Raw genomic sequence first — 72,089 nt, forward strand, 5'->3', positions numbered from 1 at the left:
CTACCGGAGCCTAAGAATGAAAAGAGGTTAAGTAGTCCCCCAGATGAGCAGGGCGAGTTCGTGCCCGTATAGGCCTTTCTTCAACCGCCACCGCTTGTGGCTCTGGCCCTTGGGGAGCCCGCAGAGGCTGGGATTCGGGTGGTAGTGGTGGGGGAGGTCCATCCGGTGGCGTCTCTGGCCTGCATGTCTGTTCTGTGTGCATTCGTATTCCTCGAGGGGCAGGGACTTTTCTGAGGCGGCTGGTCTGCCAGCGTGATCCATTGCTCAACATGAATGTGGCGGCTGACCTGCAAGGGGTCCGACCAGAATGAGGCCATTTTGTTGCACTGCTGAGGCCGTCGGGCTCGGACCCAGTCAGACACTTGGATGATCAACTTCTTCACCCTGTGTGCCTTGTCAAAATGCTGTTTCATTGCTCTTTGGTGCCTGGTCACTGCCTGCTGTTCTTGGGTGCACCTAGTCGCCGGTTCTGCTACTCTCTGTGTTCTGAGTCTGTCCAGTGGCAGTTCCATCTCACGACCTAGCATGAGGGATGACGGGGAGGCCTGTGTTGTTGTGTGTTTGATTGCTCTGTAGTGCATTAGCGTTTGATTCAAAGCAGTTTGGAACGTGCACCCCTGGACCAGGTGCGCTCTGATGCCATTCTTCAGCGTTTGGTTGAAGCGTTCCACCCCTCCGTTAGCTTGTGGGTTGTAGTAGGCCGTGCGGATGTGTTTGATTCCCTTGTTGCTGAGATATGAGGAGAACTCGGCAGAGGTTAGCTGGGGCCCATTGTCCGTGGTAAGGGTGAGGGGTAGGCCCCACCTTGTGAACAGGCTGTCTAGGATGTCCACGATGGCCTGTGCTGTGACAGTTCCGACAGAAACCACTTCTGGCCACTTAGAGTGGAGGTCATACACCACCACCAGGAAGCGCTGATGGTGAGGGACTGCGTGTCCATGGATCTCGCCACAGATGTCCAGTTGGATGTGCTCCCAGGGGCGGGACGGCCATGCGAGAGGCTGCAGGGAGGGTGGGGCGGACTGTCCTGTTTTCCCACTGAGGAGGCATGCAGCACAATCCCTGACCAGGGCTTCAATGTCGTGGTCGATGCCTGGCCACCACACAAGGTCTCGTCATCGCTGTTTGACCTTCACTATGCCCAAGTGCCCCTCGTGCGCCATGGATAGAACACGCGCACGCAGACCACTCGGGACCACAGTGCAAAACCCTCGAGAGACACAGGCTTCTTCCCAGCTAGAAAGTTCGTGCTTCACCCTGGCGAAAGTTGCCAGCTCTTCCGGCACGTGTGCTGGCCATCCAGTGCGTATGTAGGTGCGCAGGGTAGACAGTGTGGGATCCTGTTCCGATGCTTGCTTCAGCTCCTCCAGTGAGACGACTGACTGAAGAGGAGCGTAAAGCATTTGTACAAGCTCTGTTTCGTTGTCGTCTGGCAAGACGGTCGGAGTAGGAGCTTCAAAGGAGCGTGAGAGGAGGTCTGCCACCACGTTATCCCTCCCCGGAGTGAACTTCAGCTGATAGTCGTACTGTCTGAGGGGGTCGGCCCATCTGTGCAGCCGAAGTGGCTTGTGGCCAGTTCCTGATGCCGACAGTAGCGTTGTGAGGGACTGGTGGTCGGTTCGGAGCGTGAAAAGATGGCCATATAGGTAGAGGTGCCACCTTTCGCACGCCCAGACACAGGCCAGTGCTTCTCGTTCGCCCACAGAGTACCGTTGTTCTGTGGGGCTCAGGGCCCTTGAGGCGAAGGCGATGCCCTTCTGCAGCTGTGAGAGGACAGCTCCTAGTGCTCCAGCTGAGGCGTCACATGTGACAATGGTGGGGCAGACGGGGTCAAAGTGAGCCAAGACTGGGGCTGTGGTGAGCTGGCTCTTCAGTGAGCGGACCGCGTCTGAGCAGGCTGCTGTCCAGGCCCATGGCTCATCCTTCTTGAGGAGCTGGCGAAGGGGCGCTGTGGTCTGGGAGTAGTGGGGCAGAAACCGGAGGTAGTAAGCTGTCATGCCCAAGAATGAGGCCACCTGAGAGGCTGTGGTTGGTTCCGGGATCCGGTGGACGGCTTCAATGTTCGACATGAGTGGGGCAATGCCTTTGGCCGACAGGCGGAACCCCACAAACTCGACGGCTGGAGCTGCAAAGGTGCACTTTCCACCGTTAAGGGTCAGGTTGTTCTGCAGTAGAGCGCTGAATACTCTGTGGAGTCGATAATCATGGTTGTGGAGGTCAGGGCCGTGGACCACGATGTCATCCAGATAGACCGCCACCCCAGGTATTCCAGCGAGGATGGTGCTCATCACCTTCTGGAAGCAGCTGGGGGCGGAGCTAAGTCCAAATGGCATGCGTGTATATCTGAACACGCCAGCATGTGTAACAAAGGCCGTGAGGTCTCTGCTAGCTGCATGGAGGGGCACCTGAAGATAACCCTGACGAAGGTCAAGCTTCGTGAAGATCGTGGAGCCATGGAATTGTGCGGTCAGCTCCTCAGCTGTAGGCAAGGGGTACTTATCCGGGACAACAGCCTTGTTCACAGCACGGAGATCCACACAGGTCCGGATTCCACCTGACTTTTTGGTTGCAATGACCAAGTTTGAAATCCAGGGGGCAGCGTTGACTGGCTCAATGATGCCTGCATCCAACTGTGCCTGGAGATCTTTTGTGACGTCATCACGCAGTGCAAAGGGAATGCGCCGCAGGGGCTGCATGACTGGGGTCACTTCCGGATTCACTAGGGGCCTGTGAGTAAAAGCTGTGAGGCAGCCCAGTCCATCAAACAGAGTTGGCCAGTTCTGTTGCCATGTGCAGGTAACCTGGTGGATAGCTGACCCACTGTCATCTCTCAGTGTGAATCCCAAGCCTGTGAAGAGGTCGAGGCCCAAGAGGTTGGCACCCCGCTTTGCAACATGAAATGTGAATGATGGCAGATGCTTGGTGCCGTAGTGTACTGGGACCTGGAGGGTGCCTACAATGTCTATCTTGGATCTGCCGTACCCACACAGGGCAGTGGAGAGCTGTTGGAGTAGTAGGTGACTGAAAAACTTGTAGTAAGTAGCAAGGTTGAGCAACGACACCGCAGTGCCAGTATCCAGCAGCAAAGGCAAACCCACCTCACCCAGCTGCACAGTGCATGTCCTGAATGACACATGGTTGGTGGAGACAGTTCGGATTTCCGTGTGTTCATGTTGAGAGTGAGATGAAACTAAGGGCCTGTGTTGGGTGGAGCTAGTAGCTGGGGCAGAACGACACACTTTTGCAAAGTGATTGTATTTTGAACAGTTCTTGCATATTTTCCCATGGGCTGGGCAGTTTGAAGCCCTTGAATTGTGAGAGCTAGCCCCACAGTTGCCACAGCTACTTCTTTTTGTTTGTCTGTGTGCCTGCTGCACGGGCATGCCGGTGTCTGTGTCCATGCAGCTATCGACGTGGGAGGCCGTGCGCAGTGCGTGATCGTTGTAGTGCGCCTGCTCGGGCTGAAGCTGTTGTGTGAGAATAGCTGGGGGCTGAGTGTATGCTGCAGAGCTGTCTGTTAGCATAGTAGAGCATTCCAACGCCGCTTCAACCTGGAGTGCTATTTTAATAGCTCCATCTAGTTGTAAATTATCCGATTCCAAAAGTAGTTTCTCCCTTGTCTTTTCACATAACGTCCCCTCTATCAACTGATCCCTGATGATCTCGTCCTGAAGTGTCCCGTAGTTACAAGAGCTAGCCAAATCCCTTAGATTAGCCACGTAGCTTTGAATGTACTCACCCGGCTGTTGGTGTCTCTTCCGTTGCCGGTACCGTCGGAGGAGCACTCGCTCTTTCCCGGCAAAGTGGTTCCGTAGGAGGCTGACTGCAGCAGTGAATGTAGGAGCCGATCCAAGTGCTCTGAAAATCCTCTGTCCCTCTGTACCGAGGCAGTGACGGAGCAGTGCTGTCCTCCGCTTGTCGGAGATTGTAGAAAAGTCCATAGCTTCGAGATAAGTGTTAAAGCTGTCAAGCCAGTTATTCCACGGGACTGGAGGTTCGCCAGGCATGGCGAGGAATGGTGCTGGCGGTGGTAAACTAAATTCAGCCATCTTCGTCGCCAATGTTAAATCTAGCCTAGCCGTAGAAGAACGCACATGTGCACAGTTTCACATTGTACATCACTCTGTTGTTTAACCTCTCTAGAGTCGGCGGGACGAAATCGTCCCACCTACGTAACAGCCAGTGGAATCCTGTGGCGCGTTATTCAAATACCTTAGAAATGCTATTACTTCAATTTCTCAAACATATGACTATTTTACACCATTTTAAAGACAAGACTCTCGTTAATCTAACCACACTGTCCGATTTCAAAAAGGCTTTACAACGAAAGCAAAACATTAGATTATGTCAGCAGAGTACCCAGCCAGAAATAATCAGACACCCATTTTTCAAGCTAGCATATAATGTCACAAAAACCCAAACCACAGCTAAATGCAGCACTAACCTTTGATGATCTTCATCAGATGACACACCTAGGACATTATGTTATACAATGCATGCATGTTTTGTTCAATCAAGTTCATATTTATATCAAAAAACAGCTTTTTACATTAGCATGTGACGTTCAGAACTAGCATACCCCCCGCAAACTTCCGGTGAATTTACTAAATTACTCACGATAAACGTTCACAAAAAACATAACAATTATTTTAAGAATTATAGATACAGAACTCCTCTATGCACTCGCTATGTCCAATTTTAAAATAGCTTTTCGGTGAAAGCACATTTTGCAATATTCTAAGTAGATAGCCCGGCATCACAGTGCTAGCTATTTAGACACCCACCAAGTTTAGCCCTCACCAAAGTCAGATTTACTATAAGAAAAATGTTATTACCTTTGCTGTTCTTCGTCAGAATGCACTCCCAGGACTTCTACTTCAATAACAAATGTTGGTTTGGTTCAAAATAATCCATAGTTATGTTCAAATATCCTCTGTTTTGTTCGTGCGTTCAAGACACTATCCGAATGGTAAAGAAGGGTGATGCGCACGACGCATTTCGTGACAAAAAAAATCGAAATATTCCATTACCGTACTTCAAAGCATGTCAACCGCTGTTTAAAATCAATTTTTATGCCATTTTTCTCGTAAAAAAGCGATAATATTCCGACCGGGAATCTGTGTTTAGACGAAAGACGAAAGAAAATAAAAGCATGGGGTCGACTCGTGCACGCACCTCAGCCCATTGTCCTCTGATAGAGCACTTGCCAAAAGCGCTAATGTGTTTCAGCCTGGGGCTGGAATTACATCATTCAGCTTTTTCCCGCCTTCTGAGAGCCTATGGGAGCCGTAGGAAGTGTCACGTTACAGCAAAGATCCTCAGTCTTCAATAAACAGAGTCAAGAAGCTCAAGGAATGGTCAGACAGGCCACTTCCTGTAAGGAATCTTCTCAGGTTTTTGCCTGCCATTTGAGTTCTGTTATACTCACAGACACCATTCAAACAGTTTTAGAAACTTTAGGGTGTTTTCTATCCAAAGCCAATAATTATATGCATATTCTAGTTACTGGGCAGGAGTAGTAACCAGATTAAATCGGGTACGTTTTTTATCCGGCCGTGCAAATAGGGGGCAGTATTTGGTGAGGGCTAAACTTGGTGGGTGTCTAAATAGCTAGCCCTGTGATGCCGGGCTATCTACTTAGAATATTGCAAAATGTGCTTTCACCGAAAAGCTATTTTAAAATTGGACATAGCGAGTGCATAGAGGAGTTCTGTATCTATAATTCTTAAAATAATTGTTATGTTTTTTGTGAACGTTTATCGTGAGTAATTTAGTAAATTCACCGGAAGTTTGCGGGGGGTATGCTAGTTCTGAACGTCACATGCTAATGTAAAAAGCTGTTTTTTGATATAAATATGAACTTGATTGAACAAAACATGCATGTATTGTATAACATAATGTCCTAGGGTTGTCATCTGATGAAGATCATCAAAGGTTAGTGCTGCATTTAGCTGTGGTTTGGGTTTATGTGACATTATATGCTAGCTTGAAAAATGGGTGTCTGATTATTTCTGGCTGGGTACTCTGCTGACATAATCTAATGTTTTGCTTTTGTTGTAAAGCCTTTTTGAAATCGGACAGTGTGGTTAGATTAACGAGAGTCTTGTCTTTAAAATGGTGTAAAATAGTCATATGTTTGAGAAATTGAAGTAATAGCATTTCTAAGGTATTTGAATATCGCGCCACGGGATTCCACTGGCTGTTGAGTAGGTGGGACGCAAGCGTCCCACCTAGCCCATAGAGGTTAATGACATGTGCCACTCATTCTGACAACCCATTCATCCGTAAAGCAGCACACTGTCGTAAACCATAACGTACAGTATGACGTACAGCACGTCGTACCATACATAACATTTATACAGTTTATTAATGCATCTGAAAATATGTTTTTCCTGCTGCGGTTGTTCTTTTCTAAATTGCATTGGGTATTGCCAGATTTGCACATTATTTCAAAAACTTTATTGAGACAACTGGTTATACATATGATGATTCTGTGATATGTCATTTCGTTGTTAAGTCTATGAAAAGTCAATCATGTTTTTGTTCAGCAAGTCATTATATAGTAGTCCACTTTATTTCATGTTGAATGACCTTTTCATGCTCTTCAATGCATCACCAGGTGTTAATGCCTTCCAGTCCTCTGGGATATCTGCAGGAAGTGTTGAACCTCCTCTGTCTTCAGTGATTCTCTCATTGAATTTGGTCATCACGTACTTCCAGTAGTCTGAAGCCTCAATGCTGGAATCTCCAGTTATTAACCAGTCAGGGTAATATTTCTGGTAGTCCTTGTAGGGGTGAAATGTTCCTCCAGTCTTGGCGTTGGAGAATGTACAGCCACTAACCACAAGAGATGAACATATCTCTATTACTAATTTATTTGAAGACCTGCACCTATAACCATTGATACCTTCTGAACGGTGAATGGAGGAATGGTGTTTGGCGTGCTTTATCCCCCCTGCTTCACAAGGTACACCACAGAAGGGACATTGTTCTCCACAGCCAAATAGACTGGTAAACATCTCGTCATGAGGCTTGAATGGTAGAGATCTGAGTCTCTCTTTGATGTCTCCTCCCTTATCGTACTCAGCTGCCAGTGACTGTTCCATTTCTCTCACACAATCTGTTAGGTAGCCAGCAAACTGTTCTTTATTTGCATCTTTAAGAATAAGCATCAGAATGGAATCCAGAGCATCTTTAGGAAAGACAAGCTTCTCTCCAAGAGCATCGCAAATAATGCCAATGAACATCTTGATGTTATTTACAGTAGTTTTATTGCTGACATTTGAAATGGCAGCAATTATGATTTTGACTATCTTTGACAGATGTTTTATCTCTAGTTTCTTCAGACCGTTGTCCTTTGAAAGTCGTCGGACAATTTGGTCAAACAGCCAGTCCTTCACAAACCTTTCATAATGCTTTATGTATTCTCTATATTGCTCATATTTTCCATCAGTCAGGAGCTGTTTCAAAATGGAGAACTGGAAAGCTCCTCGGGTGCTGTAATCCTCTGACCCTTTACCAGTCTTCACTTCATCAACTACATCAGGACCAATCATTTTGGTCACATAGTCCTGTACAGCTGGCTGTAAGAGCTTTGAGAACTCCTCAGCTTTCTTTTGGCACTGATCTCGGTTATGAAATAAGTCTCTGAACTCAGTAAGGTACTTGTTCTTAGACTGTTCCAGACACTTTCTTGGGTCATTGTCTTCAATAAAATGATCATGCATCTTCTGAAACTCTATGGCTGCTCTGCCACAGATGTGTAGCTTCAGAGAAACCTCACATTCCTCACTGGCTTGAACTTGTGTGTGTTGTTGCAATGTTTTGTCAATTATTCTAAGCAGTTCTTTGATGTGAATGTTATGGTAATCGGTCTTGCTTTTCACCCTCTGGGTTACAAACTCCTGACACTGTCTTATGATGTCATCACAGAGGTCTTGTAGTTTTTTCCTGTGATAGTCGGAAGACCCGTGCTTTGCAAAGTTTTTAACCTGCTTCCACCAACTCTCTGATTCCAAAACAAAGGCTTTTCTCCCACAATCCACCAGACTGTTTACAACCAACATCTTGTTGACAAGACCCCCCCTCGTTGTCAGATTATCACGTAACATGAGGAAGGCAGCTTGAGCCACATCTCTTCTTTGGAGTCCTTTGAAAGTTATCTCAGACAGAGTGTTCCTCCACATGATTTCAAACTCTTTACTGAGGGCCTCATCATCTGATAGACCAGATTTTTTCTGTCTACATTTCTGAAGCAGATCTACTACCTTTCTCTCCAATGTACTTGTCTGAGAACTCTTGATGTTGTTCAGTTCTGTCATTCCCTCTTTGATTTCAACAGCTCCTAGCAGTTTGTTCTTTACTGTGTTTTCTATCTCTTTGCTCAGCGTTTTTGCACTGGACACAAAGTCCTCCTTGAATTTTTCGACAAGATTGACATGGCCATCTTGCTTTTCAAAGTATTTTACTAGATTGTCTTGGATTTTCTTTTCTCCCAATGATAGCTTCTTAGATGCTTCTATCATTAAGTCTTGTAGCACATCTCTTATGGACCTCTGGAGATGTTGATCTGTCATGACAATATTGGACATTTTAGTTTCAGCACTCACCATCCATTTATACATCTTCTTCTGGAAGGCCCATTCCCAACCATTGTACTCAGAGCATAATCTGGAGTATGCATCCGCAACCAAGCTGTTTCTGAAACTAAAGATAAATTTCTCAAATTTCACTGCCTCCCACAAGCTTTGTGTCCACTTCAAGAAACCTGTCAAGTCATCATTACTTTGGCATTTTCTGAAATCTTTCATCAAGGTCTTCTTGAAGCCGTACACAGCCTCACTGTAGCCAGCATTGACTGGAGACATAGGTGGAGTCCCATGCCAGAGTCCTGGGATGTAGCAGCTGCTTGTGTCTGGATCATACTCCATCACATCAGTGAACTTGGTGATATTCTCCTTCTTCTCCATTCTGGCTGCTGCCTGGGTCATTTCATTCAACTGTTCCAACAACTTCTTCCTGTCACTCATGTTGTTGTCATGAGCAGACATGTCTGACACATTCTGGTGCACAAAATGACATATTGGCTTCTTCCCCACTTCCTTCATCCTGATAAAAGCATGAACAACAATCTGCAGAATGTCTTTCATCTCTGTGGAGTTCTCCATGGCAATGTTGATGATAGTGACATCACTGAGTCCTATCACCAGTGTGGCCAGTTCATTGTCATGTTCATAGCTATCATCTAGTTGAGATAGCTCTGGTGATTTCAACCCCTCTGTGTCAATGATCATGATGAAGTCACATTTCAACTCCTCCTTGAGTTCTTTGTTGACTTTAATCAGCAGCATGAAGGCCCCTCTGGTGCATCTTCCACTGCTGACAGCAAACTGGACACCAAACATGGTGTTGAGGAGAGTGGACTTCCCTGTGCTTTGGACCCCTAAAACTGTGACCACCCGGATCTTGCTGTTGGATTGGACAAGAGTATGAAGCTGAGTCAGTACAGCTGATATCCATTTCAGAGGGATATTTGATGCATCTCCATCCACAAGCTCAATGGGGAAACCATCCAACAGCATCTGAGCACACAATCCAGGGAGAAGCTTCATCTGATTCCTTTGTAGGCCACTTTCAGGGAGGGAGCAAGCAGCTTCATATAATTGGCCCAACTCACGCAGGAAGTGTTCAAGACCCAAGGAACAGTCAGATAATTGCTTATCCAAATCTTTAATTTTGTCTTTTTTCTCTGGAGAATTTTGGCAAAGATCTTTGTACCGGTCCCGCAAAGCAGACAGGTTCTGACGTGACAGATTGTCCAGATTTATCCGCATCCATTTGAGGAAATAGGATCGCTCAGGTCCTGATCTTGACATTCCAGAAATGAAGCGTGCCATTGCATCTGACATGTCACATTTATGTTGCTTCTTTCTCAACTCTTCCACCTTTTTCTTCAGAGAGCTCTTGTAGTGTTCAATGTCTTTATCCCCTGCTTTTTTCAGTCTACACCTCTCTTTCTCCAACTGGGAAATCTCTTTCCAGATTTGCCCTTGTAAGGGTAGCTGTTTGTCTTTGAATTTAATTGTGTCTTTGATGTTCCTGGTGATTTCATCTGCCATCTTCCTGGCACTCTGACACTCATCACTGTCTTCATCAACCAGAATCCCAAACTGATGAGCCATGTCAACCATGTTTTCAATTGTCAATCTGTTTTTAATTTTTTTGATGATGTCACCCACAGATGACTGCAGGGTTTTGACAAATTCTGCATCATTCTGCTTCTTCTTCACAATTACATTTGTTGGGTTGATTCTGTAATTTGTGATCATTTTCTTCAATGTGTCAACCCTCAATGTTTTTTTCTGAGAGTTGACAACCAGAAATAACTCTGCTTTTGTGATTTTGCCTTCCAAAACCTTGAAATCTGACTCGAAATCATCAATGAAAATGTATACTGCAGCTGATGTTTGACACAGAAAGGAGAACTGTGTTTCAAAGGACCTGATGTCTCCTCTGAGATTGGCCACTGCCACAGGCTCTGTGAACATGTCTATGTTTCTGTTCCCAGATGGAAAGTACCAGCTGATTTCAACCAATCCATTTGAGATTTGCAAAGGGACATCGCCACATTCCATATCATGATGAACAAATGTGTCATGGTACTGTTGAGGGTTACTAAGCAACTTGTTCAAAATCTGAGACTTGGACAAGCTGCTCTCTCCTAGCCTAACAAAGGACACCATAGGAATATCAGAGACAACAATTCTGTCCTCCACAAAAGCATTTGTGGCCATTTGGGAAGAGGGTCTAAACTTCCTCACTATGTCCCTCAAGGCCCACAGCATCAATGTGCTTTGTTTTGTGTCACAGTTGGGCAGCAGCAGAGGAACAGCAAACTGACACATGGACATTTTCTGGACCATCTCCTGTTGCAAGAAACCATCTGAACACAGAAACAGGGCTGTAATCAGGTCCAGTGGATTAATTACATTACTGTTATCAGTGTCAGTGTCCAGGTTGCCTACACCATAATATGAAACATCCTGGTCAGTGGTCATACATTTGACACTCCTAGCATTCAGATTTGCCATCATTAATCTCTTAAGGAAGACCCCTGGAAGTGACTGCATAGTGGTAAGAGGTTCATCTGATGTAGTATCAGCATTTATCTCAAGGACAGTACTTAACGTCAGCTTGTTTTCATAATGATCTTCTAGTCCAGTCTTTGACAACAGCTCCCTGAGACAGGATCCTGTAAATAGAAATGAAAAGAGAGCCATGATAACAAATCCTCTTCAACATGTAGCAGAAAAGCACATTAACAGGTGTTTTGCAATGTATTTTAGATTAAGTTAAAGCAAGCAAAGGCAGACCATCTCTGACACAATGACTCACAGAAATGGAAGCAAGCATTTAAAGGTGAATTCAGATACAGTATGAGCTGCAAATCCATGGAGCTCCTTAACTCCTAAGGGAGCTATTATGATATCAGATTCAGTATGGTAATTTTTGTTTGGATACATTTGGAAGCAGCCATTTTACTGCAACACCAATGAAATATCCATTCAATGGACAAATTTTCAGCTAACTGTGTTTATTGAGCTAGAACTATATCATTATCTCTTTACATTACAGCATGGAATAAAGGTACAATAACATGTCCTGTTTCTAGATCTATATCAGTCTCTCTATACATTACAGCATGGAATAAAGGTAAAATATAATGTCCTGTTTCTAGAACTATATCAGTCTCTCTGTCACGACTTCCACCGAAGTCGGCTCCTCTCCTTGTTCGGGCGGTGTTCAGCGGTCGACGTCACCAGCCTTCTAGCCATCGCCGCTCCATTTTCCATTGTTCCATTTGTTTTGTCTTGTTCCCCGCACACCTGGTTTACATTCCCTAATCACATTGTATATATATATATTCCTCTGTCCCCCCCATGTCCTTGTGTGGAATTGTTTTGTTACATGTTCAGTGTGACGCGCCAGGCTGGTTATTTTCCCCCCTGGGTATTCTTGTGTAACCCATAGGAGGTTGGATTATTACGTTTGTTTTGTGACTGTATTTTGCGCATTTCTCTTTTGCATTTTGGCTGGAGGTTTGACGCTGTTGCATCCGTTTGTTGTGCTTCTGCCCAATAAAGAGTGCGCCTGATCACAACTCTCTGCTCTCCTGCACCTGTCTTCAACACCAGTAGTGCAGACGTTGACACTCTCTATACATTACAACATGGAATAAAGGGAAAATAACATGTTCTGTTTCTAGAACTATATCAGTATCTCCATACATTACAGCCTGGATTAAAGGTACAATAACATGTCCTGTTTCTAGAGCTATATCAGTATCTCTATACATTACAGCATGGAATAAAGGTACAATAACATGTCCTGTTTCTAGAGCTATATCAGTCTCTCTATACATTACAGCATGGAATAAAGGTACAATAACAGGTCCTGTTTCTAGAGCTATATCAGTATCTCTATACATTACAGCATGGAATAAAGGTACAATAACATGTCCTGTTTCTGTAGCGTGAGGCAGCTTGATATACAAGTAGTGTACACTCCCTGGTCAGGACGCTACTCTGTTGCAGGGCTTTACCCCCAATCAATCTCCTTAATGCTGAGTGCCAAGCAGAGACTTATTTAGTCCCAGTTTTACACTGTTTGTTATGACTCAGCCAAGGATCAAACTCCCAACCTACCAATCTCAGGGCGGACACTCTCACTACAAGGCAAGTGGTTGGTCGAATGAGACACCAAAATATTCTGGACATTCCTCACAAACACCGTTTTTCCTGCACTTTTGGCTGTTGTTGCGTCACATGCAATATCGTCAGAAAATTACTGTCTGGATCAGCTGATGATGGTGGAAATTGTCCCGACGTAACTAAACATCTAGACACAAAATGCTCATCCAAGTATTATGTGTAATTATTGAAGAACCACTTTAATGACAATATGTATTTTAGTTTAATGAATCAAGTTAATGTGACTGTTTCTGTTAGAAGCATTTGATTTTGCAAACTGAAATTACTTTGGATTTGTGTGCCAGTGAAAACTGTTTTCACAACGTAACAATAGACACAAAAAGTTACTTCGTTACACTGTATTTCAGAGATCTGCATCCAAAAAATAGACAGCTGGATCCAGGATTCATACAGAGTTTCAAGTCCAATGTCTAATTGAACTGTTAAATGTTTACCATATGATATAACAATAAACATAAATGCAAGGAAAGAAAAGCAGTGTTTTATGATTGTTACTGAATCCATCAAGATGCCAACCGTGAAAAAAGGTTTAAACATAGTTTCAAAAATCTACTTGTTAGTTTTGTAGCTACAGGTAACTGCCAAAGTGAAGGAAACACCAACATAAAGTGTCTTAATAGGGCGTTGGATCACCATGAGCCAGAAAAGCTTAAATGCATATTGATTCTACAAGATTATAGAACTCTATTGGAGGGATGTGACACCATTCTTCCATAAGAAATATAATAATGTTGTGTTTTGTTAATGGTGGTGTAAAATGCAGTTTCAGTCACGGCGCCAGAATTTCCCATAAGTATTCAACTGAGTTGAGATCTGGTGACTGAGACAGCCATGGCATACGGTTTACATTGTTTTCATGCTCAAACCATTCAGTGATCACTCGTGCCCTGTGGACGGGGGTATTGTCATCCTGTGGGGGTATAGCCATGGTAGCCAAAAGAATGGCCTGCCCAGCATTTTTATACATGACCTTAACCATGAAGGGAGGTTAATTGCTTAATTAACTCAAGAATGGGCACTCTTACTGAGAGTTGTGGCTGCTTGGCGTGATGTATTATTGTCTCCAACTTCTTGCCCTGTACGCTGTAATCTTTGCCCAATAATGTTTGTGCCATGTTTGTGCTGCTACCATGTTGTGCTGCTGCCATGTTGTGTTGCTACCATGTTGTTGTCATGTGGTGTAGCTACCATGCTGTGTTGTCATGTGTTGCTGCCATGCTATGTGGTTGTCTTAGGACTCTCTTTATGTAGTGTTGTGGTGTCTCTTGTTGTGATGTGTGTTTTGTCCTATATTTTTAATCCTCCGTCACCGCAGGAGGCCTTTTCCCTTTTGGTAGGCCGTCATCGTAAACAAGAGTTTGTTCTTAACTGACTTGCCTTTTGGTTAAATAAAATAAAACATTTAAAAAAAATACCACACCTGTGTGTAAGCACCTGCTTTCAATATACTTTGTATCCCTCATTTACTCAAGCGTTTCCCTTTTTTTAGAATTTACCTGTATGTTCCTGCATTATATCTTAACGTAATAATGTGAAAGAAACAGCAGATTATTATCAATGAATTATCAACAGCTCTTACATGTTGTCCACCACAGGAAATCCTCATTGGCATCCGAATTTACAGAATGACCCAATTCTATTATTGTTTCAGGGTAAGCATACAGTATGTAAGAGGGATAACAACATGGTCACTAACCGTCACGTCCTGGCCAGTAAAAGGGGTTATTTGTCATTATAGTTTGGTCAGGCCGTGGCAGGGGGTGTTTGTATTGTGTGTTTTGGTTTTTGATTTTTGTTCTATGTTTTCTATATCTTGGGTTAAATCTAGTTTTCTATTTCTATGTTGGTTTTTGGGCATGACCTCCAATTAGAGGCAGCTGGTTGTCGTTGTCTCTAATTGGAGGCCATATTTAGTTGATGTTGTTTTACTTGTGTTTTGTGGGTGGTTATTTTCTGTATAGCCTGGGAGCCTTATGGAAATGTTTTTTGTCGTTTGTTTATTTTGTTTAAGTGTTTTCTTTAAATAAATTAAGAAGATGAGCACTTTACCCGCTGCGCCTTGGTCCTATCCTTACGATGTCTATGACACTAACGCTGAAAGTAATGGTTTGAGGATGAGGGTTAGAAAAGGGGATCCCTGTCACCACATTGTTACTGTATTATTACCCCTATAGTATGTAGCTTGCCTGTATTACCCTGAAAAAAACATATAATTACAGTGAATGGTGTAACTAGGCAATAGTATGTCTTTATGGTGAGAAACAAGAACTTGTTGAATGTTATTATCATCTTATTACCCCTTTAGTCCATGCTGTAATGTAAAGTGCTACTGATGCCTCGAAATTTAACCAACCAAAACAAACCATAAACCTACCATATCTGATCTCATAATAATTCATTTTGGAGTTGAATAGCTCAAAGCATTTACAGCTTACATCTGAATTCACTTTTTAGTTGACCTACGGTGCTAGGACCCCTAATAATGATCTGTGCATACAATGATTATAATTGACAATGTTCAGACATACTTATAATGATTATGAAAGTGTATAAAGGCTGGAAAATTGCACACATTAAAACATACGTATAACCTTTTTTATAGTTTATAAATGCTTCATAATATATTTTTTTAGAACAAGGTGTTACCAAATCATATGTCATTGAAAGTGAGGTGTCGTGGTACCTTTGGTTGTTTCTCCTGAGGAATCCTCCTTTTTTGGTTTCGACTTATCTCTGGCATTTGTCACTGGCTCTTTCTCTTCAAATTTCTATAAAAAGTGGAATTCGTAAGTTTAAAATGATTATTATATTATAACATTGAATCTACATTTCTAGTCTGTTGACGATGAAGCCCATTAGCTTCCATTTTGAATAAGGGCACCTTAATGCCTAGTTTGGCATGCCTAGTTTGGGTTTCATTCATACTAAGGCTGTCATTGTTGTGTTGTGATGGCTATCTTACTGATATTGCCAATGTTACTGTACATCAGGATAGGTGATATGTTTGGAAAAAGTAACTTTACACTTTTAACATAAAAATGTCCCCTATGTTCCCATTTCAGACCAAATCATATTTGAAGGTCCAGTAAAGCCATGTTAAAACCTGTTGGGGCTAGGGGGCAGTATTTTCACGGCCGGATGAAAAACGTACCCAATTTAAACAGGTTACTACTCTGGCCTAGAAAATAAAATATGCATATTATTAATAGATTTGGATAGAAAACACTCTGAAATTTCTAAAACTGTTTGAATGGTGTCTGTGAGTATAACAGAACTCATATGGCAGGCAAAAAACCTGAGAAAAATTGAATCAGGAAGTGGGAGAAATTAGAAATGTCGTTTTTCTTTTGAATCCCTTGAAAAACTACAGTGACATAGGATTTACGTTGCACCTCCTAACTCTTCCATTGGCTGTCAACAATCTTTAGGAACTGGTTTCATCCGTCATCTGTTACCGGGCAGAAAATTGTGGCTCAGTCAATCACTGGCCAGTCTGAGGACAGGTGTCTTATGACGCGCATGCACGTGACTTCGTTGTTTTTTATTTTTCTTCTGGGATGAATACCTATTGCCCAGTTGTAAAATTATCGCAATTTTACGTTAAAAAATACCCTAAAGGATTGATTGTAAACATCGTTTGACGTGTTTCTACAAACGGTAATGGAACTTTGAACATTTCGTCTATGGATTTGCGTCCACGCCACATGGCATTGTAAAGTGTTCTGGATGGGTCAACAAAACGGACGTATTTGGACATAAATGATGGACTTTGCAGAACAAATGAACATTTCTTGTGGAAGTGGGTGCCCATCCTAGTGCATTCCGCCGAAGATCAGCAAAGGTAAGTAAATATTTCGAACATATTTTTAGAGATTTGTTGACGCTGTGGTTGTAGGCTAACTGTATAGCTTAGCATTGAAGGCTAAGTTCTGTACTCGGAATATTGAACAATGTGCTTTTTCCGTAAAGTTATTTTGAAATCTGACAAAGTGGTTGCATAAAGGAGTAGATTATCTCAAATTTTTTAAATAATTGTTATAAATTTTGTCAACGTTTGAGTTCTTCTGTAAATTAAATGTGCCTATTCACCGGGGGTTATGGGGAGAAAACATTTTCTGAACGTCACGCGCCAATGTAAAAATTGGGTTTTTGGATATAAATATAACCTTGATCGAATAAAACATGCATGTATTGTCTAACATGATGTCCTAGGAGTGTCATCTGATGAAGATTGTCAAAGGTTAGTGCTTAATTTTAGCTGTATATCTGGTTTTGTGATGGCTATCCGTGCTTGGAAAATAGCTTTTTTTTTGCTAAGGTGCTATGCTAAAATAATCGAATGTTTTGCTTTCACCGTAAAGCCTTTTTGAAATCGGACAATGTGATTGGATTAACGATTAGAGTATCTTTAAAATGCCGTATAATACTTGAATTTAAATTTTGAGATTATTTTGTTTTGAATTTCGCGCCGTGCTATCTCACTGGTTGTTGTCCAACCAATCCCTTTAGCGGGATTGTATCCTCTAGAGGTTAAAACAGCAGCCATAACATCACCTATTGGTCAACAATAAACTTTTCTACTTTTCCAAACTGTACCTCTATAAAATTCAACATCTCGCCCAATAGACTTCATTAGAGCAAGATCACACAATGAGACAGCACAACAGTGGTTGCTATCTTGGATTGTGTGGAAGTAAATATTTTCATAGTAGCCTACTCAGCATAACCCTAGTCATCACCCACCTTATGTTCTTCCTGTTTTTCCTGGTGAATATACTCTCCCAAGCCCTTCTCTGGTTTGGAAGGAGATGGAGCCGCAATCTGTGGATGGAGCTTTGGGTCAATAATACATCAACAAATTAGTGATTTCACTAGATCCACAAAAGGACACTGAACTTTGTATTGTTTTTCACTTTACATAGGTTATGTTCAAAATGTATATTACAACTAAAACATGCTAGATCTCAACCTTATATAAACATAAACTAAGACATTTAGCTTTGACCTTGAAATGAAACATGGTACATTACAGGAACATGATCAGCATGACCACTGAAGATGTAAATGATGTAAGTGTGTCTTACCCTCTCTGCCCTCTCCTCATTCTTGCCAACATGAGTACATGATACCTCCTCTGGTGGGCCTAGAATGGAGGTTGATATATAGTATGGTAATAATGGCAGGAGCACAGCAGCAAAAGGGAGAGGCAGTGAAATCAGATACAGTAAAAACAATGTGTGTATGAAATGTATAATCTTCCACCATTATATCACCCACACACCCAGTTAATAAACACATACTTGTGAAAACAACAATTATTTAATGAAGATCCTTATTTGGTAGATTTTACATTACTGTTTCAACTTGAATATTTTTGTGAGTTATGACATTTAAATCCTTTACATTTAAGTCATTTATCAGACTTGAACTGTAAGGGCAATGACAGGAACTGGTATGAAGAACTTGAAAGTAACTGTCCAGTGAAAATCTCAACTTTAAAAGTTCATATTCTGTTAACTCGGGGGACTAACGTAAGGTTTTGGTTGTTCAGAGCAGCTTCAAGCTGGTGAAGAATGTATGTTTTAAAATCTCAATAGTGTTTCCATTATTTTGAAAGTTACCTATATGTTCCTGCATTATATCTTAATATAATATTGTGAAGAAAAAACTGCAGGAAAAAAATAATGAATTACCTTTTTTTTGTAAGCAACGACGCAGGAGATGAGAATCAGGTACAGGGAGTGAAGGTTTTAATTGTTGACGGACATGAAATGGAACAGGAACAGCGTCTGGACAGGAACACATAACAAACACAATAATGCGGACACAGGGAACACAACCAAGGAACAGACAGATATACAGGGGGTAATCAACAAAGTGAAGGAGTCCAGGTGAGTCCAATGTGCGCAGCTGCGCATAATGTAGGAAACAGGTGTGTATGACGACAGGTAGCCTGGCGCCCGAGAGCGGGAACAGGCGTCACATTTGTGGAGGGGAAACTATGTCCTTCATATTGTAATTAATTATAGGTCATATTTCATAGAAATCTGGAAACACTGAAAAGTTACTTAAAAGCTGTAATCCGCATTAGGCTAAAAACCCTCAAAGTGCACAATTTTTTTTAATGAACAATTCACGTGGGGACTGAGGCACTTGTCTTCTCAAAGTGTTTGGGTTTATTGTAAGACACTTTTAATAACGCATTTTTAGGCAGCTACTAAAGTACATATTGAAGAGTAATGTAAAATGCACTGAAGGGTAAGTCGTCAAATATAGTAATAAGTCCTTACCCTGAAAACGCTGCAACCTGTTCTGGGCCAACTTCCCTGGAGAGGTAGGCACTTGTGTAGTCAGGGTAACTGGATCTTCTTCTGGCAGAGGGGTCACAACACAATGTTTATCTGTCATGCTTTTCTGTACCTCCTCCTATAGCTGGCTAATCTGTTGTTGCATTGCTTGCATTAACTGCTGTTGATTCAACATGAAACCCAGTAGCATGGCTCCTAGCGCTGCCATGCCATCAGGAGTGCCAGGCTGTGAACAGGTTTCATGCTAAAACCATTCAGTGATCACTCATGCCCTGTGGATGGGGGTATTGTCATCCTGTGGGGGTATAGCCATGGTTGCCAAAATAATGGCCTGCCCAGTATTTTTATTCATGACCCTAAGCATGAAGGGATGTTAATTGCTTAATTAACTCAGGAACCAAACCTGTGTGGAAGCACCTGCTTTCAATATACTTTTCACGGATCCCTCCGGTACTGTTGCTCATTCAGTGCACCAGTTGCGGAGGTCTACTTCACCGGCCTCTAGGCACTGAACGGTGTCATTACGCACACCTGGTTCCAATTCCTCACTGATTGTATTTGTATATTTGGGCGGTTGATTATTGTTCCAATGTCTGTTGTTCCTGTGAGTACCTGTGTTGCGTTTTGGCTTTCGTGCCATTTGGATTGTGGATGTACGTATTACGGGTCTCGCCCCGTGTATTTATTTGAGGTACTCCTCAATCTTTTGTTTGGGTTTCAACCCAGTGTTTTGTATACGTGTTTGTTTGGTCTTCGTCCCCGTGCCTTTACATGGCACGCTGCAATTTGGGTCAATAAAAACACCTATTACGCATTCCTGCGCCTGTCTCCCGATCCTTCACACAATGTGACAATACTTTGTATCCCTCATTTACTTAAGTGTTTCCATTATTTCGTCAGTTACCTGTATGTTCCTGCATTATATCTTAATGTAATAATGTGAAAGAAGCAGCAGATTAATCTCAATGACGTATCAACAGCTCTTACACAAGATGTCCACCACAGGAAATCCCGAAACCTGCCCCTCCGCCTGCCCTGCCGGAAGCTGGGCCCGCGGTTTGAGGGGCCGTTCAAAGACCTGAGGAGAGTGAACGAGGTGTGTTCCAGGTTACAGCTTCCCCCCGATTACCGTATTAACCCCTTGTTCCATGTGTCTCTCCTCGGGCCGGTGGTGGTTGGTCCGCTCCAGGGATCTGAGGTGCGGGAGGTTCCTCTGCTCCCTCTGGACATCGAGGGGGCCCCGGCGTACTCTGTTAGTTCCATCCTTGATTCGAGGAGTCGGACGAGGGGCCTTCAGTACCTTGTGGAGTGGGAGGGGTACGGTCCGGAGGAGAGGTGCTTGGTTCCGGTGGCGGACGTGTTGAACCCTGAACTGTTGCAGGAGTTCCACCCTCTCCGGCCGGATCGCCCTGCGCCTCGCCCTCCGGGTCGTCCCCGAGGCTGGTGACGGCGCGCTGCTGGAGCCGCATGTCATGGGGGCGGGTACGCTCACGACTTTCACCGAAATCGGCTCCTCTCCTTGTTCGGGAGGCGTTCGGCGGTCGACGTCACCGGCCTTCTAGCCATCGCCTCTCCATTTTTCATTGTTCCATTTGTTTTGTCTTGTTCCCCGCACACCTGGTTTACATTCCCTAATCACATTGTATATATATATATATATTCCTCTGTTCCCCCCATGTCCTTGTGTGGAATTGTTTTGTTACATGTTCAGTGTGACGCGCCAGGCTGGTTATTTTCCCCCCTGGGTATTCTTGTGTAACCCATAGGAGTTTGGATTATTACGTTTGTTTTGTGACTGTATTTCGCGCATTTCTCTTCTGCATTTTGGCTGGAGGTTTGACGCTGTTGCGTCCGTTTGTTGTGCTTCTGCCCAATAAAGAGTGCGCCTGATCACAACTCTCTGCTCTCCTGCACCTGTCTTCAACACCAGTAGTGCAGACGTTGACACTCTCTATACATTACAACATGGAATAAAGGGAAAATAACATGTTCTGTTTCTAGAACTATATCAGTATCTCCATACATTACAGCCTGGATTAAAGGTACAATAACATGTCCTGTTTCTAGAACTATATCAGTATCTCCATACATTACAGCCTGGATTAAAGGTACAATAACATGTCCTGTTTCTAGAGCTATATCAGTATCTCTATACATTACAGCATGGAATAAAGGTACAATAACATGTCCTGTTTCTAGAGCTATATCAGTCTCTCTATACATTACAGCATGGAATAAAGGTACAATAACAGGTCCTGTTTCTAGAGCTATATCAGTATCTCTATACATTACAGCATGGAATAAAGGTACAATAACATGTCCTGTTTCTGTAGCGTGAGGCAGCTTGATATACAAGTAGTGTACACTCCCTGGTCAGGACGCTACTCTGTTGCAGGGCTTTACCCCCAATCAATCTCCTTAATGCTGAGTGCCAAGCAGAGACTTATTTAGTCCCAGTTTTACACTGTTTGTTATGACTCAGCCAAGGATCAAACTCCCAACCTACCAATCTCAGGGCGGACACTCTCACTACAAGGCAAGTGGTTGGTCGAATGAGACACCAAAATATTCTGGACATTCCTCACAAACACCGTTTTTCCTTCACTTTTGGCTGTTGTTGCGTCACATGCAATATCGTCAGAAAATTACTGTCTGGATCAGCTGATGATGGTGGAAATTGTCCCGACGTAACTAAACATCTAGACACAAAATGCTCATCCAAGTATTATGTGTAATTATTGAAGAACCACTTTAATGACAATATGTATTTTAGTTTAATGAATCAAGTTAATGTGACTGTTTCTGTTAGAAGCATTTGATTTTGCAAACTGAAATTACTTTGGATTTGTGTGCCAGTGAAAACTGTTTTCACAACGTAACAATAGACACAAAAAGTTACTTCGTTACACTGTATTTCAGAGATCTGCATCCAAAAAATAGACAGCTGGATCCAGGATTCATACAGAGTTTCAAGTCCAATGTCTAATTGAACTGTTAAATGTTTACCATATGATATAACAATAAACATAAATGCAAGGAAAGAAAAGCAGTGTTTTATGATTGTTACTGAATCCATCAAGATGCCAACCGTGAAAAAAGGTTTAAACATAGTTTCAAAAATCTACTTGTTAGTTTTGTAGCTACAGGTAACTGCCAAAGTGAAGGACACACCAACATAAAGTGTCTTAATAGGGCGTTGGATCACCATGAGCCAGAAATGCTTAAATGCATTTTGATTCTACAAGATTCTACAAGATTCTAGAACTCTATTGGAGGGATGTGACACCATTCTTCCATAAGAAATATAATAATTTTTTGTTTTGTTAATTACATTTACATTTGACATTTTAGTCATTTAGCAGACGCTCTTATCCAGAGCCACTTACAGTAGTGAATGCATACATTTCATACTTTAAAAAAATATATAAAACATTCATACTGGCCCCCCGTGGGAACCGAACCCACAACCCTGGCGTTGCAAACACCATGCTCTACCAACTGAGCCACAGGGACAATAAAGTTGTTGGAAAATGCAGTTTCAGTCACGGCGCCAGAATTTCCCATAAGTATTCAACTGAGTTGAGATCTGGTGACTGAGACAGCCATGGCATATGGTTTACATCGTTTTCATGCTCAAACCATTCAGTGATCACTCGTGCCCTGCGGACGGGGGTATTGTCATCCTGTGGGGGTATAGCCATGGTAGCCAAAAGAATGGCCTGCCCAGCATTTTTATACATGACCTTAACCATGAAGGGAGGTTAATTGCTTAATTAACTCAAGAATGGGCACTCTTACTGAGAGTTGTGGCTGCTTGGCGTGATGTATTATTGTCTCCAACTTCTTGCCCTGTACGCCGTAATCTTTGCCCAATAATGTTTGTGCCATGTTTGTGCTGCTACCATGTTGTGCTGCTGCCATGTTGTGTTGCTACCATGTTGTTGTCATGTGGTGTAGCTACCATGCTGTGTTGTCATGTGTTGCTGCCATGCTATGTGGTTGTCTTAGGACTCTCTTTATGTAGTGTTGTGGTGTCTCTTGTTGTGATGTGTGTTTTGTCCTATATTTTTAATCCTCCGTCACCGCAGGAGGCCTTTTCCCTTTTGGTAGGCCGTCATCGTAAACAAGAGTTTGTTCTTAACTGACTTGCCTTTTGGTTAAATAAAATAAAACATTTAAAAAAAATACCACACCTGTGTGTAAGCACCTGCTTTCAATATACTTTGTATCCCTCATTTACTCAAGCGTTTCCCTTTTTTTAGAATTTACCTGTATGTTCCTGCATTATATCTTAACGTAATAATGTGAAAGAAACAGCAGATTATTATCAATGAATTATCAACAGCTCTTACATGTTGTCCACCACAGGAAATCCTCATTGGCATCCGAATTTACAGAATGACCCAATTCTATTATTGTTTCAGGGTAAGCATACAGTATGTAAGAGGGATAACAACATGGTCACTAACCGTCACGTCCTGGCCAGTAAAAGGGGTTATTTGTCATTATAGTTTGGTCAGGCCGTGGCAGGGGGTGTTTGTATTGTGTGTTTTGGTTTTTGATTTTTGTTCTATGTTTTCTATATCTTGGGTTAAATCTAGTTTTCTATTTCTATGTTGGTTTTTGGGCATGACCTCCAATTAGAGGCAGCTGGTTGTCGTTGTCTCTAATTGGAGGCCATATTTAGTTGATGTTGTTTTACTTGTGTTTTGTGGGTGGTTATTTTCTGTATAGCCTGGGAGCCTTATGGAAATGTTTTTTGTCGTTTGTTTATTTTGTTTAAGTGTTTTCTTTAAATAAATTAAGAAGATGAGCACTTTACCCGCTGCGCCTTGGTCCTATCCTTACGATGTCTATGACACTAACGCTGAAAGTAATGGTTTGAGGATGAGGGTTAGAAAAGGGGATCCCTGTCACCACATTGTTATTGTATTATTACCCCTATAGTATGTAGCTTGCCTGTATTACCCTGAAAAAAACATATAATTACAGTGAATGGTGTAACTAGGCAATAGTATGTCTTTATGGTGAGAAACAAGAACTTGTTGAATGTTTTTATCATCTTATTACCCCTTTAGTCCATGCTGTAATGTAAAGTGCTACTGATGCCTCGAAATTTAACCAACCAAAACAAACCATAAACCTACCATATTTGATCTCATAATAATTCTCATTAGAGTTGAATAGCTCAAAGCATTTACAGCTTACATCTGAATTCACTTTTTAGTTGACCTACGGTGCTAGGACCCCTAATAATGATCTGTGCATACAATGATTATAATTGACAATGTTCAGACATACTTATAATGATTATGAAAGTGTATAAAGGATGGAAAATTGCACACATTAAAACATACGCATAACCTTTTTTATAGTTTATAAATGCTTCATAATATTTTTAGAACAAGGTGTTACCAAATCATATGTCATTGAAAGTGAAGTGTCGTGGTACCTTTGGTTGTTTCTCCTGAGGAATCCTCCTTTTTTGGTTTCGACTTATCTCTGGCATTTGTCACTGGCTCTTTCTCTTCAAATTTCTATAAAAAGTTGAATTCGTAAGTTTAAAATGATTATTATATTGTAACATTGAATCTACATTTCTAGTCTGTTGACGATGAAGCCCATTAGCTTCCATTTTGAATAAGGGCACCTTAATGCCTAGTTTGGCATGCCTAGTTTGGGTTTAATTCATACTAAGGCTGTCATTGTTGTGTTGTGACGGCTATCTTACTGATATTGTCAATGTTACTGTACATCAGGATAGGTGATATGTTTGGAAAAAGTAACTTTACACTTTTAACATAAAAATGTCCCCTATGTTCCCATTTCAGACCAAATCATATTTGAAGGTCCAGTAAAGCCATGTTAAAACCTGTTGGGGCTAGGGGGCAGTATTTTCACGGCCGGATGAAAAACGTACCCAATTTAAACAGGTTACTACTCTGGCCTAGAAAATAAAATATGCATATTATTAATAGATTTGGATAGAAAACACTCTGAAATTTCTAAAACTGTTTGAATGGTGTCTGTGAGTATAACAGAACTCATATGGCAGGCAAAAAACCTGAGAAAAAGTTAATCAGGAAGTGGGAGAAATTAGAAATGTAGTTTTTCTTTTGAATCCTTTGAAAAACTACAGTGACACAGGATTTACGTTGCACCTCCTAACTCTTCCATTGGCTGTCAACAATCTTTAGGAACTGGTTTCATCCGTCATCTGTTACCGGGCAGAAAATTGTGGCTCAGTCAATCACTGGCCAGTCTGAGGACAGGTGTCTTATGACGCGCGTGCACGTGACTTCGTTATTTTTTATTTTTCTTCTGGGATGAATACCTATTGCCCGGTTGTAAAATTATCGCAATTTTACGTTAAAAAATACCCAAAAGGATTGATTGTAAACATCGTTTGACGTGTTTCTACAAACGGTAATGGAACTTTGAACATTTCGTCTATGGATTTGCGTCCACGCCACATGGCATTGTAAAGTGTTCTGGATGGGTCAACAAAACGGATGTATTTGGACATAAATGATGGACTTTGTAGAACAAATGAACATTTCTTCTGGAAGTGGGTGCCCATCCGAGTGCATTCCGCCGAAGATCAGCAAAGGTAAGTAAATATTTCGAACATATTTTTAGAGATTTGTTGACGCTGTGGTTGTAGGCTAACTGTATAGCTTAGCATTGAAGGCTAAGTTCTGTACTCAGAATATTGAACTATGTGCTTTTTCCGTAAAGTTATTTTGAAATCTGACAAAATGGTTGCATAAAGGAGTAGATTATCTCAATTTTTTTAAATAATTGTTATACATTTTGTCAACGTTTGAGTTCTTCTGTAAATTAAATGTGCCTATTCAGCGGTGGTTATGGGGAGAAAACATTTTCTGAACGTCACGCGCCAATGTATAAATTGGGTTTTTGGATATAAATCTAAATTTGATCGAACAAAAAATGCATGTATTGTCTAACATGATGTCCTAGGAGTGTCATCTGATGAAGATAGTCAAAGGTTAGTGCTTAATTTTAGCTGTATATCTGGTTTTGTGATGGCTATCCGTGCTTGGAATTATATATTTTTTTTGCTAAGGTGCTACGCTAAAATAATCTAATGTTTTGCTTTCACCGTAAAGCCTTTTTGAAATTGGACAATGTGATTGGATTAACGAGTAGAGTATCTTTAAAATGACGTATAATACTTTAATTTTAATTTTGAGATTATTTTGTTTTGAATTTCGTGCCGTGCTATCTCACTGGTTGTTGTCCAACCAATCCCTTTAGCGGGATTGTATCCTCTAGAGGTTAAAACAGCAGCCATAACACCACCTATTGGTCAACAATAAACTTTTCTACTTTTCCAAACTGTACCTCTATAAAATTCAACATCTCGCCCAATAGACTTCATTAGAGCAAGATCACACAATGAGACAGCACAACAGTGGTTGCTATCTTGGATTGTGTGGAAGTAAATATTTTCATAGTAGCCTACTCAGCATAACCCTAGTCATCACCCACCTTTAGTCCTTCCTGTTTTTCCTGGTGAATATACTCTCCCAAGCCCTTCTCTGGTTTGGAAGGAGATGGAGCTGCAATCTGTGGATGGGGCTTTGGGTCAATAATACATCAACAAATTAGTGATTTCACTAGATCCACAAAAGGACACTGAACTTTGTATTGTTTTTCACTTTACATAGGTTATTTCCAAAATGTATATTACAACTAAAACATGCTAGATCTCAACCTTATATAAACATAAACTAAGACATTTAGCTTTGACCTTGAAATGAAACATGGTACATTACAGGAACATGATCAGCATGACCACTGAAGATGTAAATGATGTAAGTGTGTCTTACCCTCTCTGCCCTCTCCTCATTCTTGCCAACATGAGTACATGATACCTCCTCTGGTGGGCCTAGAATGGAGGTTGATATATAGTACGGTAATAATGGCAGGAGCACAGCAGCAAAAGGGAGAGGCAGTGAAATCAGATACAGTAAAAACAATGTGTGTATGAAATGTATAATCTTCCACCATTATATCACCCACACACCCAGTTAAACACATACTTCTGAAAACAACAATTATTTAATGAAGATCCTTATTTGGTAGATTTTACATTACTGTTTCAACTTGAATACTTTTGTGAGTTATGACATTTAAATTCTTTACATTTAAGTCATTTATCAGACTTGAACTGTAAGGGCAATGACAGGAACTGGTATGAAGAACTTGAAAGTAACTGTCCAGTGAAAATCTCAACTTTAAACGTTCATATTCTGTTAACTCGGGGGACTAAGGTAAGGTTTTGGGTGTTCAGTGCAGCTTCAAGCTGGTGAAGAATGTATGTTTTAAAATCTCAATAGTGTTTCCATTATTTTGACAGTTACCTATATGTTCCTGCATTATATCTTAATATAATATTGTGAAGAAAAAACTGCAGGAAAAAAATAATGAATTACCTTTTTTTTGTAAGCAACTACGCAGGAGATGAGAATCAGGTACAGGGAGTGAAGGTTTTAATTGTTGACGGACATGAAATGGAACAGGAACAGCGTCTGGACAGGAACACATAACAAACACAATAATGCGGACACAGGGAACACAACCAAGGAACAGACAGATATACAGGGGGTAATCAACAAAGTGAAAGAGTCCAGGTGAGTCCAATGTGCGCAGCTGCGCATAATGTGGGAAACAGGTGTGTATGACGACAGGTAGCCTGGCGCCCGAGAGCGGGAACAGGCGTCACATTTGTGGAGGGGAAACTATGTCCTTCATATTGTAATTAATTATAGGTCATATTTCATAGAAATCTGGAAACACTGAAAAGTTACTTAAAAGCTGTAATCCGCATTAGGCTAAAAACCCTCAAAGTACACCATTTTTTTTAATGAACAATTCACGTGGGGACTGAGGCACTTGTCTTCTCAAAGTGTTTGGGTTTATTGTAAGACCCTTTTAATAACGCATTTTTAGGCAGCTACTAAAGTACATATTGAAGAGTAATGTAAAATCCACTGAAGGGTAAGTCGTCAAATATAGTAATAAGTCCTTACCCTGAAAACGCTGCAACCTGTTCTGGGCCAACTTCCCTGGAGAGGTAGGCACTTGTGTAGTCAGGGTAACTGGATCTTCTTCTGGCAGAGGGGTCACAACACAATGTTTATCTGTCGTGCATTTCTGTACATCCTCCTATAGCTGGCTAATCTGTTGTTGCATTGCTTGCATTAACTGCTGTTGATTCAACATGAAACCCAGTAGCATGGCTCCTAGCGCTGCCATGCCATCAGGAGTGCCAGGCTGTGAACAGGTTTCATGCTAAAACCATTCAGTAATCACTCATGCCCTGTGGATGGGGGTATTGTCATCCTGTGGGGGTATAGCCATGGTTGCCAAAATAATGGCCTGCCCAGTATTTCTATCCATGACCCTAAGCATGAAGGGATGTTAATTGCTTAATTAACTCAGGAACCAAACCTGTGTGGAAGCACCTGCTTTCAATATACTTTTCACGGATCCCTCCGGTACTGTTGCTCATTCAGTGCACCAGTTGCAGAGGTCTACTTCACCGGCCTCTAGGCACTGAACGGTGTCATTACGCACACCTGGTTCCAATTCCTCACTGATTGTATTTGTATATTTGGGCGGTTGATTATTGTTCCAATGTCTGTTGTTCCTGTGAGTACCTGTGCTGTGTTTTGGCTTTCGTGCCATTTGGATTGTGGATGTACATATTACGGGTCTCGCCCCGTGTATTTATTTGAGGTACTCCTCAATCTTTTGTTTGGGTTTCAACCCAGTGTTTTGTATACGTGTTTGTTTGGTCTTCGTCCCCGGGCCTTTACATGGCACGCTGCAATTTGGGTCAATAAAATACCTATTACGCATTCCTGCGCCTGTCTCCCGATCCTTCACACAATGTGACAATACTTTGTATCCCTCATTTACTCAAGTGTTTCCATTATATCGTCAGTTACCTGTATGTCCCTGCATTATATCTTAATATAATAATGTGAAAGAAGCAGCAGATTAATCTCAATGACGTATCAACAGCTCTTACACAAGATGTCCACCACAGGAAATCCTCATTGGTACCCTAATTTACAGAATGACCCAATTATATTATTGTTTCAGGGTAAGACACAGCATACAGTATGTAAGAGGGATAACAACATTGTCACTAACGCTGGAAGTAAGGGTTTGAAGAAAAGGGGATCCCTGTCACCACATTGTTATTGTATTATTACCCCTATAGTATGTAGCTTGCCTGTATTACCTAAATAATACAATTACAGTGAATGGTGTAACTAGGCAATAGTATGTCTTCATGGTGAGAAACAAGAACTTGTTGAATGTTTTTATCATCTTATTACCCCTTTAGTCCATGCTGTAATGTAAAGTGCTACTGATGCCTCGAAATTTAACCAACCAAAACAAACCATAAACCTACCATATCTGATCTCATAATAATTCATTTTGGAGTTGAATAGCTAAAGGTATTTACAGCTTTTATCTGAATTCCCTTTTGAGTTGACCTACGGTGCTAGGACCCTTAAAAACTTATTCAGGATCAGTGTCCCTTCCACGGGAAGGTTGAGCTAACATAGGCTAATGCGATTAGCATGAGGTTGTAAGTAACAAGAACATTTCCCAGGACATAGGCATACCTGACATTGGCAGAAAGCTTAAATTTTTGTTAATCTAACTGCACTGTCAAATTTATAGAAGCTATTACAGGGAAAGAATACCATGCTATTGTTTGAGGAGAGTGCACAATTTTGAACATGAAAAGTTATTAATAAACAAATTAGGCACATTTGGGCAGTCTTAATACAACATTTTGAACAGAAATGCAATGGTTCATTGGATCAGTCTAAAACTTTGCACAATCACTGATGCCATCTAGTGGCCAAAATCTAAATTGCACCTGGGCTGGAATAATACATTATGGCATTTCTCTTGCATTTCAAAGATGATCATACAAAAAAAATACAAAAGAACGGTTGTTTTGTTCTTTGTATTATCTTTTACCAATGATCCGTTATCTTTAATATTGATCCGTGCTCACAATGCTTATAATTGACAATGCTTAGAAATACTTATAATGATTTTGAATGTGTACAAAGGTCGGAACAGTGCACACATGTAAAACATACAATTCCGATCAAATGTTTTAGAACACCTACTCATTCAAGGGATTTTCTTTATTTTTTACTAATTTCTACATTGCACAATGTAGTGAAGACATCAAAAGAGTGTGCAACGGTGTCATCAAGGCAAAGGGTGGCTATTTGATGAATCTCAAATATAAAATTAAGATTTGTTTAACACTTTTTTGGTTACCTCATGATTCCTTATGTGTTGTTTCATAGTTTTGATGTCTTCACTATTATTCTACAATAAAGAAAATAGTAAAAATAAAGAAAAACCCTTGAATGAGTAGGTGTTCTAATACTTTTGACCGGTACTGTACATATAACCATTTTAATAGTTTATAAATGCTCATTAATATTTTTGTGAAGTGTCGTGGTACCTTTGGTTGTTTCTCCTGAGGAATCCTCCTTTTTTGGTTTCGACTGTCTGGCTTTTGTCACTGGCTCTTTCTCTTCCAATTCCTATAAAAAGTTGAATTCATAGTTTAACATGTAAGACATTGTGACATTGAATCTTCAATTCTGGTCTGTTGAGGATAAAGCACATTAGCTTCCATTTAGAATAAGGGCACATTAATGCCTAGTCTGGCATGCCGAACTTTGGTTTAATTCACATTAGGATGTGGTTGCCTTGTTGTGGTGCCTAACATACAGACATAGCCAATGTTGCATCAGGATAGGCAATATGTTTGGAAAAAGAAAAGTGACTTTACACTTTTAACATAAATAACTCCCGTATCGTCCCATTTTAACACAGGCATTAAATAATATTGTAAGGTCCAGTATATCCCCGTTTAATACATGGTGAGCAAACTGTTTCTAAATGCCCTATACATGGTTTATTACTGACTGTTAATACAAAGTATTACCCTATGTTCTTTCTGTTTATACATGGTTTATTACTGAAGGTTAATACAAAGTATTATCCTATGTTCTTTCTGTTTATACATGGTTTAATACTGACTGTTAATACAAAGTATTACCCTATGTTCTTTCTGCTTATACATGGTTTATTAATGACTGTTAATACAAAGTATTACCCTATGTTCTTTCTGCTTATACATGGTTTAATACTGACTGTTAATACAAAGTATTACCCTATATTCTTTCTGTTTATACATGGTTTATTAATGACTGTTAATACAAAGTATTACCCTATGTTCTTTCTGTTTATACATGGTTTAATACTGACTGTTAATACAAAGTATTACCCTATATTCTTTCTGTTTATACATGGTTTATTAATGACTGTTAATACAAAGTATTACCCTATGTTCTTTCTGTTTATACATGGTTTAATACTGACTGTTAATACAAAGTATTACCCTATATTCTTTCTGTTTATACATGGTTTATTAATGACTGTTAATACAAAGTATTACCCTATGTTCTTTCTGTTTATACATGGTTTATTAATGACTGTTAATACAAAGTATTACCCTATGTTCTTTCTGCTTATACATGGTTTAATACTGACTGTTAATACAAAGTATTACCCTATATTCTTTCTGTTTATACATGGTTTATTAATGACTGTTAATACAAAGTATTACCCTATATTCTTTCTGCTTATACATGGTTTAATACTGACTGTTAATACAAAGTATTACCCTATATTCTTTCTGTTTATACATGGTTTATTAATGACTGTTAATACAAAGTATTACCCTATATTCTTTCTGCTTATACATGGTTTATTAATGACTGTTAATACAAAGTATTACCCTATATTCTTTCTGTAACTATGAATTTCACAAACATGACATCATCATGTGGTACTTTCTCAGGACCTTTTCTTCTTATCTTAAGTACTTGTGTCTTACCCTCTCTGCTTCCTCCTCCTTGTCAAGGTGTTCAGCTAATACCTCCTCTGCTGGGTCTAGAATGGAGAGTGAGATATAGTATTGTACATCAGCATACATGCAGGAAGTGGTTAGTTTGCAGACTGCTTATGAAGTGTTTAATTGTTGTGAATTGTGTCTTCATCCTCAAAGAGCTGCATGATGAACAACTTGCCTAGGGACTGAGGAGCTGGTCTTGTCAAAGTGTCTGGGTTTGCTGCTGGCAGAGGGGTCACAACACACAATTGCTTTGTCTTTCCTTTCTGCACCTCCTCCTGTAGCTGGCTGATCTGCTGCTGCATCTGTTGCTGCATTGTTTGCATTGACTGCTGTTGCTGCTGTTGAACCAACATGAAGCCCTGTAGCATAGCTCCTAGTGCTGCAATGCCATCAGGAGTACCAGTGCTGTGAACTGGTGTGGCGTCTCTTCCATCCCCTTCACCACCTGTTGCACCTGGTGACCCCTCATCATCAAGCTTCTCCATCACTTTAACTCCACCAGGAGGGGAATCCCACCACCAAAAGATGGACGGGCTGCAGCAGTCTTCTAAAGTCTGGCATGGAAAACATAATATAGTTTTTTGAGTTTCTCGAAGTAAGGTAAAAAACAACAACATTGTTAGTGGTTTACTCTCTCACAAAAAAATACAATGAGTGGATGATCAACCAACACTAAGAACAGATCTCAAATTAGTCAAATGTTGGTCTCCTTACACTGGCTGTCAGTGGTATTGTTTTTTATTTATTCTCTAGATCACCTACATAGCATTGCCCTTGAATGTTTAGCAACATTTTTGGTACATTGCAAAACATATTGTCTTCCAAAGATTCCTTGACATATCCAATACACAGTTAAAGGGCAATAAAGTGTTTATTGTGCAGGCTTCAAAATGGCTAACATGCATGAAGATGTCAGAATACAGATATGATGTAATTGTTTTAACACTATAATCACAGTTATTTTAACAACGGCGCACGACATGGTTCAATTTGACAATAAATCAGCACAATCTATATTCTGGGTTTAAATAAAACATTTTTTTTGTTTTAATTTAACTAGGCAAGTCAGTTAAGAACAAATTCTTATTTACAATGACGGCCTACCCCCGCCAATCCTGGACGACGCTGGGCCAATTGTGCGCCGCCCAATCACGGCCGGATGTGATGCAGCCTGAATTTGAACCAGGGACTGCGTGACGCCTCTTGCACTGAGATGCAGAGCCTTAGACCGCTGCGCCACTCAGGAGCCCAAAATCACAGCCTTCTGGGAGCTAGAAGAGAGATCATCAATACGCTAGGAGATAGAATAGAGATCATCCATACTCTAGGAGATAGAATAGAGATCATCCATACTTTATGAGCTAGAATAGAGATCATCCATAATCTAGGAGCTAGAATAGAGATCATCCTTAATCTAGGAGCTAGAATAGAGATCATCAATACTCTAGGAGCTAGAATAGAGATCCCCCATAATCTAGGAGCTAGAATAGAGATCATCCATACTCTAAGAGCTAGAATAGAGAACATCCATACTCTAGGAGCTAGAATAGAGATCATCCATACTTTAGGAGCTATATTAGAGATCATCCATACTCTAGGAGCTAGAATAGAGATCATCCATACTTTAGGAGCTAGAATATGGATCATCCATAATCTAGGAGCTAGAATAGAGATCATCCATACTTTAGGAGCTAGAATATGGATCATCCATAATCTAGGAGCTAGAATAGAGATCATCCATACTTTAGGAGCTAGAATAGAGATCATCCATACTCTAGGAGCTAGAATAGAGATCATCCATACTTTAGGAGCTAGAATATGGATCATCCATAATCTAGGAGCTAGAATAGAGATCATCCATACTTTAGGAGCTAGAATAGAGATCATCCATAATCTAGGAGATAGAATAGAGATCATCCATACTCTAGGAGCTAGAATAGAGATCATCCATAATCTAGGAGCTAGAATAGAGATCATCCATAATCTAGGAGCTAGAATAGAGATCATCCATAATCTAGGAGCTAGAATAGAGATCATCCATAATGTAGGAGCTAGAATAGAGATTATCCATAATCTAGGAGCAAGAATAAAGATCATCCATACTTTGGGAGCTAGAATAGAGATCATCCATAATCTAGGAGATAGAATAGAGATCCCCCATAATCTAGGAGCTAGAATAGAGATCATCCATACTCTAGGAGCTAGAATAGAGATCATCCATACTCTAGGAGCTAGAATAGAGAACATCCATACTCTAGGAGCTAGAATAGAGATCATCCATACTTTAGGAGCTAGAATATGGATCATCCATAATCTAGGAGCTAGAATAGAGATCATCCATACTTTAGGAGCTAGAATATGGATCATCCATAATCTAGGAGCTAGAATAGAGATCATCCATACCTTAACAGCTAGAATAGAGATCATCCATACTCTAGGAGCTAGAATAGAGATCATCCATACTTTAGGAGCTAGAATATGGATCATCCATAATCTAGGAGCTAGAATAGAGATCATCCATACTTTAGGAGCTAGAATAGAGATCATCCATAATCTATGAGCTAGAATAGAGATCATCCATACTCTAGGAGATAGAATAGAGATCATCCATACTCTAGGAGCTAGAATAGAGATCCCCCATAATCTAGGAGCTAGAATAGAGATCATCCATACTCTAGGAGCTAGAATAGAGATCATCCATACTCTAGGAGCTAGAATAGAGAACATCCATACTCTAGGACCTAGAATAGAGATCATCCATACTTTAGGAGCTAGAATATGGATCATCCATAATCAAGGAGCTAGAATAGAGATCATCCATACTTTAGGAGCTAGAATATGGATCATCCATAATCTAGGAGCTAGAATAGAGATCATCCATACTCTAGGAGCTAGAATAGAGATCATCCATAATCTAGGAGCTAGAATAGAGATCATCCATAATCTAGGAGCTAGAATAGAGATCATCCATAATCTAGGAGCTAGAATAGAGATCATCCATACTTTAGGAGCTAGAATAGAGATCATCAATAATCTAGGAGATAGAATAGAGATCATCTATAATCTAGGAGATAGAATAGAGATCATCCATACTCGAGAAGCTAGAATAGAGATCATCCATAATCTAGGAGCTAGAATAGAGATCCCCCATAATCTAGGAGCTAGAATAGAGATCATCCAAACTCTAGGAGCTAGAATAGAGATCATCCATACTTTAGGAGCTAGAATATGGATCATCCATAATCTAGGAGCTAGAATAGAGATCATCCATACTTTAGGAGCTAGAATATGGATCATCCATAATCTAGGAGCTAGAATAGAGATCATCCATACCTTAAGAGCTAGAATAGAGATCATCCATACTCTAGGAGCTAGAATAGAGATCATCCATACTTTAGGAGCTAGAATATGGATCATCCATAATCTAGGAGCTAGAATAGAGATCATCCATACTTTAGGAGCTAGAATAGAGATCATCCATAATCTAGGAGCTAGAATAGAGATCCCCCATAATCTAGGAGCTAGAATAGAGATCATCGATACTCTAGGAGCTAGAATAGAGATCATCCATACTCTAGGAGCTAGAATAGAGATCATCCATAATGTAGGAGCTAGAATAGAGATTATCCATAATCTAGGAGCAAGAATAGAGATCATCCATACTTTAGGAGCTAGAATAGAGATCATCCATAATCTAGGAGATAGAATAGAGATCATCTATAATCTAGGAGATAGAATAAAGATCATCCATACTCGAGGAGCTAGAATAGAGATCATCCATAATCTAGGAGCTAGAATAGAGATCCCCCATAATCTAGGAGCTAGAATAGAGATCATCCAAACTCTAGGAGCTAGAATAGAGATCATCCATACTTTAGGAGCTAGAATATGGATCATCCATAATCTAGGAGCTAGAATAGAGATCATCCATACTTTAGGAGCTAGAATATGGATCATCCATAATCTAGGAGCTAGAATAGAGATCATCCATACCTTAAGAGCTAGAATAGAGATCATCCATACTCTAGGAGCTAGAATAGAGATCATCCATACTTTAGGAGCTAGAATATGGATCATCCATAATCTAGGAGCTAGAATAGAGATCATCCATACTTTAGGAGCTAGAATAGAGATCATCCATAATCTAGGAGCTAGAATAGAGATCCCCCATAATCTAGGAGCTAGAATAGAGATCATCCATACTCTAGGAGCTAGAATAGAGATCATCCATACTCTAGGAGCTAGAATAGAGAACATCCATACTCTAGGACCTAGAATAGAGATCATCCATACTTTAGGAGCTAGAATATGGATCATCCATAATCTAGGAGCTAGAATAGAGATCATCCATACTTTAGGAGCTAGAATATGGATCATCCATAATCTAGGAGCTAGAATAGAGATCATCCATACCTTAAGAGCTAGAATACAGATCATCCATACTCTAGGAGCTAGAATAGAGATCATCCATACTTTAGGAGCTAGAATATGGATCATCCATAATCTAGGAGCTAGAATAGAGATCATCCATACTTTAGGAGCTAGAATAGAGATCATCCATAATCTATGAGCTAGAATAGAGATCATCCATACTCTAGGAGATAGAATAGAGATCATCCATACTCTAGGAGCTAGAATAGAGATCCCCCATAATCTAGGAGCTAGAATAGAGATCATCCATACTCTAGGAGCTAGAATAGAGATCATCCATACTCTAGGAGCTAGAATAGAGAACATCCATACTCTAGGACCTAGAATAGAGATCATCCATACTTTAGGAGCTAGAATATGGGTCATCCATAATCTAGGAGCTAGAATAGAGATCATCCATACTTTAGGAGCTAGAATATGGATCATCCATAATCTAGGAGCTAGAATAGAGATCATCCATACTCTAGGAGCTAGAATAGAGATCATCCATAATCTAGGAGCTAGAATAGAGATCATCCATAATCTAGGAGCTAGAATAGAGATCATCCATAATCTAGGAGCTAGAATAGAGATCATCCATAATGTAGGAGCTAGAATAGAGATTATCCATAATCTAGGAGCAAGAATAGAGATCATCCATACTTTAGGAGCTAGAATAGAGATCATCAATAATCTAGGAGATAGAATAGAGATCATCTATAATCTAGGAGATAGAATACAGATCATCCATACTCGAGGAGCTAGAATAGAGATCATCCATAATCTAGGAGCTAGAATAGAGATCCCCCATAATCTAGGAGCTAGAATAGAGATCATCCAAACTCTAGGAGCTAGAATAGAGATCATCCATACTTTAGGAGCTAGAATATGGATCATCCATAATCTAGGAGCTAGAATAGAGATCATCCATACTTTAGGAGCTAGAATATGGATCAACCATAATCTAGGAGCTAGCATAGAGATCATCCATACCTTAAGAGCTAGAATAGAGATCATCCATACTCTAGGAGCTAGAATAGAGATCATCCATACTTTAGGAGCTAGAATATGGATCATCCATAATCTAGGAGCTAGAATAGAGATCATCCATACTTTAGGAGCTAGAATAGAGATCATCCATAATCTAGGAGCTAGAATAGAGATCCCCCATAATCTAGGAGCTAGAATAGAGATCATCCATACTCTAGGAGCTAGAATAGAGATCATCCATACTCTAGGAGCTAGAATAGAGATCATCCATAATGTAGGAGCTAGAATAGAGATTATCCATAATCTAGGAGCAAGAATAGAGATCATCCATACTTTAGGAGCTAGAATAGAGATCATCCATAATCTAGGAGATAGAATAGAGATCATCTATAATCTAGGAGATAGAATAAAGATCATCCATACTCGAGGAGCTAGAATAGAGATCATCCATAATCTAGGAGCTAGAATAGAGATCCCCCATAATCTAGGAGCTAGAATAGAGATAATCCAAACTCTAGGAGCTAGAATAGAGATCATCCATACTTTAGGAGCTAGAATATGGATCATCCATAATCTAGGAGCTAGAATAGAGATCATCCATACCTTAAGAGCTAGAATAGAGATCATCCATACTCTAGGAGCTAGAATAGAGATCATCCATACTTTAGGAGCTAGAATATGGATCATCCATAATCTAGGAGCTAGAATAGAGATCATCCATACTTTAGGAGCTAGAATAGAGATCATCCATAATCTAGGAGCTAGAATAGAGATCCCCCATAATCTAGGAGCTAGAATAGAGATCATCCATACTCTAGGAGCTAGAATAGAGATCATCCATACTCTAGGAGCTAGAATAGAGAACATCCATACTCTAGGACCTAGAATAGAGATCATCCATACTTTAGGAGCTAGAATATGGATCATCCATAATCTAGGAGCTAGAATAGAGATCATCCATACTTTAGGAGCTAGAATATGGATCATCCATAATCTAGGAGCTAGAATAGAGATCATCCATACTCTAGGAGCTAGAATAGAGATCATCCATAATCTAGGAGCTAGAATAGAGATCATCCATACTCTAGGAGCTAGAATAGAGATCATCCATAATCTAGGAGCTAGAATAGAGATCATCCATAATGTAGGAGCTAGAATAGAGATTATCCATAATCTAGGAGCAAGAATAGAGATCATCCATACTTTAGGAGCTAGAATAGAGATCATCCATAATCTAGGAGATAGAATAGAGATCATCTATAATCTAGGAGATAGAATAAAGATCATCCATACTCGAGGAGCTAGAATAGAGATCATCCATAATCTAGGAGCTAGAATAGAGATCCCCCATAATCTAGGAGCTAGAATAGAGATCATCCAAACTCTAGGAGCTAGAATAGAGATCATCCATACTTTAGGAGCTAGAATATGGATCATCCATAATCTAGGAGCTAGAATAGAGATCATCCATACTTTAGGAGCTAGAATATGGATCATCCATAATCTAGGAGCTAGAATAGAGATCATCCATACCTTAAGAGCTAGAATAGAGATCATCCATACTCTAGGAGCTAGAATAGAGATCATCCATACTTTAGGAGCTAGAATATGGATCATCCATAATCTAGGAGCTAGAATAGAGATCATCCATACTTTAGGAGCTAGAATAGAGATCATCCATAATCTAGGAGCTAGAATAGAGATCCCCCATAATCTAGGAGCTAGAATAGAGATCATCCATACTCTAGGAGCTAGAATAGAGATCATCCATACTCTAGGAGCTAGAATAGAGATCATCCATACTTTAGGAGCTAGAATAGAGATCATCCATAATCTAGGAGATAGAATAGAGATCATCTATAATCTAGGAGATAGAATAAAGATCATCCATACTCGAGGAGCTAGAATAGAGATCATCCATAATCTAGGAGCTAGAATAGAGATCCCCCATAATCTAGGAGCTAGAATAGAGATCATCCAAACTCTAGGAGCTAGAATAGAGATCATCCATACTTTAGGAGCTAGAATATGGATCATCCATAATCTAGGAGCTAGAATAGAGATCATCCATACTTTAGGAGCTAGAATATGGATCATCCATAATCTAGGAGCTAGAATAGAGATCATCCATACCTTAAGAGCTAGAATAGAGATCATCCATACTCTAGGAGCTAGAATAGAGATCATCCATACTTTAGGAGCTAGAATATGGATCATCCATAATCTAGGAGCTAGAATAGAGATCATCCATACTTTAGGAGCTAGACTAGAGATCATCCATAATCTAGGAGCTAGAATAGAGATCCCCCATAATCTAGGAGCTAGAATAGAGATCATCCATACTCTAGGAGCTAGAATAGAGATCATCCATACTCTAGGAGCTAGAATAGAGATCATCCATACTCTAGGAGATAGAATAAAGATCATCCATACTTTAGGAGCTAGAATAGAGATCATCCATAATCTATGGGCTAGAATAGAGATCATCCATAATCTAGGAGATAGAATAGAGATCATCTATAATCTAGGAGATAGAATAAAGATCATCCATACTCCAAGAGCTAGAATAGAGATCATCCATAATCTAGGAGATAGAATAGAGATCATCCATAATCTAGGAGATAGAATAGAGATCATCTATACTCTAGGAGCTAGAATAGAGATCATCCATAATCTAGGAGATAGAATAGAGATCATCCATAATCTAGGGGCTAGAATAGAGATCATCCATACTCTAGGAGCTAGAATAGAGATCATCCATACTCTAGGAGATAGAATAAAGATCATCCATACTTTAGGAGCTAGAATAGAGATCATCCATAATCTAGGGGCTAGAATAGAGATCATCCATCCTTTGCTAATGCAGATACAAAACAGAGTAATGGAGAGCAAGGTAGATATGGAAAATTTAGCTAACTAGGCATTTGTGGTAAATGCATGGAGGCTGTCATATTTATGCATGTCTGCTAATATGGAATTCATTATTTTATTTGACATTTATTTAACCAGAAAAGTTACATTCAGATTTACATATCTTTTTCAAGTGAGCCCTGGCCAAGAATCTAGCATACATACAGATACACATGAGACACAACACAACATAAAACAATAATGAATGGAAGTTAAAACAGTGTCAAGTTTATAAGAGAGTTTAAAAGAGCAGGTTTAAAAACATGTGCAATCTGTGGTCAACAACCCTCCAATCTGGAATTTAAATCCATCAATCAAAATAAAATGATCGAGTTATATGTACTTTTCCAAAGTCTTTCAAGATGATGGGGCATCAAAGCTAAAGTCACTCTTAACAAACTCAGTTATTGAGTTGGAAACATTATATAAAATACAATTCTGTGATCTCAGACGGTAACGAACATGGGAGAATCTCAAATTGCATACTCCTTGCATCTTCTCTCCTCACCTCCTTTTCAAAACCCATTGGTGGAGAAGGTCAGAGGGGCGGGACCGCTGGCTTTTCCAATGGGGTTTGAGAAGGAGGCAAGGAGAGAGGAGAGAGGACACGAGGAGTATGCAATTGAGAATCTCCCCATAACTCTGTAGGGTGAGTAAAGTGCTTAAATACAGTATATTGGCAGCTGCCCTAAAATGGTCTTATAGACAAACATGTACCAGTGTGTGTATCGCCTTACAGTTTAGGATGGCCTCCCTGCTAACTGATATTAGTTAGAGTGGTGATATATCTGGTGTTGGTTACAAATCTTAAAGCAGCATGGTAATGTGTTGTCACGTCCTGATCAGTAAGGGGTATTTTTGTTATTGTAGTTTGGTCAGGACGTGGCAGGGGGTGTTTGTTTAGAGTGTCTCGGGGTTTGTTGGTCTATGTGCTTATGTAAGAGGGGTGTTTGTTTAGAGTGTTCCGGGGTTTTTGGTCTATGTTCCATGTTAGTGTATTTCTATGTTCAGTCTAGTCTTTCTATTTCTATGTTTAGGGTTTGTTGATTGACCTTCAATTGGAGGCAGCTGTTCCTCGTTGCCTCTGATTGAAGGTCCTATGTATAGGGGTGTTTGTGCTATGGGGGTTTGTGGGTAGTTGTTTCCTGTTTTGTGTCTGTGCACCTGACAGGACTGTTTAGTGTCGTTCGTTGTTTTGTATACGTGATTTGTTTGTTTTTCCTTCTTTTGATGTAATAAAGAAGATGAGTATACACGTTCCCGCTGAACCTTGGTCCAATCCTTACGACGCCCGTTACATGTGTATCTAGTGTGAGCAGGGAAGAACAACTAATGGTATTCTCAAGAATAAGAAATGGACTTGTGTTACAAAGTGAACATCTGAGGCAGTGTGGAAGGTGCTGTCTTGTTCTTGAGAATACAATTTGTTTAGCTTTCTTTGCATTTAAAGGTGCAATCAGCAGTTGCTACATCCATTTTTGGACTTATAAATGAATGATATGTACCCATTGATTCTTGAAGAATATAACTTATAAATGCCTCATGAGCTTAGTTCAACTGTCATACCCCTTCAAAACCCAAAATATAAACAAAGTAAATGTAAACAAATTATATAGCCTCAAAACATGGTTAAAACTTTTGATATCATTGATGGTCTGTCCTTGCACCCATAGCTCTGTCTATGAATTTGAGAGTGGTTCCAATTCTCCTGCCCCATCACCTTGCTTTTTACCGAAACAGGGAAGGGATTGACGCCTTGTTATTGTTTCAACTACTGATAGACGACATAACACCAATTTGAGCTTGTCAGAAGTAATGTCATCAACCTGGACACATTGTGATCTAACACTAAGATAAGCATTAGAAGTGCATCATCTGTATTATATTTGAAGTCCATGTTAGTCCCTGATATTTTTCCTTTGAGTAATGGGCAAAATGCCTATATCATATTGCATGTGTTGCCTATATGATTTTAATCATCTAGAAATTGCACGTTTGCATTAGTTACTCTTGTTACAATGAACATAAAAAACATCTAATCACTCATACAACTTATTACAGAAGGCATTGTATAAAATAAAGTGCATACCGTATACAGTCTTAAGAAACTCACAAAGTTTCACATTCACTTTTTATATGTAAATCTGGAAATACCAGAAATAGCCATTTGTATTTGCACACACAACAATGTGTTTGGTGTTGAAATAGTACAGTTATAGATGTCTTTACCTTTGCCTGCCTGCTGAGTTGGGGACCTACAGTCATATGTCTACAAGTAGAGATTCAGCTGATGTTTTATAGAGATGTGGGGCGTAATCTCACACCAAGAGCAACAGCATCAGAACATGATTAACCCTATCAGTCCCGAGATCAGTATCTGACTTTCACTTATCTGCATGTCCAGCCCTTATATTTAGCCTCACAATTAAGTATTTTACCATTTTCTTTTCAGGGCAACAAGGGCTACAATTAGAAAACAAAACTATTTGACATAAACAGTTGAATTCATGAGTGTTATTGACAACAACTTGATAAAAATGAATTGATTTATACAGCTAAAGACCAGTTACGCCAACAAGACTGCAGAGAGAGATCAGATGCAAATTGAGAAATACAAAGATCATATCTTATAAGAGCTTCTACTGGCACATACTGTATAATGTCTAATAATATATATAAAATATAATATATGCCATATGTCACGGTGAGTCAGTGACAATGAGTCAGTGATATGACTAAGATTACTTTGTCTAAACAACCCATTTAATCAGTAAAGTATCATTATTTAACTGCAGCAGAGAGCATGATTTACAAGAATTCCCCTGACTGACTAGAAACTGACTTGCGCCGACCCCTCCCCCTTCAAGTCAGTCAGGGGATTTCAGATGACTCAAACTGAAACTAAAACTGAAAAAATATGAATTAAACAAAATAAAGTAACAGAGATTGGATGTGTATGATTCAATACATGTTTAGGTAGTACACGTGTTTACATAAGTTTTGTGTTGTGTTATTTCTGAAATTAGTGATGGGTGACTTGAGGGAGAAAGAGGGTCAGTGGAAAATTACTTTAGGATGCCGTTGCATGGGCGGGGGTAGATTTGCTTGAATATAATAACACACAATCAGCATTTATGAGTTTTATTGACAAATGTCACAACAAAAAAACAAGGTCCGCCAAAGCAATATACAGATTAAGCCCAGTTACAGTAGATGTCCTAACCGACTTGCCAAAACTATAGTTTGTTAACAAGAAATTTGTGGAGCGGTTGAAAAACCTAAGTATATGTAAACTTCCAACTTCATCTGTACTTTCTCTGCACTGCTGATTCATGAACTCTCTGCTGTTTGTTAATGATAGTCAGAAGACTGACGATATATTTCGGTAGAATGGTACTCTGATCTAGACGTTGGAGAGAAAGGCACTCGCACGCACGTGCGTGAATGCACACATTCAGACAGTCGGAACACACATATTCAACACAAGGTGTATAATATTATTCAATAGCTGCTGTAAATCAATCACTGTTACCTGGTGGCCAACTACAAGAAACGTCTGACCTCTGTGATTGCCAACAAGGGTTTTGCCACCACGTACTAAGTCATGTTTTGCATAGGGGTCAAATACTTATTTCCCTCATTAAAATGCAAATAATTTTATAACATTTTTGACATGTCTTTTTCTGGATTTTTTGTTGTTATTCTGTCTCGCACTGTTCAAATAAACCAACCATTAAAATTATGTACTTATAATTTCTTTGTAAGTGGGCAAACGTACAAAATCAGCAGGGGATCAAATACTTTTTTCCCCCCCTGTACACCAACCTGACTGCAGAGAGAGATCAGATGCAAAGAGAGAAAGACAAAGATCACATCTTATGAGAGCTTCTACTGTCTCATACTGAATAACGTCTAATAATATATATCAAATATAATACATGCCATATGTCACGATTAGACAGTGACAATTAGTCATTGATATGACTAAGATTACCTTGTGTAAAAAAACTATTTAATCAGTAAAGTATTGCTATGTAACTGCAGGAGAGAGTTTGATTTACACGAAATCCCCTCACTGACTAGAAACTGACTTGCTCAGACCCCTCCCCCCCTTTTAGTCTGTCAGGGGATTTCAGTTGACTCAAACTGAAACTATAACTAACAGATCATGCCCAGTTACACCAACCTGACTACACATCTTCATATCTTATGAGAGCTTCTACTGTCTCATACTGTGTAATGTCTAATAATGTATATCAAATATAATATATGCCATATGTCACGATTAGACAGTGACAATGAATCAGTGATATAACTAAGATTACCTTGTGTAAACAACTCATTTAAAAGCTATACTTATATCTCAACTGGTTTTCTAGCAGATAAGTACAAATGTCTCAACCCATGCTCAAGAATGGCCTTTTCCCCTTCATTCAGATTACAACCTCTCACTTTCGGTTATTAGAAAATGAAGAGACCACTGCAAAATGATCAGTTTCTCTGGTTTTACTATTTCTAGCTATGTGTTTGGGTAAAATTAACATTTTTGTTTTATTCTATATACTGCTGATAACATTTCTCCCAAATTCCAAATAAAAATATTATCATTTAGAGCATTTATTTGCAGAAAATGAAAACTGGTCAAAATAACAAAAAAAGATGCAGTGTTGTCAGACCTCGAATAACACAAAGAAAATAAGTTCATATTCATTTTTAAACAACACAATACTAATGTTTTAACTTAGGAAGAGTTCAGAAATCAATATTTGGTGGAATAATACTGATTTTCAATCACAGCTTTCATGCGTCTTGGCATGCTCTCCACCAGTCTTCACATTGATGTTGGGTGACTTTATCCTGGCGCAAAAATTCAAGCAGCTCGGCTTTGTTTGATGGCTTGTGACCATCCATCTTCCTCTTGATCACATTCTGGTCTGGAGATTGGGTTGGCCATGACAGGGTCTTGATCTGGTGGTTCTCCATCCACACCTTGATTGTCCTGGCTGTGTAGCATGGAGCATTGTCCTGCCTGAAAAACCAATCCTCAGAGTTGGGGAACATTGTCAGAGCAGAAGGAAGCAAGTTTTCTTCCAGGACAACCTTGTACGTGGCTTGATTCATGAGATGTGGGGCATAATCTCAGACCAAGGGCAACAGCATCAGAACATGATTAACCCTATCAGTCAAGAGATCCCAGCAAAAATTGGCTTTTCAATTATCTGACTTTAATTTATCTGCATGTCCCGCCCTTATATTTACCCTCACAATTAAGACTTTTTAAATGTTATTTTAAGGACAATAAGGGCTACAATTAAAACACAAAAAAGTATTTGACATTAACAGTTGCATTCATGAGTGTTATTGACAAAAACCTGATGAAAATGAATTGATTTATACAGCTAAAGACCAGTGATATGTGATATGACTAACATTACCTTGTCTAAACAACCAATTTAATCAGTAAACTATTGTTATGTAACTGCAGCAGAGAGCATGATTTACAAGAAATCCCCAGACTGACTAGAAACTGACTTGCTCAGACCCCTCCCCCCCTCTTTGTAGTCAGTCAGGGGATTTCAGGTGATTCAAACTGAACCAAAAACTAACATAGCAAAAATATGAATTAAACTCAGTAAAGTAACATAGATTGGATGTGTATGATTCAATACATGTTTAGGTAGTACACGTGTTTACATAAGTTTTTTGTGCTATTTCTGATCTTCAGATAAAGGAGTGATGGGTGACTTGAGGGAGACAGAGAGTCAGCTCAAGACCAGTTACACAAATCTGTCTGCAGAGCGAGAACAGATACAAGAGAGAAATACAAAGTTCATATGTTATGAGAGCTTCTACTGTCATGAAGACCATAATATATAATATATAATGTATTGATAGATTGTAGATAATTGCTGTTTGTGTGAATAATGTATTTGTGTGATTAAGGAGAAGTAGAATGAGGCCTTAAGTCTCTGGGATGTTTTGCCTTATAAAGTCATAGTGGAAGTAGAGAAAAGGGTTTTGCTGAATATTAGTGTGTCGGTTTGAAGAAGTGTCTTTGTACTACCCTCAATATGTTATCTGGAGCAACAGTAGGACGAGAAGATGAAGTGGCCCCAATCGCTATGGAACTCAAACCTGGTCTGAAAACATTCTGAATTATTATGTTTAATCCAATTAGGGGAGGGGTGGTAGGGTTAGGGGAAAATAATAAAGGAAAATATATGCATATATATATATATACTGTATTATTTACCAAAAAGATATGGGGGATTGGAAATGATGCAAACAATTACATTGATGTAAGTAAAAATCTATCTGCAATATGAAAGCTGATCTACCCCTTAAAAAAAGGTATCATTATTTAACTGCAGCAGAGAGCATGATTTACAAGAAATCCCCTCACTGACTAGAAACCGACTTGCTCAGACCCCTCCCCCCCTTTTAGTCTGTCAGGGGATTTCAGGTGACTCAAACTGAAACTATAACTAACAGATCAAGCCCAGTTACACCAACCTGACTACACATCTTCATATCTTATGAGAGCTTCTACTGTCTCATACTGTGTAATGTCCAATAATGTATATCAAATATAATATATGCCATATGTCACGATTAGACAGTGATAATGAGTCATTGATATGACTAAGATTACCTTGTGTAAAAAAAAAAAAAAAAAGAATCAGCAAGGTATTGCTATGTAACTGCAGGAGAGAGTATGATTTACAAGAAATCCCCTGACTGACTACAAATGGACTTGCACAGAACTTGGGGGGGGGGGTTTCTGATACTTTAGTTACTGATTGAATGGGTTGTTTGGCCAAAGTCATTTCAAACTTAAACTAACATAGAAAAACAATTGAAGAAAACTCAATGACGTAACATATTGGATGTGTATGATTCAATGACATGTTTACGCAGTACATGTGGTTACATACGGTTTGTGTGTTGTGCTATTTCTGAAAGGAGGCCTACTACTGTTGTGTCGTCTGCAAACTTGAAGATTGAGTTGGAGGCGTAGTCATAGGTGAACAGGGAGTACAGCAGGGGGCTAAGCACTCACCATTGTGGGGCCCCTGTGTTGACGATCAGCATAGTGGAGGTGCTGTTTCCTACATCACCAACTGGGGGCTGCCCATCAGAAAGCCCAGGATCCAGTTGCAGAGGGAGGTGTTCAGACCCAGGGCCCCAAGCTTGATGATGAGCTTGGAGGGTACTATGGTGTTGAAGGCTGAGCTATAGTCAATGAATAGCATTCTTACATAGTTATTCCTCTTGTCCAAATAGGATATGGCAATGTGCAGTATGATGGCAATTGCATTGTCTGTGGATGTATTGGGGCGGTATCCAAATGTAATTGAGTGCAAATAGTCTGGGTAGCCATTTGATTAGGTGTTCAGGAATCTTATGGCTTGGGGGTAGAAACTGTTTAGAAGTCTCTTGGACCTAGACTTGGCGCTCCTGTACCGTTGCCGTGCGGGAGCAGTGGGAACAGTCTATGACTAGGGTGTGTGAAGTCCTTGACAATTTTTAGGGCCTTCCTCTGACACCGCCTGGTGTAGAGGTCCTGGATGGCAGGAAGCTTGTAGTGCCTTGCAGTCGGAGGCTGAGCAGTTGCCATACCAGGCAGGGATGCATCCAGTCAGAATGCTCTCGATGGTGCAGCTGTAGAACCTTTTGAGGATCTGAGGACCCATGCCAAATCTTTTCAGTCTCCTGAGGGGGAATAGCTTTTGTCGTGCCCTCTTCATGACCGTCTTTTCCCTTTATAATCCGTGATTAGAAATGACTAGAAATGGACGTGCCCTCTTCATGACAGTCTTTTCCTTTTATAATCCGTGATGGAGTCCTTGCCACATATGTCTTGTGTCTGAGCCATTGAATTGCGACTCCACTCTGTCTCTGTACTGACGTTCTGCCTGTGTGATTGCCTTATGGTGGGAATAACTAAACTGTTTGTTTTCAACCATATTCCCAGTCACCATGCAATGTTTAAATGAGGTGGTTCACGATTTCAGTTTTGCACGAATGCTGCCATCTATCCACAGTTTTTGGTTTGGGTAGGTTTTAATAGTCACAGTGGGAACAACATCCCCTATACACTTCCTGATGAACTCAGTCACCGTGTCCGTGTACATGTAAATGTTATTCTCAGAGGCAACCCAGAACATATCCCAGTCCGTGTGATCAAAACATGGATTCTGATTGGTCAGACCAGCGTTAAATAGACCTTAGTACGGGTACTTCCTGTTTGACTTCCTGCCTATAGGAAGGGAGGAGCATGGTGGAATCGTGATCTGATTTGCCAAACGGAGGGCCTTGTAGCCATCCCTGAAGGAGGAGTAACAATGGTCAAGAGTTTTTGATGCGCGAGTACTACAGGCCATGTGTTGATAGAACTTCGGTAGCCTTTTCCTAAATTTGCTTTGTTAAAATCCCCAGCTATAGGGCCGTCGTGGTATCGGCTTGAGGGGGAATAAACACGGCTGTGACTATAACTGAAAAGAATTCTCTTGGGAGGTAATACAGTCGTCATATGATTGTATGGTATTCTAGGCATGCTGAACAAGAGGACTTGAGTTCCTGTAAGTTATCACAATCACACCATGAGTAGTTAATCATGAACCATACACAACCGCCTTATTTCTTCCCTTTATTCCTGTCTGTGCGATGTACTGAGAACCCAGCTGGCTGTATGGATGGGGACAGTATATCCGGAGAGAGTCATGGTTCTGTAAAACAGAGTATATTACAGTCCCTGATGTCTCTCTGTAAGGAGATCCCCGCACTGAGCTCGTCTACTTTATTGTCCAGGGACTGGACATTAGCGAGTAATATACTCAAAAGCGGTGGATGGTGTGCACGCCTCCTGAGTCAGACTAGAAGACCCCTCCGAATATCTCTTCTCCGCCGGCGTCTAGGAGCAGCCTCTGGGATAAGTTCCATTGCCCTGGGGGGTACGAACAAAGGATACAATTCGGGAAAGCAGTATTTCTGGTCGTAATGCTGCTGAGTTACCCCCGCTCTGATATCCACAAGCTCTTTTCGGCTTTATGTAATAACACAAAATACTTTCTGGGATAATAATGTCAGAAATAACACACAAAAAAAAAAAAAATACTGCAAAGTTGCTTAGGAGCTAGACGCAGAGCTTCCATGTCTGTCAGCGCCATCTTCTGTATAATATGATGATAATATACAGGATCGGTACAGGATACACATGGTATACACTGTCCAACAAAATGCTCACTTGCATGTTCCCTCTCAATAAAGTGACACCATTAAGAAATAATAAAATATAAGAATAAAACATTTAAAGTAAATGGGCTCGGTAGAACAGAATAAACATATAGCATGTATAAATACAGGAAACCACTCAACAATTTATAATACAATATTTACACGTGTGTCAGGAAGAGCAAGTGTTTAAATTGTGCAGTACATAAATACGAAGTCTAGTAGCAGAAGTTGTGTATAGCATGAGGTCCATAATTATTGGCACCCTTGATGAAGATGAGCAAAAAATACTGTATGAAATAAGTAATGAAAACACTGAGTTATATTGTATGCTTAAAAAAATATGAAATTATATAATTATATACTAATACAGTTGCTCAGAGAAAGATTTTGTTTAATTTATTATTTTCTTTACTCGAAAAGACAGGGGTCCAAATTATTGGCAAACCTGTTTTCAATACTCTAGCACCCTCCCCTTCGAGGATAATGACACTGAGTCTTTTTCTAAAATGTTTTATGAGATTGGAGAACACGTTGGAAGGGATCTTAGAACATTCCTCCATATAGAATCTTTCCAGATCCTTGATATCCTTCATCTGTTTTTATGCCCTTTTCAATTCAAAGCACATGTTATCAATGGGGTTCAAGTCTGGAGACTGAGATGGCCATTGCAAAACGTTCATTTTGTGGTCAATTAACCATTTCTTTGTGGATTTTGATTAGTGCTTGAGGTTATTGTCTTGCTGGAAGATTCACTTGTGGCCAAGAGGCAACCAGGTTTTTGCTAAAATGGCCTGTTAATGTTCATGATGCCATTTAGTTTATATGTGTGTGTGTGTGTGTGTGTGTGTGTGTGTGTGTGTGTGGGTGTGGGGGGGGGGGGTCTATGTGTGGGTGTGTGTGGATGTGTGTGTTTGTGTATGTATGTGTAGGTGTGTGCGTGCGTGCGTGCGTGAGTGATTGCAGTTGGTCAGTCCAGATCAAGTGTTCAGCACTCTGATGGCTTGTCGAGAGTAACAGTCTCTGAGCCTGTTGGTCTGAGACCCAATGCTCAGATTGTGTCTGGCCATGTGGGGTACTTGATGATGCTGCGGGACTTCCTCAGGCACCGCTTTGAGTAGACGTCCTGACTGGGAAGGGAGCACGGCCCCAGTGATGTACTGGGCCACCTTCGATACCTGCTGGAGGGCCTTGCGGTCGTGGACAGAGCACTTCCCATACCAGGCCATGATGCAGCCAGTCAGGACGCTAACGATGGTACAGCGGTAGAATTTGGAGAGTACCCGGGAGGGACATGACATATTTCTTCAGCCGCCTTAGGAAGTGAAGGCGCTGTTGCGCCCTCTTGGCAAGAGTGGTGGTATTGTTGGTCCATGTCAAGTTCTCGGTGATGTGGATGCCAAGGAACTTAAAACTGCTGACTCTCTCCACTGCAGTCCCATCGATGGGGCATGTCTTCTGTTTCCTGAAGTCAATACAACATGCTTACCACTTTGAAGATGCAAAATATTTTTTATTGTGAAACAAACAAGAAATAAGGCAAAAAAAGTCAATACTTTGTAGAGCTACCTTTTGCAGCAATTACAGCTGCAAGTCTCTTGGGGTATGTCTCTATAAGCTTGGCACATCTAGCCACTGGGATTTTTTCCAATTTTTCAAGGCAAAACTGCTCCAGCTCATTCAAGTTGGATGGGTTCCGCTGGTGAATAGCAATCTTTAAGTCATACCACAAATTCTCAATTGGATTGAGGTCTGTGCTTTGACTAGGCCATTCCAAAACATTTAAATGTTTCCCCACAACTCAAGTGTTGCTTTAGCAGTATGCTTAGGGTCATTGTCCTGCTGGAAGGTGAACCTCCGTCCCAGTCTCAAATCTCTGGAAGACTGAAACAGGTTTCCCTCAAGAATTTCCTTGTATTTAGCGCCATCCATCATTCCTTCAATTCTGACCAGTTTTCCAGTCCCTGCCGATTAAAACATCCCCACAGCATGATGCTGCCACCACCATGCTTCACTGTGGGGATGATGTTCTCAGGGTGATGAGAGGTGTTGGGTTTGCGCCAGACATAGCATTTTCCTTGATGGCCAAAAAGCTCAATATTAGTCTCATCTGACCAGAGTACCTTCTTCCATATGTTTGGGGAGTCTCACACATGCCTTTTGTTGAACACCAAACTGATTTACTTATTTTTTTCTTTAAGCAATGGCTTTTTTTCTGGAGACTCTTCCATAAAGCCCAGCTCTGTGGAGTGTACGGCTTAAACTGGTTCTATGGACAGATACTCCAATCTCCGCTGTGGAGCTTTGCAGCTCCTTCAGGGTTATCTTTGGTATCTTTGTTGTCTCTCTGATTAATGCCCTCCTTGCCTGGTCCGTGAGTTTTGGTGGGCGGACCTCTCTTGGCAGGTTTGTTGTGGTGCCATATTCATCAATTTTTTTAATAATGGATTTATTGGAGCTCCGTGGGATGTTCAAAGTTTCTGATATTTTTTTATAACCCAACCCTGATCTGTACTTCTCCACAACTTTGTCCCTGATCTGTATGGAGAGCTCCTTGGTCTTCATGGTGCCACTTGCTTGGTGGTGCCCATTGCTTAGTGATGTTCAGAACAGGTGTATATATACTGAGATCATGAGACAGATCATGTGACACTTAGATTGCACACAGGTGGACTTTATTTCACTAATTATGTGACTTTTGAAGGTAATTCGTTGCACCAGATCTTCTTTAGGGGCTTCATAGCAAAGGGGGTGATTACATATGCACTCACCACTTTTCTCTTTTTTTTCACTTCACTAATTCGGACTATTTTGTGTATGTCCATTATATGAAATAAAAATAAAAATCCATTTAAATGACAGGTTGTAATGCAAAAAATTTGTAAAAAATGCCAAGGGGGATGAATACTTTTGCAAGGCACTGTAGCCTTGTTTTTGTTATTTTACTGTGTTACTTTTTATTTTATATTTTACTTTAATTTATTGAATAAATATTTTCTTAACTCCATTTCTTGAATTGCATTGTTGGCGGAACCCCTGGCCAACATCCAGTGAAGTTGCAGCGCGCAAAATTCAAAAACAGAAATACTCATAATAAGAATTCTGAAAACATACAAGTGTTATACATCAGTTTAAAGATTAACTTCTTGTTAATCCAGCCGCTGTGTCAGATTTCAAAAAGGCTTTACGGCGAAAGCATACCATGCGATTATCTGAGGACAGCCAGTGCCCAGCTAACAAACATTACATACAGTTACCAGCCAAGTAGATGAATCACAAAAGTCAGAAATAACGATAAAATTAATCACTTACCTTTGATGATCTTCATATGGTTGCACTCACATGACTCCCAGTTACACAATAAATGTTCGATAAAGCTCCTCTTTATATCCAAAAACCTCTGTTTGGCTGGCGCGTTTTGTTCAGTAATCAACTAGCTCCAGGGCGCGCACAACAGGCAGACGAAAAGTCAAAATAGTATAGGTAAAGTTTGTAGAAACATGTCAAACGATGTTTAGAATCAATCTTCAGGTTGTTTTTAGCATAAATAAGCAATAATATTTCAACCAGACAATCGCGTTGTCAATAGAAAGCGGAAAATCAACAAACGGCACGCTCTCGGACACGCGCCCCAAACAGTATGGGACTTAAGACAGACCAGTCATAGAAAGTGGTCTTACTCACTCATTTTTCACAATACAAGCCTGAAACAATTTCTTAAGACTCTTGACATCTAGTGGAAGCCATAGGAAGTGCAATCTGACCCCACAGCCATCGGATACTGTGTAGACATTCAATAGAAAACTACAAACTTCAAAAATCCCACTTCCTGGATGGATTATTCTCAGGTTTCACCTGCCATATGAGTTCTGTTATACTCACAGACATTATTTTAACAGTTTTGGAACCTTTAGAGTGTTTTCTATTCAAATCTACCAATTATATGCATATCCTAGCTTCTGGGCCTGAGTAACAGGCAGTTTACTGTGGGCACACTTTTCATCCGGACGTCAAAATACTGCCCCCTATCCCATACAGGTTAAGGGCTTGTAAGTAAGCATTTCATTTGTATTTGGTGCATATGACAAAAAAAATGTATTTGAAATGCGAGATCCCGACTTAAAAAAAATGTTCATAACAACTTCCAGACTTTCCCTACATGCTGAACTCTGACATCAGCTACCATGGAAATGACTTTGATGGCAGCATCTTCTGCAGCTAAATACAAAAACAAAACTTTATTTATCAAAATGAACATAACTATATGTTTTTTGAACACTATAAATTGTTTGCTAACATTTCCAAGTTCCTACTCCAAGTTGACAAGTCGTTCCTCTGATAACTCTAAACTCTGATAGGACTTGAATGTGGCAATAGACCTTGGAGAGAAAAAACAAGGAAGTGAAAATATGCAGTATAAAAGAAAATAATGAGCTGACTGAAAAACAATTGGTGGTGGTGGGGATGTAGGGTAGATTAAGATGTACTTTAAAACTATAGAATCAAGGACTACCTTCTTAATTCAACACAACACTAACTTCATACACTTGGGCTCTTTCTCAGTTGTCTAAAACTTTTCCCTCTCCTTCACTGATCTGAAAGAACTGACCAGGTGAAAGTTAGGCCAGCCTAATGATGAGCTTCCTTCCGCCATACTGTTTCCACCTGTGAACATTTTTCCAACTAGTGCAGATGAAGGGGAAGAGTCAAGGAGAAGATGGATTTTTAGACAATTGAGAAAGAGCCTCTGGCCAGGTTCAGTAGCGAAACGTGATTGAAAATTGCAAATAGAAGTGCTATGAATAAAGTGGACATGATTCTTTCTTTTCTACATGTCAGAGAGGCATGTTTGTTCTACATAACATATTTCTATCTGAACGTTCCTAAACATTGCATCCTGCTGAAGGCCCCCTTGGTCTGGTCACATGTCCAGATGACATACCAAGATCACCATCTTGTGGTCAATTCTCATACTGCTAAACCTTTTCTGAAAACGACTAGTTTCTATCTATTCAATCTGACCTTTTTTAAAGGGCAATTGCACTTCCTGATTTGGCTTTGTTTTTCATCAATGCTCAATAAGAACTACTAGCGGCCATGACTGAAGGTAAATGAGAGTTGTCTCGGGGGTGTGGTTAGACATGGGTGTTTCTTGGGTGCGTCTGCCATTCAATCACAACAAACAAGTGCAGAAGTGAGTACAGCGAGGTAAGCTATGGAGAGAACAAAGTTGTGAGGACTTCTCTCCTCCCGACCGACTCGCCATCTCAAGATGGTCAGCTAATTCAATTCTATGTGTAGGCTAAAGCTAGTCCTTGATCATGACTCTCAGTTCTATGTGTAGGCTAAAGCTAGTCCTTGATCATGACTCTCAGTTCTATATGTAGGCTAAAGCTAGTCCTTGATCATGGCTCAGTTCTGTGTGTAGGCTAAAGCTAGTCCTTGATCATGACTCTCAGTTCTATGTGTAGGCTAAAGCTAGTCCATGATCATGACTCTCAGTTCTATGTGTAGGATAAAGCTAGTCCTTGATCATGACTCTCAGTTCTATGTGTAGGCTAAAGCTAGTCCATGATTATGACTCTCAGTTCTATGTGTAGGCTAAAGCTAGTCCTTGGTCATGACTCTCAGTTCTATGTGTAGGCTAAAGCTAGTCCTTGATCATGACTCTCAGTTCTATGTGTAGGCTAAAGCTGGTCCTTGATCATGACTCAGTTCTATGTGTAGGCTAAAGCTAGTCCTTGATCATGACTCTCAGTTCTATGTGTAGGCTAAAGCTAGTCCTTGATCATGACTCAGTTCTATGTGTAGGCTAAAGCTAGTCCTTGATCATGACTCTCAGTTCTATGTGTAGGCTAAAGCTAGTCCTTGATCATGACTCTCAGTTCTATGTGTAGGCTAAAGCTGGTCCTTGATCATGACTCTCAGTTCTATGTGTAGGCTAAAGCTAGTCCTTGATCATGACTCTCAGTTCTATGTGTAGGCTAAAGCTAGTCCTTGATCATGACTCTCAGTTCTATGTGTAGGCTAAAGCTAGTCCTTGATCATGACTCTCAGTTCCATTATATTACACAAGAGTCATTGGACGAAGATGTCTTCTGTAGGGGGTAGTTTTGTTAAGATACCTGACACTTGGTCTGAACATTAACATGCATTGCTTGCGGTACAGTTTTGGAAGCATAAGGACCTTATCTTTCATATCAGAGGGGGGGGAACCATTGATACACACCTTGATAAGGTTAGGGTTCGTGTTCCCAGACGGAAACATCTCCATGTTACAGCACTTGTTTACGGAAAACAGACAGAAGACAAGAAGCGACCACCTGTGCTATGTAGCATGCTCTGAACACATGTGTGTAAGCATAACTCAGGAAGTGTAGTTTCGTCAGATGGAGACACCCATAGCTGAATGAATCTGTGCTAAACTGCTACAGTAAGTGTATATTTTTTATTTAAAGAATTCTTTCTCGCTGATGAAATGCAAGTGATGATTATTGTTGATTATTGTTGTTTCTAAATGTTAAAACACAGAGTCAATAGTGTAGTTCACATCAGGTATTCGTGGGTGAAACTAATGCCAGAGAACTGTAGGGAGAAGGCAGAATGCTGCCTACAGATTTTGAAAACCAGGCTTAAGCCTGCACTGACCTTGTGTTTAGCCAAACTGACAGCAGCTAGCTAGCATAACTTGGTGATAGCTGCAACTGGCTATCCTAGCTAGCTGATATTTCTGTCAAATCAGTTATGACAAGATAGCCAGTGTCTGGAATGTGTTTCATAAGACACTCATTCTACAATGCCTTTCTACGAAAGTAGCTTGCAACTTAGTTTCAACGTTACAAAACGTCATGTAAATACATGTTTATAGTGGAGGCTGCTGAAGGGAGGACGGCCCGTAATAATGGCTGGAATGGAGTTAATGGAATGGTATCAAACACATGGAAAACGTGTTTGATGTGTTCGATTCCATTCCATTGATTCCATTCCAGCCATTACCATGAGCCTGTCCTCCCCAATTAAGGTGCCACCAGCAACCTGTGTGTGGAAACTATATCAACTATTGTGAGTTGAATTCCCACGGTCTTCAGTCAGCTCAGCTGTTCTACAACACAATGTTCTATAACTGGCTAGTTTTGTCTCGTCTTGTCTCTCATTATGTCCGGGAGACAAATCCCAGAACTAATATCCCTACAGGTGTAGGCTACATGTGGACATTGCACAAACATCGCCCAGCTTGAGTGTAGACACAACAACTAAAAATCAATGGATGTGTTCATGTTACAATATTGATTATAAAGACAGTCCAGCTACAGTTGACCTAACAAATCATCCTCAGTTGGGTGTACAGTACAATACAACTTCAGCTGTCTAACCAGAACTAGAATGGCATTTCTCTTTCTATGGTCTAGTTGCCCAAATCGTAGAATTTGTCTGCTCTCTGGGTGAGATTCTGTCTGTCTAACCACACTGACATGTACAGCTCTCTGGGTGAGGTTCTATCTGTCTAACCACACTGACATGCACAGCTCTCTGGGTGAGGTTCTGTCTGTCTAACACACTGACATGTACAGCTCTCTGGGTGAGGTTCTGTCTGTCTAACACACTGACATGTACAGCTCTCTGGGTGAGGTTCTGTCTAACCACACTGACATGTACAGCTCTCTGGGTGAGGTTCTGTCTGTCTAACCACACTGACATGTACAGCTCTCTGGGTGAGGTTCTGTCTGTCTAACACACTGACATGTACAGCTCTCTGGGTGAGGTTCTGTCTGTCTAACACACTGACATGTACAGCTCTCTGGGTGAGGTTCTGTCTGTCTAACACACTGACATGTACAGCTCTATGGGTGAGGTTCTGTCTGTCTAACACTACTGACATGTACAGCTCTCTGGGTGAGGTTCTGTCTGTCTAACACACTGACATGTACAGCTCTCTGGGTGAGGTTCTGTCTGTCTAACACACTGACATGTACAGCTCTCTGGGTGAGGTTCTGTCTAACCACACTGACATGTACAGCTCTCTAGGTGAGGTTCTGTCTAACCACACTGACATGCACAGCTCTCTGGGTGAGGTTCTGTCTAACCACACTGACATGCACAGTTCTCTGGGTGAGGTTCTGTCTGTCTAACCACACTGACATGTACAGCTCTCTGGGTGAAGTTCTGTCTGTCTAACCACACTGACATGTACAGCTCTCTGGGTGAGGTTCTGTCTGTCTAACCACACTGACATGCACAGTTCTCTGGGTGATGTTCTGTCTGTCTAACCACACTGACATGCACAGCTCTCTGGGTGATGTTCTGTCTGTCTAACCGCACACTGTCCTTAACAATTACAAGCATACCCATAACATGATGGAGACACCACTGCTTGAACATATTGAGTGGTACTCAGTAATGTGTTGTAATGGATTTTCCCCAAACATAACACTTTGCATTCAGAACAAAATGTTAATTGCATTGCCACATTTTTGCAAAAAGGCTGCATGTTTTCAAATATTTGTATTCTGGTCTTTGAGGTTGAATCTATGTTTGAAATTCACTGCTTGACTGAGGGCCCTTACAGATCAAATGTGGTTAAAATCAAGGGGTGTGAATACTTTAAAACTTGTTATGGATAGGGGGCAGTATTTTCACGGCCGGATTAAAAACGTACCCGATTTAATCTGATTATTACTCCTGCCCAGAAACTAGAATATGCATATAATTATTAGCTTTGGATAGAAAACACTCCAAAGTTTCTAAAACTGTTTGAAGCGTGTCTGTGAGTATAACAGAACTCATTTGGCAGGCCAAAACCTGAGAAGATTCCAAACAGGAAGCGCCCTCTCTGACCATTTCTTGGCCTTCTTTGTCATCTCTATCCAAAACAGGGGATCTCTGCTGTAACGTGACATTTTCTAATGCTCCCATGGGCTCTCAGAAGGCGCCAGAACGTTGAATGATGACTTTGCAGGCCATGGCTGAAAAACAGTAGCGCATTTGGTAAGTGGTCGATCTGAGAACAATGAGACTGGTGCGCGCGTGCACGAGACGACTCCATGTTTACATGTTCAGTCTTTTAACGAAAACAACGACTCCCGGTCGGAATATTATTGCTTTTTTACGAGAAAAATCGCATAAAAATTGATTTTAAACAGCGTTTGACATGCTTCGAAGTACGGTAATGGAATATTTTGAAATCTTTTGTCACAAAACGCGCCGGGCGCATCACCCTTTGTTACCCTTCGGATAGTGTCTTGAACGCACAACAAAACGCCGCTATTTGGATATAACTATGGATTATTTGGAACCAAACCAACATTTGTTATTGAAGTAGAAGTCCTGGGAGTGCATTCTGACGAAGAACAGCAAAGGTAATCCAATTTTTCTTACAGTAAATCTGAGTTTGGTGAGTATCAAACTTGGTGGGTGTCAAAATAGCTAGCCCGTGATGGCGAGCTATCTACTCAGAATATTGTAAAATGTGCTTTCACCGAAAAGCTATTTTAAAATTGGACACCGCGATTGCATAAAGGAGTTCTGTATCTATAATTCTTTAAATAATTGTTATGTTTTTTGTGAACGTTTATCGTGAGTAATTTAGTAAATTCACCGGAAGTGTTCGGTGGGAATGCTAGTTCTGAACGTCACATGCTAATGTAAAAAGCTGGTTTTTGATATAAATATGAACTTGATTGAACAAAACATGCATGTATTGTATAACATAATGTCCTAGGAGTGTCATCTGATGAAGATCATCAAAGGTTAGTGCTGCATTTAGCTGTGGTTTTGTTTTTTGTGACATTATATGCTAGCTTGAAAAATGGGTGTCTGATTATTTCTGGCTGGGTACTCTGCTGACATAATCTAATGTTTTGTTTTCGCTGTAAAGCCTTTTTGAAATCGGACAGTGTGGTTATATAAAGGAGAGTCTTGTCTTTAAAATAGTGTAAAATAGTCATATGTTTGAAAAATGGAAGTTTTCGGATTTTCGAGGAGTTTGTATTTCGCGCCACGCCCATCATTGGATATTGGAGCAGGTGTTCCGCTAGCGGAACGTCTAGATGTAAGAGGTTATTAAGGCACCCTAACAATGTGTAAATATTACACTTGTCTTTCGTCTTTTACTGTAATTCACAGCCGATACAGATACTGTACCTATCAGCATTTTGCCTGGTGGTGCTGGGTAGGGTTAATGGCGGGAACCGGGTTACCGGGATTTTCTGCCCAACCCACTGTAAGGATGACGCTGGAGATGAGAAGCAGGTACAGGGAGTGAACATTTAATTAACAATGGACATGGGACAGGACAGCACCTGGACAGGAACACACAACGACATTAATGCTGACACAGGGATCTAACCAAAGAAACAGACAGATATAGGAGGGGCAATCAACAAATTAAAGGAGTCCAGGTGAGTCCAGTGATGCGCTGCTGGGCGTGATGGTGTGCATAACGATAGTGACAGGTGTGCGTAGTGAAGGCAGTCTGGCACCCTCGAGCGCCAGAGAGGGAGAGCGGGAGCAGGCGTGACACCCACTCCCTTTTCCCAGGATAAATAAGTAATTGTGAGAAACTAGGTGAGGTGAAATGATACTGTTAAATGATATGAAATGTCTAAATCTGTCTTCACACAGCATTCACTGCTCTGCTATGAGCGTTGTTCATAGTCAATAGCCAATCAGAGAAGGGGCATAATAGTGTTGTTCTGGCACCATAACGTGAGTCTGACTGGGGAAGAGGGGTCTCCTCGAGGGACCCGCGTGTGTGTGTGTGAGGGGCGGGGGAATCCGAGGTCCATCAACCAGGACTAGACATTGGCCAATCAGAATCCCCCCCATCCCTGTGTTAGGGTTTGACCAACTATTTGTGTGCATATCCTATATAATATAACAATCTGTTTGCATAACCTATATAACACAGATGCTATAATAATACGTTTATTAACTATAAGATAATTGAATACTGCAATATGTTAGAGGAAGTGGCTCATGTGATGGTGGGTCATGTGGACAGAATGCTGATGCTTTAAAACAGGGTTTTGCATGAGCTTTTCTGTAGAATAATAGCAATAACAGGATATGGGTGAAAGGTATATGCAGGGGGGTGTAAGGGTTTTAGAGAACTGTGCATTGTGCAGTCACAAGATGAGACATCCTCTAGAGACAATAGCTACGCCAGGAAGCAGGAGTGTGTCTAGAGGTTGAGACCAACCTGCACGCCAACGATAGGCTGGAATAAGTCTAAACCATATTCTAGTCTCTACTCTGACAGGCCCAGCAAGGAGTGGGAACTACGTCTCTCAAGAAGTATTTAAAGAACTTGTGATGACATTTCAGTTCTCTGTCTGCCCTGCGTGGTGTTACAGAGATCCCGTATATACGAGCCACATATTTACCATTCAAGTGTTTGCATTAATTAAAGTACAAAGAAATCAGAAGTTACTATGTGCTGACTATTTTGTTCTGATACCAGATTCGAATTGACGCAACTCGACACCTGCACAATTGGCACTCCTCTCGAACGGTTACAACTGTATGTGCATTCACATAGCAAGCCTACTCTTCAGCTGGGCTGGAGGTTAGAACGACTGGTTTTATTGTGTGTTGGTTGTGTGGGTGATTGTATGCAGGTCTGTTGGAGATTCTGGAGTGCCTGAGCCCCTTACTACCCAGAGAGTGGAACACCTGGTTCTCTGTCTTGTTCAACCACATGATTTGCTTACACTTTACAACTCTCATGAATAGGCCATTATAAATGGTTTATAAATTAATATGTTAGAAATGCTTAGGATGTTTTGTTTAGAAGTGCTTCATTAATGTTAACAAATAAGAAAATAAAGTATTAACAGCATGTACACTGTTTATGAATATTAATGCTTATACGTGAATATTTTTTACATTTTTATTATACTGAATGATTTTTACAGCTGATTCTTTGTTTTCACTACAGGTGTAGGAAGAACAACAAACCAAATAACTTCTTTGGCATGGAGGACTGTGTTATGGTCACCCAAAGGTCATCAGATCCATTGACGAGCTGGAACAATGTAGGGAGCATTATGAAAATCAACTGGGTCTGTGAGAACCAGACACACAATCAACTGGGTCTGTGAGAACCAGACACACAATCAACTGGGTCTGTGAGAACCAGACGCACAATCAACGGGGTCTGTGAGAACCAGACGCACAATCAACGGGGTCTGTGAGAACCAGACGCACAATCAACTGGGTCTGTGAGAACCAGACGCACATCCATGTTGAACACTAGTTGTAGTGGTTATGGCTCCATGGTTAAAGAAGGGGAAGTCTGGGATTGTCCAAGTGACAGGGTGACTGGTCGCTTTGCTGTTGGAATCCCTGATTGACGCTTTATTAAGACTATCTCTTGGAGATGTATTGGATATCCATGTGAGGTTTTAAGCAGTTTTAGTTTTTATTTGTAATTAAACTGACAACATTATATCAGAAATTATTATGGACTCCAGTGCACTAAACATACAGTAGAAATGATCAGGTGTTATATTAGCAGTGAAGTATACATGCATACCATTATGTTAATTTAACTAAGCCAGTCAGTTAAGAACAAATTCTTATTTACAATGACAGTCTAGGTAACAGTGGGTTAACTGCCTTGTTCAGGGGCAAAACGACAGATGTTTACCATGTCAGCTCAGGGATTCTATCCAGCAACCTTTCGGTTATTGGCCCAACGCTCTAACCACTAGGCTACCTGCCGCCCCATGTAATGTACTGTAGTGAATTTGGGGTCTAGTCCCTCATCCAGCGACTGTCAACCCAACACCTCAGTCGTTACACCAAGAGACATGAAACCCTTGATGAGATTGCTAGGTGTTGGGTTAAGGTCACTACAGTATAAACTTAGTATAGACCAGGTTATGAGGTTGCTAGGCGTTGGGTTAAGGTCACTACAGTATTAACTCAGTATAGACCAGGTTATGAGGTTGCTAGTTGTTGGGTTAAGGTCACTACAGTATAAACTCAGTATAGACCAGGTTATGAGGTTGCTAGGCGTTGGGTTAAGGCCACTACAGTATAAACTCAGTATAGACCAGGTTATGAGGTTGCTAGGTGTTGGGTTAAGGTCACTACAGTATAAACTCAGTATAGACCAGGTTATGAGGTTGCTAGGTGTTGGGTTAAGGTCACTACAGTATAAACTCAGTATAGACCAGGTTATGAGGTTGCTAGGTGTTGGGTTAAGGTCACTACAGTATTAACTCAGTATAGACCAGGTTGAGGTTGCTAGGTTGCTAGGTGTTGGGTTAAGGTCACTACAGTATAAACTCAGTATAGACCAGGTTATGAGGTTGCTAGGTGTTGGGTTAAGGTCACTACAGTATAAACTCAGTATAGACCAGGTCATGAGGGTGTTGGGTGTTGGGTTAAGGTCACTACAGTATAAACTCAGTATAGACCAGGTTATGAGATTGCTAGGAGTTGGGTTAAGGTCACTACAGTATAAACTCAGTATAGACCAGGTTATGAGGTTGCTAGGTGTTGGGATAAGGTCAGTATAAACCAGGTTGTGGGGACTGTCTGGTAATTAGTCAAATCTTATGTTATTGGTGTAGAAAAAGTAATGATCAGTAGGCTGGATGTAATATAAACATTGTATTGTGAAGACACGTTTATTTAGTTACTAGCATTACACTGGACCAAAACCTGTCTAGCTGTGTGTTTAATTACACTGTACCAAAACCTGTCTAGATGTCTGTTGAATTACACTGTACCAAAACCTGTCTAGCTGTGTGTTGAATTATACTGGACCTAAACCTGTCTAGCTGTGTGTTTAATTACACTGTACCAAAACCTGTCTAGATGTCTGTTGAATTACACTGTACCAAAACCTGTCTAGCTGTGTGTTGAATTACACTGTACCAAAACCTGTCTAGATGTCTGTTGAATTACACTGTACCAAAACCTGTCTAGCTGTGTGTTGAATTACACTGTACCAAAACCTGTCTAGCTGTGTGTTGAATTACACTGGACCAAAACCTGTCAATCTGTCTGTTGAATTACACTGGACCTAAACCTGTCTAGCTGTCTGTTGAATTACACTGGACCAAAACCTGTCTAGCTGTCTGTTGAATTACACTGGACCTAAACCTGTCTAGCTGTCTGTTGAATTACACTGTACCAAAACCTGTCTAGCTGTGTGTTTAATTACACTGGACCAAAACCTGTCTAGCTGTGTGTTGAATTACACTGTACCAAAACCTGTCTAGCTGTGTGTTGAATTACACTGGACCAAAACCTGTCTAGCAGTGTGTTGAATTACACTGTACCAAAACCTGTCTAGCTGTCTGTTGAATTACACTGGACATAAACCTGTCTAGCTGTCTGTTGAATTACACTGGACCTAAACATGTCTAGCTGTGTGTTGAATTACACTGGACCAAAACCTGTCTAGCTGTCAGTTTAATTACACTGGACCAAAACCTGTCTAGCTGTCTGTTGAATTACACTGGACCAAAACCTGTCTAGCTGTCTGTTGAATTACACTGGACCAAAACCTGTCTAGCTGTGTGTTGAATTACACTGGACCTAAACCTGTCTAGCTGTCTGTTGAATTACCCTGCACGTAATCCTGTCTTGCTGTCTGTTGACCGTGTCTATGAATAAACATGGAACAGAACACTAGAGTGTGGTATTCAGGAAGGATTCTGGAATGTTAAGTAGAAACAGATTCTGGTTCTAGAACCTGGAGTGTATGTAGTTGAGAGTTCTGGAATGCTTTAGCCAGATGTTCTGGAGGAGTGTAATGTTGATTGTGATGTCATCACACCTTGACCACAGCCTTGCCGATGTTGTCTCCCTGTAGCATGCCCATGAAGGCAGCAGGCATGTTGTTGAAACCACTGGTGATGTGTTCATTGCATCTCAGCTTGCCCTGAAGGACCAACACAAACATTTTATTCTCCTTCTCCTCCTTCTCATCATCAGCATCATCATCACTGTTATTTACATTTAAGTCATTTAGCAGACGTCATCACCATCATCCTCATCACCGCCGTCATATTCATCCTCACCACCATCAAGCTTACACAGTGTTTAAGAACTGTTTTCCTGGATTCACATAAAACTACCTTCAGAAGGAATCTTTACTGGATGGGTTTCTATTGTATCCTGAACGTCCTGAACACTGGTAGCAGAACACTGGTAGCAGAACACTGGTAATGAAACACTGGTAGCAGAACACTGGTAATGAAACACTGGTAATGAAACACTGGTAATGAAACACTGGTAATGAAACACTGGTAGCAGAACACTGGTAGCAGAACACTGGTAATGAAACACTGGTAATGAAACACTGGTAGCAGAACACTGGTAGCAGAACACTGGTAGCAGAACACTGGTAATGAAACACTGGTAGCAGAACACTGGTAATGAAACACTGGTAATGAAACACTGGTAATGAAACACTGGTAGCAGAACACTGGTAGCAGAACACTGGTAATGAAACACTGGTAATGAAACACTGGTAATGAAACACTGGTAATGAAACACTGGTAGCAGAACACTGGTAATGAAACACTGGTAGCAGAACACTGGTAATGAAACACTGGTAATGAAACACTGGTAATGAAACACTGGTAGCAGAACACTGGTAATGAAACACTGGTAATGAAACACTGGTAATGAAACACTGGTAATGAAACACTGGTAATGAAACACTGGTAATGAAACACTGGTAGCAGAACACTGGTAGCAGAACACTGGTAATGGAACCCTATATCTCAGTTAACCAGGCCAATATTGTCACTAGTACCAGAACACAGGTAACAGAACACTGGTAATAGAACATTGCTAATAGAACACTGGTGATGGAACACTGGTGATGGAACACTGGTAACAGAACACTGGTAACAGAACACTGGTGATGGAACACTAGTAATAGAACACTCATATAAGAACACTGGTAATGGAACACTGGTGATGGAACACTAGTAATAGAACACTCAAATAAGAACACTGGTAATGGAACACTGGTAATGGAACACTGGTAATGGAACACTGGTAATGGAGCACTGGTAATGGAGCACTGGTAATGGAGCACTGGTAATGGAGCACTGGTAATGGAACACTGGTAACGGAACACTGGTAACGGAACACTGGTAACGGAACACCGGTGATGGAACACCGGTGATGGAACACTAGTAATAGAACACTCATATAAGAACACTGGTAATGGAACACTGGTGATTGAACACTAATAATAGAATACTAGCAATAGAACCCTAGTAGAACCCTCTCTCTGTACCTCAGTCATCCAGGCCATCAGCCTCCTCAGTGACTGCTGGTGTTTGTGTTTCCAGCGAGCACACAGGAAGCCCTCCATCCTCAGCTGTTTGAAGATCATGTAGGTGTGTACATACGGCCCTAAAATATACACATACAGTAGCCAAATATTAACATAAAAATTTCTATGGATTCAGTGACACAGATACAGTAGATCATATGGGAGTGAACTAACAGCCCTGGCATATAAACAAATACCTGTCTGTGGTGTAGTGTTGTTGTACTCTATGGTGCAGTATACCTGTCTGTGGTGTGGACAGTATACCCGTCTGTGGTGTGGACAGTATACCCGTCTGTGGTGTGGACAGTATACCCGTCTGTGGTGTGGACAGTATACCCGTCTGTGGTGTGGACAGTATACCCGTCTGTGGTGTGGACAGTATACCCGTCTGTGGTGTGGACAGTATACCCGTCTGTGGTGTGGACAGTATACCCGTCTGTGGTGTGGACAGTATACCCGTCTGTGGTGTGGACAGTATACCCGTCTGTGGTGTGGACAGTATACCCGTCTGTGGTGTGGACAGTATTCCCGTCTGTGGTGTGGACAGTATTCCCGTCTGTGGTGTGGACAGTATTCCCGTCTGTGGTGTGGACAGTATACACGTCTGTGGTGTGGACAGTATACCCGTCTGTGGTGTGGACAGTATACCCGTCTGTGGTGTGGACAGAATACCCGTCTGTGGTGTGGACAGTATACCCGTCTGTGGTGTGGACAGTATACCCGTCTGTGGTGTGGACAGTATACCCGTCTGTGGTGTGGACAGTATACCTGTCTGTGGTGTGGTGTCGTTGTACATGGAGATGCTTCCACACACAGCTATTCTGCCATACTCTCTCATCTGAGGCATCACTACACTGGAGAACTTCCCACCAACCTAGAGAGAGAGAGAGAGATTGAGCTTTGATACACACACACACATACACACACACACACACACATGTCCACACACACAAAGAATGCGTGTGTGCGAGTGGTGCAGCGACCTCACGTTCTCAAAGTAGCAGTCGTATCCGTGTGGTGCGGCCTCCCTGAGTGATTCCTCCAGAGAGGTGACAGTCTTGTAGTTGAAGACCTGGTCAAAACCCAGCTCCTTTAGATAGGACACCTTGGTATCTGTCCCCGCACAGCCCACCACTCTGCAGCCCTGAGGACGGACACACACACACACACACTATACATTATGAAAGTCACTGGTAACACACAGAGACACATGGAATGTAGAACACAACTTGTCCTCATCTTCAGGAAGTAACTAACACTGGAGACGTTGTGGGAACGCTCTGGAAACGTTGGGGGAATGTTGTACCTTGATCTTGGCGATCTGTCCCACCACTGAGCCCACGGCTCCTGCTGCAGCGTTCACCAGAAGAGTCTCCCCCTTCTTTATCTCACACACCTCCTCTAGTCCATACAGAGCTGTCAGACTAGAGAGATATCATCATCATCGTCATCATCACCATCAGCACTATTATAACCACTAATGTATATCCCACACCTCCTCTAGTCCATACAGAGCTGTCAGACTAGAGAGATATCATCATCATCACCATCAGCACTATTATAACCACTACTGTATCACACACCTCTCAACCACACAGGGCAGTCTGCATATCCATCTCTCTATCTATCTATCTATCTATCTATCGAGATCCATCCATCCTACCCAGGCATGCCGATGGCCCCCAGGGCCAGGGAAAGGGGGATGTCCTGGGGCCAGTCTGGCAGCACAGGGGTCAGCTCTGCCCCATCACACACCCAGTGACTCCTCCATCCACAATCACTGACCACATGGCAGCCGACTGGGAAGCTGGGGTTATAACTCTGGATCACCCTGGGGGGGGGGGGGGGGGGGGGGGGGGGGGAAGAGAGAGAGAGAGAGAGGAGAGAGAGAGAGAGAGAGAGAGAGAGCATGAGTGTCAGTCAGTCTGTAGTGTGTCAACATGAGTGTCAGTCAGTCTGTAGTGTGTCAACATGAGTGTCAGTCAGTCTGTAGTGTGTCAACACGAGTGTCAGTCAGTCTATAATGTGTTTGCATCCACATGCTCGCCTCCCTCCCCCATAATGTACCCTTACTTGGCAACTTGTGATCCAATCATCACGTCTCCCTCCTTCATCATCGTCTGGCTGTAGGGTCTCATGTAAGGGTCCACACTGAGGAACACAGCCTCCAACAGCACCTGAACAGTGGTCTATTCATTAGTACACACCGTAGCGAAACATTTTGCAACTGAAAATATTTTGCTACAAAAATGTGTCATTTGTTAAGGGGTGTATTCATTAGTGGACACCGTTTTGCAAAGAAAACACTTGTTATTTGTTGGAAAAATTCTGATTAGTCCCACCCCGTTTTGGCCCAGATAACCTGTTTCTAGTACAAATGTATTAACCACAGGTTATCAAGTCATTTCACATGCCATGGAACATGTTAGAATTGCAAAAGGAACGTGTTCATTTTGTGTGAAGTTCCCGGTAGGGCTTCAGTACGTGTCCAAGACCATTTTCCCCTCTGGGGCATTAAAGGGCAATTCCGCCACTTTTCAACTTCATATTCTTTATCTCCAGCACCAATCCAGTGTCTACATGTGAAAATAGTGTGTTTCTGTGATCCGTGGTTAAAAAGAGAAGAAGGTCCTCAAAAAGTATTCTGTGACGTCACAGGGTAGAATTAAAACAGTGATTTCTTGCTCCCCGTGTCACTGCAAATCTCAGTGTTGGAAAAACACTGTTTTTAAAATGTTTTAACTTTTGATGATGTCATCAAGAAGAACCTTTTTAAAGTTATATATTTTTTCTACAAAACATAGAAATGCAGCATTTCCACATATGTAGACACTGGTATTGTGCTGCATATGATGAAGATAAGGTTGGAAAATTGTGGAATTGCCCTTCAAAGTCTATCCTATCCTATCCTATCCTCACCTGTCCATTCTTGGGCTGCGGCAGCGTCTCCTCCCTCAGATGGAAGTCACTAGCCTTGGGGAAACCCTGGAAGTGCTGGCGTAACGTCCAGGCCTTGGACACAACCATGGTGCTCTGCTCCTCAGGTCTAAGACAGTAGATCTGTAGAGACTGGCTGGAGGGAAGAGGAGGAGGAGACAGAGGTCTGAGTGTATGAGAGAGACAGAGGGAGATGTAGAACATGTGTTGTGTGCCTTGGGTTGAAATCACAGGGTAAATATTTGCATTCCTTTGTGCATATGCTAATAAATCCTATCACAGCTATGTTTACTCAGGGCAGGTCATGAAAACGACTTTGTACCAATGTTTTCTCAGGGCAGGTCATGAAAACTATTGTTTAGCCATGTTTACTCAGGGCAGGTCATGAAAACTATTGTTATGACATAAAAACAGATTAAGCTACTTTGGGTTGGGAGCAAAAATACATTTTCATTCTCTACTGCAATATAATGGACAATAAAGTATTATTCTTGTAATTCAAATGATTCTACTTCATTACCTGAATATGCTGATTACTGCAGCATAAAACTCAGGGGCGCAACTTTGGTTTTTTGAAGTGGGGGGGCATAACAATAAATATATTATTAACAGCCTACCCGACCGCTCGGAGGCGTCCGCATGGTCCTAAAGCACACATTTGCCTTGTTTTGTATCACATTCCAATGATAAAACTGGGGGGGACAAAATTGAAATTTCTTCATGCTCCCGTCCCCAGTGAAAGTTGCGCCCCTAATAAAACTGAAGAAGTATGTCCAGCTATCCTAGTCTTCAGACTCTACATTTTATTTATTTATTTAACTAGGCAAGTCAGTTAAGAACAAATTCTTATTTACAATGACGGCCTACCCCGGACAACACGAGGCCAATTGTGCGGCGCCCTATGGGGCTCCCAATCACAGCCTGATGTGATACAGCCTGGATTCAAACCAGGGTGTCTGTAGTGACACCTCTTGTACTGAGATGCAGTGCCTTAGACCACTGCACCACTTGGGAGCCCGTGTACATCGAGTACATTCCTTACCAAGCTATATTTCACTGTGTAAAGCGTATGAACTATTGTCATCTATGTTTTCTATTAAATAATTTGGTAATTGAATGGAATAGACATCTAAGCACTGCCACTGTGGATTTCAGAAAGCTTCATTTCAGCTACTTTGCAACAGTGTTGCTATGGGTTACTATATAGGCGGCTGTAAGGACTTTGATCTCGAATGCATCTCGAATGTCCACTTCATACAGAGAAATGACACCCCAGCAATGAACTAAAGCAGCCGTTCAGAATGAAATATAGTTGTGATGAATGGGCTTTTATGGAATGCAATATATGCACGTGTTCAGACAAGACAATTCAACCCAAGGCTGGTCCCAGATCTGTTTGTATGCCAACTGTAGCCAACATGCAACCAACTCCTATTCCTATAGTCGTTGTCTGTGGTTGAAGTTGAATTCTTGGTTTGAAACAGACGACCAAGCTATTCTGTGCTAGCCTTTATGCTTAATGTTAAACTGATTAATGTGTTGTTAGTTCAATGTTTCTCAGGCGTCAACATGCGGAATAGACCTACTTCAGCAATAACAACAACAAAAAGGCGAGGAGCTGAGGAACCCTACCGTAAGCTACATGCGTGCTGGTAAGCATCTCATCCAAGCAGCCAGATAACGGAATGGGACTAGTCTTACTTTTAGCTAAAGCGAATCCACACTCGTACGAAATCCGTTAGTAAACGCATAATTACGCGGTGGCCACATTCCCCACCGCGAAATCGACTGAACGAGTGTAGGCCAACGTCTCCTAAACGCGGAACTTGTAAATTCGATAAACATCAGTACTAGACAAACACTGAATATTAGGGTAGAAAGTGTGGATATTTCTGTTTACTTTACCGTTTGGTCCGTGCTTGCGCGTCTGCTGTTTCAGTTCAGGCTCGCCCACGTCTGCTGGGGAAAGTTGGCTTGTCGGTGGATCTCAGGATTGGATATAGTAGCCGATCTGTCGCAGTGTCCGGAAGGGAACTGTGGGCTTTGTTACTGGCGTTGGAGTTATAACGTTGCCTAACCTTTCACCCTAATATTTCCTCACCGACCTCATTGAACAGTGGCACGCTCTGCAGTGACAGAAGTTGTAGCCTAATGCTACGTTCATAACCAAGTGGAAAGGTAGTATTTGCCATGTACGACTTGGAATAATTCCTCTTGAACGTCCCCTCCAACTGGTAATTACCAGAGGAAAACTCGTCTATCATCCCTGAGCTCAGACTTCTCCCATATGCTGACCTCTGACGTCACATACTAAGAAAATGACCTCCAGAACAGCATTTTCGGCAGTTAAATGCAACAATAAAAAGCAATCTATGAATATCGTTTTGTAACATTATAATTCGTTTACAAGCATGGTTAATGCAGTTTTTTGGCTTTTAGCCAATTGCAGTTTCTCAATGAGTTCAAAGCATGTGAATGCATCCAACGTGTATTACGACTTCACAACTGGTACTTAGCACCTTCCCACTTTGTTATGAACGCAGCATTTCTCTGTCAACTTATGCTGCATTCATAACCAAGTGGGAAGGTGGTGTCGTTAATACTGTGTGCCGAGTAGGCATACAAATTAGTATTTTTTTATTTAACATAGGCAAGTCAGTTAAGAACAAATTCTACAAATAAGAAAAATTCAAATAAGAACTAATTATTATTTACAATGACGGACTACCCCGACCAAACCCGGACGACGGTGGCCCAATTGTGCGCCACCCTATGAGACTCCCAGCCGGATGTGATGCAGCCTGGATTCGAACCAGGTACTGAGATGCAGTGTCTTAGACCACTACACCACTAAGGAGCGCGAGTGGCGTAAAGAATATGAGCAATTTTCTTGATACGATTATGATTAGAGTATTTTTTGTATTATTCGTGATCGAAAAAATATATACATTTTCGTGTGCCAGCACGCATTTTTCTCATCTCAGTCAGTCGCTGCTACATCGTCTAAATAGCTCAACTGGCTAGTTTGCCTGTCTGTAAAGAGAAGGGCGGGCTATATATTGATCCTGCTGTTCTGATTGGATAGAGTGAAGCTGTATTTCTATGTCCACTTGCTTCATAATTTCACCCGATCACTTTCACTTCTGTTTCGGTGTGATCGTTCACTTTAGCCTGCTGCTATGATAATTCACATGGCAAGGACGTTTGCTATCAAGCTATCAATGTGCGTA

At 41.0% G+C, this 72,089-nt stretch overlaps 2 protein-coding genes and 3 long non-coding RNA genes across 13 annotated transcripts; 1 reads left to right on the top strand and 4 right to left on the bottom strand.

Annotated features, from left to right (window-relative positions):
* Window positions 1-6,287: 6,287 nt before the first annotated feature.
* LOC115191648 (interferon-induced very large GTPase 1) lies at window positions 6,288-42,752 on the bottom strand. 5 transcript variants are annotated; one of them, XM_029749451.1, is made up of 15 exons: window positions 42,612-42,752; window positions 32,248-32,626; window positions 32,055-32,110; window positions 30,612-30,693; window positions 28,135-28,212; window positions 27,538-27,633; window positions 26,932-26,990; window positions 26,591-26,680; window positions 24,531-24,615; window positions 19,061-19,141; window positions 18,464-18,559; window positions 17,855-17,913; window positions 17,514-17,603; window positions 15,454-15,538; window positions 6,288-11,251 (listed from the first exon to the last, which is right to left on the bottom strand). In XM_029749451.1, exons 1-15 carry the CDS (start codon window positions 42,645-42,647, stop codon window positions 6,573-6,575), a joined length of 6,051 nt encoding a protein of 2,016 aa, XP_029605311.1. In that variant the 5' UTR covers window positions 42,648-42,752; the 3' UTR covers window positions 6,288-6,572. The 5 variants fall into 5 exon arrangements, with proteins under 5 accessions (XP_029605311.1, XP_029605312.1, XP_029605315.1 ...); XM_029749452.1 differs by having other exon boundaries at window positions 19,061-19,138; window positions 28,135-28,215; XM_029749455.1 differs by having other exon boundaries at window positions 17,514-17,591; window positions 28,135-28,215.
* LOC115191650 (uncharacterized) lies at window positions 14,251-15,442 on the bottom strand. The gene is made up of 2 exons (XR_003877746.1): window positions 14,860-15,442; window positions 14,251-14,461 (listed from the first exon to the last, which is right to left on the bottom strand). It is a non-coding gene; the product is annotated as an uncharacterized LOC115191650 (long non-coding RNA).
* LOC115191649 (uncharacterized) lies at window positions 23,332-24,396 on the bottom strand. Its single transcript, XR_003877745.1, has 2 exons — window positions 23,941-24,396; window positions 23,332-23,542 (listed from the first exon to the last, which is right to left on the bottom strand). It is a non-coding gene; the product is annotated as an uncharacterized LOC115191649 (long non-coding RNA).
* Window positions 42,753-62,286: 19,534 nt separating the features above from the next.
* On the top strand, window positions 62,287-63,217 carry LOC115191652 (uncharacterized). 2 transcript variants are annotated; one of them, XR_003877751.1, is made up of 3 exons: window positions 62,287-62,562; window positions 62,869-62,980; window positions 63,101-63,217. It is a non-coding gene; the product is annotated as an uncharacterized LOC115191652 (long non-coding RNA). The 2 variants fall into 2 exon arrangements; XR_003877750.1 differs by having other exon boundaries at window positions 62,484-62,502; window positions 63,101-63,214.
* A 6-nt stretch (window positions 63,218-63,223) lies between these two features.
* On the bottom strand, window positions 63,224-71,137 carry LOC115191651 (prostaglandin reductase 1). Of its 4 annotated transcripts, none has more exons than XR_003877748.1 (10): window positions 70,765-71,137; window positions 68,842-68,995; window positions 67,996-68,099; window positions 67,586-67,753; window positions 67,229-67,346; window positions 66,911-67,066; window positions 66,691-66,796; window positions 65,884-66,002; window positions 63,655-64,512; window positions 63,224-63,617 (listed from the first exon to the last, which is right to left on the bottom strand). XR_003877748.1 is itself a non-coding variant. In XM_029749456.1 (9 exons), the coding sequence occupies exons 2-9, from the start codon at window positions 68,947-68,949 to the stop codon at window positions 64,402-64,404; spliced, it is 990 nt and encodes a 329-aa protein (XP_029605316.1). In that variant the 5' UTR covers window positions 68,950-68,995; window positions 70,765-71,137; the 3' UTR covers window positions 63,224-64,401. The 4 variants fall into 4 exon arrangements, 1 of the variants encoding a protein (XP_029605316.1); XR_003877749.1 differs by having other exon boundaries at window positions 63,224-63,284; window positions 63,470-64,512; XR_003877747.1 differs by having other exon boundaries at window positions 63,224-63,284; window positions 63,396-64,512.
* Between the last annotated feature and the right edge of the window lie 952 nt (window positions 71,138-72,089).

Source organism: Salmo trutta, chromosome 4 (assembly GCF_901001165.1).
Source record: "Salmo trutta chromosome 4, fSalTru1.1, whole genome shotgun sequence".
In the NCBI taxonomy this organism is placed as follows: domain Eukaryota; kingdom Metazoa; phylum Chordata; class Actinopteri; order Salmoniformes; family Salmonidae; genus Salmo; species Salmo trutta.

Coding starts and splice junctions, on each gene's coding strand:
- LOC115191648 (XM_029749450.1), bottom strand. CDS start 42,647: ATGACTGTAGGTCCCCAACTCAGCAGGCAGGCAAAG. Junction 24,616..26,590: donor AAAAACAGGAAGGACTAAAG/GTGGGTGATGAC, acceptor AACTTTTTATAG/AAATTTGAAGAGAAAGAGCC. Junction 11,252..15,453: donor CTCAGGAGAAACAACCAAAG/GTACCACGACAC, acceptor TTCTATTTACAG/GATCCTGTCTCAGGGAGCTG.
- LOC115191651 (XM_029749456.1), bottom strand. CDS start 68,949: ATGGTTGTGTCCAAGGCCTGGACGTTACGCCAGCACTTCCAGGGTTTC. Junction 66,797..66,910: donor ACGACTGCTACTTTGAGAAC/GTGAGGTCGCTG, acceptor CTCTCTCTCTAG/GTTGGTGGGAAGTTCTCCAG. Junction 66,003..66,690: donor CGACACCACACCACAGACAG/GTATACTGTCCA, acceptor TGTATATTTTAG/GGCCGTATGTACACACCTAC.